General features: G+C 44.0%; 2 protein-coding genes across 2 annotated transcripts; both read left to right on the top strand.

The window, feature by feature from the left end:
• The first annotated feature begins 586 nt into the window (after window positions 1-586).
• TMEM30A (transmembrane protein 30A) lies at window positions 587-33,389 on the top strand. The gene is made up of 7 exons (XM_040349969.1): window positions 587-969; window positions 9,989-10,099; window positions 13,074-13,181; window positions 18,981-19,068; window positions 21,723-21,866; window positions 24,437-24,643; window positions 29,048-33,389. Exons 1-7 carry the CDS (start codon window positions 736-738, stop codon window positions 29,239-29,241), a joined length of 1,086 nt encoding a protein of 361 aa, XP_040205903.1. The 5' UTR covers window positions 587-735; the 3' UTR covers window positions 29,242-33,389.
• A 12,935-nt stretch (window positions 33,390-46,324) lies between these two features.
• Window positions 46,325-54,188, top strand: LOC120937043 (cytochrome c oxidase subunit 7A2, mitochondrial). The gene is made up of 4 exons (XM_040349967.1): window positions 46,325-46,440; window positions 49,731-49,820; window positions 50,781-50,865; window positions 53,983-54,188. Exons 1-4 carry the CDS (start codon window positions 46,414-46,416, stop codon window positions 54,036-54,038), a joined length of 258 nt encoding a protein of 85 aa, XP_040205901.1. The 5' UTR covers window positions 46,325-46,413; the 3' UTR covers window positions 54,039-54,188.
• The last annotated feature ends 6,760 nt before the right edge of the window (window positions 54,189-60,948 follow it).

Here is a 60,948-nt window from a genome sequence, read left to right as displayed (position 1 = left end):
TTGTCCTTCAGACTCTCAGAGGGCCGGACTTTGGCCAGCGGGAGTGAATATTTTCCTGGCATCAGTGGGAGAAAACATCTGGTATTAGAGGGAGGAATAGTGCCCCATTAGTGGTGTTAGCGGGAGAAATGGTGCTCCATTGTCGGTGTCAGATGGCAGAATAGTGTCTCGTATCAGTGGGAGGGATAGTGCTCCAAGGGCTGGATAAAGGCAAGCAAAGGGCAGCATCCGGCCCTCGGGCCACAGTTTGGAGACCACTGTTATAGTGTATACTAAAAATAAATAAAAAAAATACAGTGCGCCACTAAAGTATTCGAGTTTGGCTTGAAGAAAAGGTGGCAACCCTAGTTGTCACCTAGTGCAGACATGGAGCTAACATGGACTTTAGCTTAGTGGCAAGAAAGCGTCCAGCTAACTCTTTTTATTCTGTTACAACACGTTTTATTTTGTCCATTTGGGGGAACTAAGCGTTAAAGCAGCTGAATGTTATTCTTGTTGGTCAGCTCAGTCTAGGTAAAAAAATAACAGGCCATCTAACGCCAAGCTGCGAGTGCGCCTGCCCGACTTTCTCCAATGACGGTCTAGGTGGGACGCCTGCGCACTAAGGCGCACTTCTTCCGCATTGGGGCTCTCCCGGTGGTGACGTAGAGGAGGTGGTGTCCGGGTAGGTTTGTTGTGTTTGTCGGCATTGAGCGGTCTCTCGGAGGAGCTTGTAGTATACATACACACACCTCCATGGCGATGAACTACAAGGAGGAGGACGGGAACCCTCACTCCGGTGTGGGCCCTGGACTGGCCGCTAAGAGTAAGAAGCCGGATAATACGGCCTTCAAACAGCAGCGCCTTCCGGCTTGGCAGCCTATCCTCACCGCTGGTACCGTCCTGCCGGCTTTCTTCGTCATCGGGATTATATTCATCCCCATCGGGATCGGGATCTTCGTCACCTCCAACAACATCCGGGAGTTCGAGGTGAGAGCATTGTGTGTGATGGCTGCTTTCTCCCTATAGGTCCCTTTTCCCTGGGGCTTGTCTTATGTAATAGGTCAGGTCTGAAGTCTGTTAGGTGGCTCCAGGAGAATATGGCCACCAGGGTGTCACTTCCTGGGTCACCGCCCTGTCCTTCTGATGGTGGCCATTTACATAGGTCTGATGGAACAATCCTCCTCAGGATATGACTGGACCTGTCATTAGAAGGACACACTCCTGGAATTCAGAAAGACTGGTGGATTATGTGAAAGTGTCGCTTGTGTTGTAAAAATTCATACACCTGTACTTGTATTGGGCTTGTGCTGCACCACTTTTGGAACGCATGCGAGACACTTTCACAAAACCTGTCTCTGTACGCCAAAAGAAAGTTGGTCTTAGACGCGGTACTCCACCCAAAAGGGGTAAGCTCCGCTTTCTTCCTTTGCCCCCCTCCCGACACATTTGGCACCCTTCAGGGGGGGGAGCAGATACCTGTCAAAACGAGAGGTACCCGCTCCCACTTCCAGGTAAGATTGCCACAACCATCGTGCGGCGATCTATGCAATTTCCTGTCCCCCAAGCCTGGGAGACACACAGGTGACAGAATGCAGCAGGACCATTCAGAAAGCGCAGCACGGGTCGCACATGCTCAGTAGGAAAGAGGCTGTGGAGTCACAAGGCTTCACTTCTTGTTGCTTCACTTCTTGTTTCCCTTAGTGAAGGTGTCACACCAGCACCCGGAGCCGATGGACGGATCAGCTAAGGGTGCCACCGTAGTGTGATCCATGGACTGCGTTCGGCAAACTTAATTTGGGGGTATCATTAAAGCGGAGTTCCACCCAAAAGTGAAACTTCCGCTTAATCCATTTGGCATGTAATTTTTTGGGGGGGGGAGTGGGGGGCTTCAGGAGGAGTGGGACTTCCTGTCCCACGTCCTCCTTCCGCCGAGGGGCTGCTAAGGCGAATAGTCTAAACGCCTTTTGGCAGCCTCTCCCTGTAGGCGTTTGCCTGAGACACGTGACAGGTCCCAGGCGATCGCCTGTCCAATCAGATGGCACAGCGCCGCTTGCGTTTGCGCAGTGGGTGCCCGGTCGTGAAGCCGAAAGCTGTCACGGCCGGGTGCCCACACTTAGAATGAAGATGCCGGCTGGAGAGGGGGGGGGGAGAGAGGAGCGGAGCCCCGGCCGGTGCGTCGCTGGAACGTGGAGCAGGTGAGTGCATGTTTATTAAAAGCCAGCACCTACACTTTTTGTAGCTGCTGACTTTTAATAAACATTACAAATTAGTGGAACACCCCTTAAACTTTACATTGACACCCGCAGCTGTTCGCAGAGAGCAACCTGAACTGCCTGCGAGTCAGATGCGATGGGAGGAACCTGCACAGGAATCGCTGTGGTTCCTGCATCGCATTAGTGTGAACCCAGCCTCGAAGGAGTTTGTTTATTGTGTGGCCAGCTGTATTTATCAGATTGCTATTCACCCTGATAAGCTTTGGCAGAAGTTGCTGCAAGTGTCTCTTACGCATTCGATCAGTGTTTCCCAACTGGGTGTGAAAATTCCTCAGGGGTGCCATGGCAAAAGGACGTAAAACGGTCCTGACCGCGGTATGTTTGGATAAGAGTGATCTTGTGGTAACTCCTGTATACAGCTCAACTCGTACCTCTTCCAGGTTCACTCCTGCTGCTATCTGTACTAAAGTCGGCAACCCAGAAAGCTATGTGGGCTGCCCGACATGTCCTTGGCAACCAATGGTAGGACATGGCAGGCTTAACGTGTTTTTGTTACCCCCCCCCCAAAAAAATAAATGTCATTTGGCCCCCAGTATCACTTAAAATACCTGACTGATCCTGCCTGGCTATGCCCTCACCCCTGTTAACGGACAATGGTTTATCATGGCTGCTGAGCCCTGACACCTTGGTCAGTTTACATGCCTCGGTTAGCTGCAGCTCTCCTCCGCACCTGTGTCAGCGCCCCCCCCCCCCTACTGAAATTACTTTTATTGTCTTATATATTCCAGTTTTTTTCATAATGCTATGTGCTCCTGTCTCTGTGTTTTAAAAATACCTTATTTCCGAGTGCCGCTCACGTGACCGGCCGAATCTCTCTGCCTTTCCTTCTCTCCTCCTCACGTCTCGACTGATGTCAGCTGGGGAATCTCGGCCTCGCCTGCCGCAGCTGTCAGACAGGGAGAGGAGAGAGTCGGCCGGCGGTCACGTTGATCGCTGAGGGTCACTCAGAAATTAGGTACAGCTGGCATTTTTTTTTTTTTTTTAATAAAACACACACACAGGAGCACCTAACATTAGAAAACAAACAGGATTATATAAAGTTATGACATCGGGTTAACTACCACTTTAATGTGTACTGTCTTGGTATGAGAAAAATCAGATACGAAGGACTGCGCATGATCAGAAACAATAAACAAAAAAAGCATTTTCATACAATTAGTACCATCCTCTTTTTCGACCTGCAGAAAAATGTAGGAAAACCGTTCGCCTGATTTTCTTAGTGTGTACTGCGCTTAATTGTTAATGCCACCCCAATTGCAATTAGAACTCATCATGGTGGCACAAGCCCGATTCACGTTTGCAGTACGTTCCTGAAACATGCTGAAAAACACGCATTTATGTGCAGGAACATTTCTGCGTGGTCAGAAATGCATAGATGTGATGAATGTAGCCTAATTGTTAAGGACATCCCAATACCGGTTAGTAGATACCTATTTTTTTTTTGTGTGTCAAAACATGCTACAAACGTGCCAAAATGCACAGTGGAAAAACACATGACATTCCACGCTTGGGAGGAGAGTGTTTATGATGACCGGTGAGGTGAGGTATTAAAAAAAAAAAAACACTGGTTTTAAGTCTCTCAGGAATGCTTCTTATCTAATGTTAATGTGATTTCTTTGAATAAAGTATCACTGAAGTTGTATTAAAGTGGCAAGCAAGTCACACTATATAGTCACTGGAAATCGCATAAAAATCATATTTCATAAGTAATATGGGGGAAAACGCTTAAAAACGTGTTAAATTTACTGCACCACAGCAAAAACATGTATGGGTTTTTGATGCATTTTTTTTTTTTTTTTAACGGAGCAGTGTGATCCATCCCCTTTTTTTCTGATTATCCTATAGTTCCATTATAGAATATTTTCAGAGTATGCTATGATACAGCACTATAGTAATTACAGTCTATGCAGCTATAATAAGGATTGGGTGGATGATTTTGCAATCTAATGTATGGCAAAAGAAAGTTCAGCCTTTAAAGAGTCATAATTAGTCTGCTGTGACACAGCACAATATGATTTGTTCAGTACTACCTTAATTATAGTCTATGCAGCTATTGTAATGATTGTGTGGAAATTAGGAATCTGATATGTGCTAAGAGTATACAGCTTCAAAAAATCCTTTTTATTATTCCAAGGTGAAATCGTGTATGTATTGGGAATATGAAAAAAGGTTCTCACGCAATGATTTTGACAAATTAGGGTGGTAACAATTTAACCACTCGTGTTACTGAACAATTTTTATAAAATTTAATGTGCACTTGGGTAGCTGCTGCCTTAATACACATATGGAAAAGGGGCTGCGCTCACCGTACAAAATCTAATGTGATACAGCTGAACATACAATTACATTTTATATACTAATAAATCAGTATTATTTACAGTCCAAATTAAAGTGTTGCAGTGCCAAATAAAAGAGCAAAAATATGTGCAATCTTCTTAAAAGAAAGTGCTCCACTTCGTGTCTACCCGTATCCCCTATAACATGGGGTTTCAAACTACGGCCCTCCAGTTGTTCAGGAACTACAATTCCCATCATGCCTAGTCATGTCTGTGAATATCAGTTTTACAATGCCTCATGAGATGTGTAGTTCCGCAACAGCTGGAGGGCTGTAGTTTGAGGATCCCTGCCCTATAAGGTCCAAACTCACCAGATGTTTTTGACACCCTGAGCTTATACTGAGTACTGAGAGAGGTCAATGAAAGCTTTAGACACAGGTCAACTGTGTGTTATACCATTATCCACGCTGTACAGTATATAATGCCATCATGGTTGCTCTTAATTCCACATCATGAAGTAGAGGAAGCCAAGAAAAAGAAATCATGGGGTATTATCGTTTATTAAAACCAGCTATAAAATGTTACACTCACAATATTTGGTGCCCCTCTTGGAACCCAGAATGATCTGCCAACACTGTATAGGGACGCGTGCGTTCCATGAAGGCAGAAGTGACTTACCCTTTTCCACACGTATATGTATTGGAATTGAGGCAGATATGCTTTTTTGGCCCTACTTCTCCTATGGATCACAAGAAAGCCATTTGCTCTGCGCTCCTGTGACGTCACTCAGTCGGTCCAAGCGCTGGATCAATGCTGACTTTCCAGCCTGGACTGGTAGCTGACTCAGCCTCTCAACAATCTGATGAGAGCCTGAGCCAGCCCCTCTGCTCCCTTCACAGCCCAGCGCACCAGTGGGCACTGGAGGAGCAGAGAGCCACGGACTGACAGTCACAGCTCTCTGCTCAGTGAATATTGAGAACTGAGCAATCAGCAGTTTGTAATCACTCAGTTCTCGGTGTAGAGGCAGTGGTAGCCAGATGCAGCATCGGTTCAATGCTGCACCCACCTAGGTGAAACCCAAACTTAAAGCGGTGGTTCACCCTAAAAACGACATTTTTCTATTCCACTGCCCCCCCACATTACAATTCGATTAAGGCTCTTATTATTTTTTCCATGCTGTACATACCTTAGTACAGCATATTCACCCGTGCATCCGGGTTGCGAGTCCCGCGGGAGTGGGCGTTCCTCACATGTGTTTGACATTTTGCCCAAAAACGAGCTCCCCCTTGTCGCGTAAGCCGCGTCACGATTGGCGAAAGGAGCCGAACGGCGATGCGCAGTATAGCGCCGACTCGCCGTTCGGCTCCTTTCGCCAACCGTGACGCGGCTTACGCGACGGGGGGGAGCTCGTTTTTGGGCAAAATGTCAATCAAACACATGTGAGGAACGCCCACTCCCGCGGGACTCGCAACCCGGATGCACGGGTGAATATGCTGTACTAAGGTATGTACAGCATGGAAAAAATAATAAAAACCTTAATCGAATTGTAATGTGGGGGGGCAGTGGAATAAGAAAATGTCGTTTTTTAGGGTGAACCACCGCTTTAATGATTTTCAACAATATTTTTACATTATTATTAATAATCTATAAAAATCCCTCTTTAATACAAGCTATGCAATAAACTTTGTTACCTGGAATTCACCTCTTAACCACTTCCTGCCCAAGGTGGGTCATACGACGTCCTGGACTTTGAATGATGCTTGCAGCTACAGGAATCATCCAAATGTCATCTTTTTCGCCTGGCGATTCCCTGCACCGCAAGAACAATGATAAGCGGTGGGAGGAGACATGTCCGTTCCCCCGCCCTCCATTGCTTCTCCCAGCTCGCCCGTGTGATTGGTGAGTAGGAGAAGGAATCCATGGGCGCTGGAAGTTGAGATGGTCCCCGGCAATCTCTATGACCTTTGGAAGCCAGGGCACGATGTTATGACATCACGTCCAACCCAGCGGAAGTAAACATAGCTGGGGACTGGATGGAAAGACAGATTGTTTTTTTTTTTTTTTTTCTTTTTATCTTAATCTTTCCTGCCTGGGGGAGAAATGTGGGGTATTTTGACGTTTAATACTGTTATGTCAGCAGTTGGCTAAAAAAAACTAAACGTAAACCCTGCTGCTTGCCCACAGCAGGGCTAAATGTGTAAAATAAACAACCACCTACCCGGCGCCAGGAACCACATGTCCTGGAGGTCAGGCGATGTGATTTGCGTATCTCTGTTGTAAATATTGCTGTTTATTACTATATTTACAATATTGTGTCTATTTTCAGTCTAGTATTTGTGTAGTCAAGAATTTCCATAACTGCTTATTTTTATCACATCAAAAACGTGCGTCAGGAAATCTTTGGCTAAACATTATTTTTATTTAGTTTTTTAATCAGAATAATTACACTGTAAGTGATGACAAAATCTGAAAGTGATATAGTTGGCTAGTCCCTTTTTTTTTTTTTTCCTTTTAGTTTTCCCGCTGACTTTGCCTATATAGATTGACTGATGTGGTTACTTGCTACCACAGGGTAAAAAAAAACAATATACAGAAGCAGCATAAAGGTGTCCATGTATTTGTGCCTTTAGCTATGCTAGATATAGGCAAAACACTTCTTTGACTTCTTCTTTTTTTAAGTTTCTGAAATATTGATTGGGCCATTCAGCCGCTGTTCAAGTTGCTAGATCAGTGATGATTACCTCCCATAAGGGACATCACCAGAGGGCTGCATAATATTCAGTAAATGTAATGCTGCAAAAAAGCTGTCAGACTGCAGACACTCAGCGGGAAATGGTGAAGATGCTGTAAGAGCCGGTTCACACACAGGCGGCACGACTTTGGGGGCGACTTGGCAAGGCGATCTCAAGGCGACTTGAGAGGCAACTTGCAAAATTACTTCTGTATTGACGTCAATGCAAGTCACCCAGAGTCGTCCCCAAAGTCGTACAGGAACCTTTTTCTAAGTCGGAGCGACTTGCGTCACTCATATTAGAATGGTTCCATTGACTACTCCGGACCGCGACTTGTCAGGCAGCTGAGTCGCCTGACAGGTCGCTCCTGTGTGAACCGGGTCTAAGAGTTGTTGGAGACTGGGGAGGTGCTTCAGGGACAGTCTTAGACTTGAAGACACTTTGCATGAGACTGCTATAGATCACTGCTATTAACTCCTTTACAAATCAATGCTTCCATATTTACAGTGCACCCGCAAAGTATTCACAGCGCTTCAGTTTTGTCTTATTCCACAATGGATTAAATTCATTATTTTTCTCAAAATTCTTCAAACAATACTCCATAATGACAACGTGGAAGAAGTTGGTTTGAAATTTTTACAAATTTTATTAAAAATGAAAAAAATCCAATGTGCATAAATATTCTCAGCCTTTGCCACGACACTCAATATTGAGCTCAGGTGCATCCGTTTCCACTGATTATCCTTTAGGCTGGGTTCACACTACTACACTACTTTCATCCTACTTTGCTCTGTGTTCAATGTTTCCCTATGAGAGCGTCTTGTAGCGTCCTACACAAGTCGGTCCGACTTTGAAAATGCTCCCTGTACTACTTTTGGTCCTACATTGATCCTACTTCAGGCCCATTGAATATCATTGAAGTCGGACCAAAGTAGTATCCTGTTCATGAAAGTAGGATGGATGTAGGATGGATGTAGGATAAATGTAGCAGAGCAAAGTAGGATGAAAGTAGTGTAGTAGTGTGAACCCAGCCTGAGATGTTTCTACAACTTGATTGGAGTCCACCTGTGGTAAATTCAGTTGATTGGATGCAGGGTGGATTTGATTTAAATCACTAGTAAAAAGGATTTATTTAAATCATAATTTTTAAAGAGCAACTGTCATCTGTCCCCCAGCGGTTCTTTCTCTGACCTGCTATTCACTCACCGACAGTCCCATTCACTTTTTAATGGGACGGCTGTGACACAACAAGGTGAGGGACGTTGTGGCAGCAGGTGAGTGGATGCCCGCTAACAGGCACTGCCAGCTGCTTTTAAAAAGTAAGGACTCATTCTTGCTGGTAGTTAGAATCTTTAATATTTGCAAACAAAATTTAGGTTTCCTATTGAGAATAATAAGCTGTCATAGATTTGCAAAACAATGGGATAAAGGAATATTCCTGAACTTAATGTATCTGAAATAGAAAACAATTGTTAGATGGATAAAAATCTGATTTATTTGTATTCTTTAAATCGTTGATTTATATCCACCCTGGTATGGTGCTATGGTGTGAATAGTCAATTGTGTGTTTTGGCAATGTGAGAATGCTTCCCTGTCTGTCCAATATTATCAGCATAACTTTGAACTGTTGACTTTACTTCCACCAGCAGTCATGATTGTTTAGAAATGGGCAGGTGTGAGAAGATATTTACATAAGTATGCTAAAAACATTTAGTGAGATAGTGGTATTCTGTAATTGGCTGGTGGTTAAAAACGATCAAATGTTGCATCACATGCTGTTTATCTGATATTAATTTTTGTTATTCTGCAAAAAAAAAAAAAAGTTGATCTTGCTGTTCTCTATCCCTCCCCTTGTCCGTGTCCCCCACTGCAGTTGGGAATTTTGCAGAGAAATGTTGGCAGCTAGTACACAAACTCAGTTTTCAGAGCATTTTCTCCCTATGCGTTCTGAGCATCCCATGTGACTAAAGAGTCGCACGTGGGCGTATACTCAGTGGTAAATAACGCTTCCCTCCCTCCTCCTCTATGCCCACTAAGCAGCTAAACACAATGGGGTGTGATATTACATCTTGATTGATGGAGGCTTCACCTCCCTGTTATTTTAAGACACAGCCTGGAGAAATCTAAATACAATACTTTTAAAAGAATGTGATTATTTGCATACCAATAATTGCTCATTCAGTCTCAATTCACACTTGTGCAATTTGTCAGGCACCTTTGGACATCAGACGCAAGACAAATTATACCCAATTCTTTTCTATAGCAAACGTTCAATTTGGTGTGATTTTAAAGTCAGTGACTTTGAAAAGGTGCCTGCACTACTTTGGTGCGACTTTGATCCATAGACTGGTAAGTCGAATCGCTCCAGTGTGACACTGGAAATCCGTGTGCTTTTGGAGCTTTATACTATGCGGCTCATTTACTGAAGCAGTTGAGAATCTTGACTCTAAATGATGTGAATATTTACATGAAAAGCAAAACCCTGTTTATTTCTGCACGTGACTGGGTAGTCAAGGGGAACCCGGCTACAATTTTTGAGTAAAGATTTTCCACTCTTTTAGTAAATCCAACTTTGTGTCTCCTTTTTTTTTTTTCTCTCATATATCTTTAAATATTTTACATGTTGTTTTCTGTTGTAAGTTATATTATAAATCTGTGCAAGAGGTTGCATAAACTGTCAACTATTTTAAATTCTAATTATTATTATTATTATTTTTTTTAACAGATTGACTACACTGGGATAGATTCCAACAGTGATTGCCACAGATGTGTTAATGTTTCATGGAACAAGTCATGTAATTGTACTATGAATTTTACTCTGGAAACGGCATTCGAGGTAACTGCATTATTGTTTCTTATGTTAAATATTATATTGGTTTTAATATTTCTAATGTTAGGCCTCATGCACACTGGATGTTTGACGATTTTACAGCAGCTGTTTTGGGCTTTTTTTTCTACAGTCATTAAACTCTCCATGTTATCCTATGTACACATAGGCTGTTATCAGCAGTTTTTGAGCAGTAAAAAAAACCCAAAACTAGTGGGTTCTGAGAGACGTTTTTCAGCTGTAAAAATGCTTAAACCCTGATAAATGCTGATAAACAGCGGCTCACCAGCAATTTTGGAAGTTTTTGATCCACGCGATCGGTCTCAGGAGCTGAAGAACGGGGAGAGGTGTGTGTAAACACAGCTTCCCCGTTCTTCACTGTGGCGCTGTCATTGATCGTCTTTTCCCTAAAATAGGAAAAGGCCATCAATGATGTCGCACGTCCAGCCCCGCCCCCCTATAGTTAGAAACACATATGAGGTCACACTTAACCCCTTCAGCACCCCCTAGTGGTTAACTCCCAAACTGCAATTGTCATTTTTACAGTAAACAATGCATTTTTTAAGGATTTTTTTGCTGTGAAAATGATAATGGTCCCAAAAATGTGTCAAAATTGTCCGATGTGTCCGCCATAATGTCGCAGGCACGAAAAAAATCGCTGATCGCCGCCATTGGTAGTAAAAATTTTTTTTATAAAAATGCAATAAAACTATCCCCTATTTTGTAAACGCTATAAATTTTGCGCAAACCAATCGATAAACGCTTATTGCGATATTTTTTTTTTTTTTACCAAAAATATGTAGAAGAATACGTATCGGCCTAAACTGAGGGGGAAAATAAACGTTTTTTTATTTATATTTTTGGGGGATATTTATTATAGCAAAAAGTTAAAAATATTGAATTTTTTTCAAAATTGTCGCTCTATTCTTTATAGCGCAAAAAATAAAAACCGCAGAGGTGATCAAATGCCACCAAAAGAAAGCTCTATTTGTGGGGAAAAAAGGACGCCAATTTTGTTTGGGAGCCACGACCGCGCAATTTGTCAGTTAAAACGACGCAGTTGCGAATCGCAAAAAAGAGGCCTGGTCCTTTACCTGCATTTTGGTCTGGGTCTTAAGTGGTTAAACGCTATTCTAAAAACCGTTGAAAAACTCACTGCAAAGCTAGGCCTAAAAGTTCTAATTTTAGCTGATGCCTAAAAGTTCTAATTTGACCCCCTGGTCTGCAACCCCCACAATTCAGGCTTATTCTACCCTCCGTCAAATGCTGAGAATGTAGGCCTGTTCAGAAAAGCAGTTGTTTCGCAAGTAATCTGGTTTTAATTTTACTGAGAAGCTAAGTTCTCTTTAGTAATAGCCGTTGCCTTCAGACTAAAACAAAAAAGCTTAAAGGAAATACATAGGCCACCTTGCTGAACCTTCCTCTGAAAATACTAGTTTCCTGGCTTTTTCTAACTTCAATACATTGAGTCACTGACCTGTAAAAAGTATGTAGTAATTCAGAAAGTTTTGAAGCCAGTGGGTCAAACAGCCCTTTTGAGAAAAAGTCATCAATTGCTGCCTGTGTGTGTGTGTATATGTTATATATAATTTTAGTACAGGTTTCCTTTAATTTGTCTAATTACTGAGGATTTTTAAAATGCTCTACCTATTATAAATGGTTATTCCTAAAGCAAACCCGTGCTGTGAGAACTACAGAGGCTGCAATTGCTGACTTTTGTTGACCATGTTAGTAAATGTCTGGCTTCTTCGAAACATTGACCTAAAACAAGTATATTAACCAGGAAGTTTAGAAGTTCAATGCTTGATCTGTGTACTTGTTGAGTCTTTTGACTTGACAAAATACTGAACTCTTTGGTTCAGCATGTTAACCAGGCAAACTGGAAGCCTCTGTACATCACTACAGTTATTGTGCATGATCTGTAAGACTGGTAATGCCTTAAGAGAAGTATGGGATTCATAAAATATATAATATATATATATATATATATATATATATATATATATATATATATATATATATATATATATATATATATATATATATATATATAAAATATATTATATATGCACTCAGCTCGGTGGATGCAGCATCTCCGCCTTCTCTGAGATCAAGAACTGGGAAATCAAATGCTGCTGATGGTTTAGCCCTCAGTCTCCAGCCTGCACAGAATGGGGGACTGTCTGTCACCCGCTCTCTGCTTCTCCAGCGCTCACTGGAGTGTTAGGCTGTGGAAGGGATAGGAGGGGCTCACTCTGGCTCTTTTTGTCCTTTTGTGTCTATTAAATCAAGGTAGACAATATGTGCATATGGCTGCATTAACTTGAACCTTGATGTGAGATGCTTGGTTTAAAGCTCTGCCAAGTGTCTTCTAACTGCCAGTATGGAAAGATTTCTGCTTTCATCGGGAAAAGCTTTGCTATGCTGCGTATTTTGAAGCTGCCAGCAACAAAGCTGCTCACCTCAACAAGCTGTCTCTGCTGGGTGAGCTTTTACAGCATGGGCAGACTACTACCGAAGTAATAATGTCTCTGGATGCTTTTGTGTATCCAGTAGAGATGTAAGCATAAGCTAACAGGCTACTAACTGTATCCAGTCTTATCTCTAAGTCATCAAAGCATATGGGGTGTCACTGGTCCTCATTTATGTGTTAAGAGTGATAGGAAAAAGGTTTTCTGTGCTAGTATGGTAGAGTGACTGTTTAATGCAACTTTTAAACCTGCAGGAACCATATATTTGACTGCATTCTCAGTAATATCTAGCTGTTAGCCACATTTGACTCTAATTTTCATGTTTTTTCTAACAAAGTAAAAAATTGGGGTTCCTGAGTGCTTCATCAAAAATGAAGTGTTTCAACTAGGTGAGAAATACCAGTGAGCATAAGACACATTTTCCCTGTTGCACTCAATCTGATCCTTGGACAATCTTTTATATATCTTATACAAGTTTTTTAGCCTCACTATTTGCAACGTTGTTTTTTCAGAGCAATGTGTTCATGTATTATGGACTGTCTAACTTCTACCAGAACCACCGCCGATATGTTAAGTCAAGGGATGACAGTCAGTTGAATGGAGACAAAAACTCCCTGACGGTAAGTTGTACCTATTTGTAAGTTAAAACATATCTAAAACAAAAATGTAATATACTACAGCTTTTTTTATTTGTAGATCCAGTGTGGTTCCTCTATCTGTGGAGGAGCAACAGAGACACCCTTGGACAACAGCGCTGTCTAGAAAGAGTTATGGTTGATGGAATAGTAGCTTTAGATGAACTTTGCGTAGTGGATGTAAACCCCATTCATGAAATTTGAGCTGGGCACATCTATCTGTAGTCTTATCTTGTATCTCTTCAAAGCCCTAAGTCCCCTGGCTTTCTCCTGCTTCATTCTTCTACCAGCATGATAACTTTTGACAAGTTCTCTGTCAACTGAGATAAAACCAGGCTGAATTTTGTGTCGGGGTGGGTGCTATGAATTTAGCAGAGAGCTGGTCTATTCACAGCACAGCTCTGCGGAGAGGGGGTGTGTGCGCCTTTCCACCAATCGGCTGTCTCACAGTGTATGGCAAGACTCCACACCCACAGGTGAATTAGGAAGAGAAAATTCTAACGGGACGTGCACTTTCTAAACGGTATATAATGCTGAAGACAGCAGATATACATGTAAAACTTAATTAGGGAGATTTGATTCATCTCTGTGTATTATCTTCACTCGGTATATGTAAGGGTTTACATCCACTTTACATTTTATTCACTTAAAGGGGTTTTAAAGGTTCCCCCTTTGTTATTTAAAAAAGAAAAAAAAACATATCATACTTGCCTCCACTGTGCAGCTCGTTTTGCACAGAGTGGCCCCGATCCTCGTCTTCTGGGGTGCCTCGGCGGCTGTCTCGGCTCTTCCCCACAAGAGCTAACCCCCTAATAGGAAGCGCTCTCCCAAGGGGGTTAGCTTGCGGGCGCGCTCCCGTGATAGTCAGCGGCCATAGCCACCGAATGTATCGCTCGGCCCTACCCCTGGCGCGCCATGTCATTGGTTTGATTGACAGCAATGGGAGCCAATGGCTACGCTGCTATCAATCATCTAATAAATGAGACGAGAAGTCAGTGCGTTCACAACGCAGGATTTTAGAGGGCTCAGGTAAGTAAACGGGGGCTGGGGGCGCTAATCGTCAGATGTTTTTTCATTTAGTGCATAGAATGCATTAAGGTGAAAAAACATGTACCTTTACAACCCCTTTAAAGGCATTCAGGTATTCAAAGGTATTCATAGATCCTGGGTACTAGGTCGTACATTCAGGTAATTGGGCACTTGCAAACTCTTGAGGAGACACCTCCTGGGTTCTCTGCCCTATTTCTCTCCATGGGCCCTCCGTTATTTGCAGGTGTTATAGGGTGACAGACCTAGTCTCCTTACAGGGAGATCACTTTTAGCTTAGCTAGTTTATTTTGTCTTCAGATTCTTTAATCAACCTCTTTAACTAGCTCAATACAGCAATGCGTACATATACGCCCTGGTATTCAGGTGGTTTTACTGGGATTATTGTTAAGGGTACAACCATGATCCGGCTATCCTTTTTTACTGCTGGCGATTTTGCATATTGTAAAAGTAATCAAGCGACTATACAGCAGCTGAATTACTTTTACAGGCAGCGAAAGGCCCCCTCCCCCTATTTGAAGATGTTGTGTGGATGCCCTAGAACAAGTACTGAAACTAATCTAAATTCCATAATGGCTCTCATCTCTATTCAATATGCCGAATGCCTTGAACCATCTCTCTTGTCCCAGGGAGTAGTTGTGCCAGTACTGCTACAAGACGGGTTAATTGGGTACAAAGCCCACAGCAGTATTTGTCTTATTGTGGACCTAAAATTCCTTCAAAAAATGCCTTCAAATTCCAAAAATGAGTATGAAATCCACAAGGTTGTTTTAATTCCTCTCTGACGAGGGGAACCTGGCATTCATTGACATCCAAGATGGCTGCCTGCATATTTCCATTTATCCACCCCATCTGAGTTTTTTGTGCTTTGCTGTGGCAGACAGTCGTTTCCAGTTTGTCACACTGCCTTTTGGTCTGTCCACTGCTCTGAGTATTTACAAAGGTCCTAACACCTTTTCTTGCCCTTTTGATGACTGGGGACATCCAAGAAACCGGTCATCTGGTTGACCTTTTCCTGAAGAACTAATCTCCATTCCAGCTCTCTGCAAACTCCACTGGACAGTTAAGATACGCCAGGCTTTTGGTTGGGTGATCAATTTCCAAAAACTGTTCTGCCTTCTCTTCACCTGGAATACTTGGGTCTGGTTTTGATCCTTTCCCAAGCAATGGTTTCCCTTCTAGAGATGAAAATTCTTTCTCCAAGCTCATGCCTAAACAGGATCTCTCTGGCTGTATAGTAGAACTACCTGATCTGCTGGCTTTTTGGTTAATTGTCTAGATGCAGGAGGCTACTTTAAAGTGGATGTCCACCCTTAAAAAAAAAAAAAAAAGTAAAGATTTTTTTTTTTTTATTATACTTACCAGAAATGGGTGTTGCTAGGCAGATCTGCCACTTCCTAGTCCGCGGTGATCTTCTCCTCGCGTTGCCTCCTGGGAAATGGGGCACGCTGTCTTCTGAGAACTGTGTGTCTCCCAGAGGACAGCTGCCCATTCACAAAGCGCCGCGCGACTCACGCATGCGCAGTAGGAAACAGGCAGTGAAGCCGCAAAGCTTCCCTGCCTGTTTCCCTTAGTGAGGATGGCGGCGCCGACACATTATCCAGAGGATGGATCGGCCTCGGGCGGCCGACATCACGGGCATGCTGGACAGGTAAGTGTGCTTGTTAAAGCGGTTGTATAGTTTTTTTTGTACTTTTACCTACAGGTAAGCCTTATTATAGGCTTACCTGTAGGTAAAACAAAATATCTCCTAAACCTTTATGGTTTAGGAGATATTCCCCTTGAGCCGCTGACTGCAGTGGCACATGAGCACAGGGGATTCTCGGCTGAAGGCCCGGCAGATGCCGGACCTTGCCGGAAAGAAGTCTCCCGCGCGTCGCTTTAAAAGTCAGCAGCTACAGTATTTGTAGCTGCTGACTTTTAATTTGATTTTTTTCCAGCTAGACCTCCGCTTTAATACCCAACCTGTCAATACGGTAGATAATGTGACGGATGCCTATAAGCTGCTCTACAGCTCAGCTCAGATAATTGTATCATTTGTTCTATCTGTAGTACCTGCTTAGTATCCAATCTACAGCTCTGCTCCAGCCAATCTATCTATATCGGAAGTACTACAATTGCTACTTTGTTGTAGATAATATGCCCTCTCTAATGAACCACCATTCATCTCTCCTCAAACCGAGGTGCTATACCTTCACTGAAGCCATGTATACCCACAACCAAAAAACTCCCCAAATGAACTGAAAGCCCAAAAAACCTACATGTTTTGCTTTAAAGAAAGCTTTGTTAGGATTAAAGTGCAAGAGATAAAGGCAAAGGAGTGCATAGTGCTCAAACACAGTGTGGTAGGTGAAAAATGATTAAGTCATAAAATGGAACGGTGCTAAAGAATGTTTTACATGCAAGTTTTTTTGGGCTTTCAGTTCATTTGGGGAGTTTTTTGTTTGGGTATACATGGCTTTAGTGGGGGTATAGCACCTCGGTTTGATTAGATGAATGGTGGTCATTAGAGATTGCATATTATCTACAACAAGGTAGCATTTGTAGTACTACTGATATAGATTGACTGGAGCAGAGCTGTAAATTGGATACTAAGCAGATACTACAGATGGAAGTAATGATACAATTAGCTGAGCTGTAGAACTGTTAAAAGAGATTTTATTTTTAACAGCTTGTAGGCATCTGTCATCTATCATATTGACCGGTAGGGTGTTAAAGTAGCCTCCTACAGCTAGACAGTTAACCGCAAAGCCAGCAGATCAGGCAGTTCTATACAGAAGAGAGAAATTAACTAATTAATTTAAACCGCGCTTGTTTCTAAGTGAAACTAATTCAAGTGTAACCAATCACACATAATAATTTGTTGGCAAAACAAAAACATGTGTATAACATATATAAAGTCCACTAATTGTGACAAAAAGAATAAAAATAAAATAAGAATCAAAAAAAGTTGTGAATATTATCTGAAAATCAAGCAATAAAATGTGTATGGGAAATCAAGCAATAAAATGTGTATGAAAAATCAAGCAATAAAATGTGTATGGGAAATCAAGCAATAAAATGTATGGGTCTTCCAATTCCTGAAGAGCACGAATGGAGTGACTAGATCTTCCACCTTCCAAACATCCTACTCGCTATTTTACTGCAATTTTAAATTCGCAGCAGTGTGAACCTAGCCTTGCATGTTTTAAATCGTTGTTTTTAGAATACATTTTTTATATACGTCACCATGGAAGCCCTTTTTTCTGCCTTTTTTTCTCTGACCACTGGATATTCGATCAGAACTTTATTGCGGTGGTGCAAGATCCACTTGAGTTTGCAATCTTCTAGAACTGGGTGCCCTGGAAAATCAATTGGATGGTCGGATCGGTATTGAGGCTGCAGGAATCCTTATTGGCAATTTCCATAGAGCGCTTGGGACCTGTAATGGGGGGTCATACAACTCTGGTCGGATGCTTGGAAGGTGATGGTGGAAGATCTACAGTCGCTCCATTCGTGCTCTCCAGGAATTGGAAGACCCATACATTTTATTGCTTGATTTTCAGAAAATATTCACAACTTTTATTGGACATTTTTTGATTCTTATTTTATTTTTATTTTTGTCACAATTATTGAATGTTATACACATGTTTTTGTTTTGCTAACAAATTATTACGTGTGGTTACACTTGAATTTGTTTCACTTAGAAACAAGCGTGGTTTAAATCAATTAACGGTAATTATTAGTTGATTTCTCGCTTCATTTTTTTTCCTCACTTACAACCAGCAGCTTTTAAAAAAATGTATCACTAGTTTTGTCTTTTTTGCGCAGGTTTGATTGTTCCTTTATACAATTTTTCACTAGTTCTTCTATGCAGCCTGAGAGATCCTGTTTAGATTAGAAGCAAGGAAGATATTTGCAGTATTAAAGACCCATGGTTAGATGGTGATCAATGTGGTAATTTTTCATCTTTAATTTTTTGAGGTGCCCCCTTTAAGTAAAAACATTATACATTCTTTCACACACTTTTTTTTTTTTTTTCTCAATATTATATTTGTGAATTAATAAAAGTTGGGTTTTAAGACTAGTTTGCTTAGGAGCGGTGGGGTACTCGCCCTTGTGTTGTAGCTAAAAAATGACTTCTGTGCTTGCCAACAAGGCCACCAAGTGCTAGGTCATGTTTTGCTTGGGGATCAAATACGTATTTTACTCACTGAACTGCAACTCCATTCATAACATTTATATCCTTTGTTTTGTCTGGATTTTTGGTTGATATTCTGTCTCTATCATTTAAAATACACCTATGATAAAAAATTAAAGACCCTTCATTTCTTTGTAAGTGGGCAAACTTAAACAATCTGCAGGGGATCAAATAATTTTCCCCACTGTACACGAAAATTGTATACTATATTGCCAGCGTAAGATGGCAGCTTCCTTGGCTGTAAAGAATAGGAGGGTTTAGTTCTTTATGACTGGGCATTGTAATTAGTAAATCAAAATGTCAGAGCCTGTGTTTTTTTTTTTTTTTTTTTTTTCAGGGGAAATTAAGAATTTTGCTGTTGAGGAAAGCAAACATTTTGCTTTTCATGTGTCTTCTTCTTCTTTTTTTTTTTTTTTTTTTTTCAGGGGAAATTAAGAATTTTGCTGTTGAGGAAAGCAAACATTTTGCTTTTCATGTGTCTTCTTCTTCTTTTTTTTTTTTTTTTTTTTTTTAATCCTGATAAATGTCTTTAACTACATGAATTTTAAACACTCTAGAATCCAAGCAAAGAATGTGATCCTTATCGTACCAATAACAACTTGCCTATTGCTCCTTGTGGTGCTATCGCTAACAGTATGTTCAATGGTAAGTCCTTTTTTTAGATCCACATTTCATAAAGAGAAGTAGCAGAACCAAAGAAACTTCTGAATGCTTCTTGTAATTTAATGAGTTGTAACAAGATAAAGCAAGGAGAGAGAGAGAGAGCAACATTTGTATGGCTCCCAGGCCCAAAAACACCAGCTAACATCATGGGAAGAATGTTGTTGTTCAGTTAAACTGGAAATACACTCTACCTTAAAGTATTGTGACGCCTGCCTTTACATGCACATAAACTTTAATGGCATCCCAGTCTTAGTCCGTAGGGTTCAATATTGTTTAGGAGTGTATCTATGGGAATGTTTGACCATTCTTCCACAAGCACATTTGTGAGGTCAGGCACTGATGTGGATGAGAAGGCCTGGCTCACAGCCTCTGCTCCAATTCATCCCAAAGGTGTTCTATTGGGTTGAGGTCAAGACTCTGTGGAGGCCAGTCAAGTTCCTCCACCCCAAACTCGCTCATCCATGTCTTTATGGACCTTGCTTTGTGCACTGGTGCACAGTCATGTTGGAACAGAAAGAGGCCATCCCCAAACTGTTCCCACAAAGTTGGGAGCATGAAATGATCCAAATATCTTTTGTATTCTGACATTTTATTTATTTTTCTAAATAGGTTCCTTTAAGCTAGTGCATTGTTGGTTCACTTATCTTTTCCTTCGATATCCCTTCTAAATGTTTTTTTCCTTTGTTTTCTTTGTCTGAATTTCTCACTTCCTGTTCCTCCTCAGTAAGCTGTTCTGGCTGACAAACCCCCATGGATGATGGGGGCAAGCTTACTGAGGAGGAACAGGAAGTGAAAAATTCGGACAAAGAAGAAAAACATTTAGAAGGGAAATCAAAGGAAAAGGTGAACCAGCAATGCACTAGCTTAAAGGAACCTATTTAGAAAATAAAAAGCAAATAAAATAAAAAGCAACAAGCAGAGGGCTGCAGTGCTTATGAAATCATTCAGACTATACATACATACTTTGGGCACAGTGCACTTTAAATATTTATCATAAAGTCCACATATACATAAGCATTTCATGAAAGTTCATAATTCATATGTATTGTATAATGAGTGACCAGTGGTCTTGATATCCACTCATGTGAGACCGTGCAGCCACATGTTCTCCCCCTCTGGATCCTCGCCCCCTGGATACTATTGCCCCAATGGGGACTATAAGCCTTCCAATAGGTACTGTGTAACCTCCTCAGTGTGAAGTATGTATCTTCTCTCCACAGCCACCACCAAGAATACACTTGTACAAGGGTTAGAAGGACATGGGCTAATCCAATAGTGTAAATCCGCATATAGAAAAGTTTGTTAAAATCCATTTGCTATGCACTTGCATTTTAAAAAAAACATAAGCCTTGGAAATCAATATGTCTGGCATAGTGTGCGTGTCCCAGGCTAATGCACACCGTCCCGGACATATTGATTTCAGGCTTTGTAGCGAGTGTGTTTGTGTTTCTTTTTTTTTTTTTTTTATGTAAGCGCATAGCAAATTGATTTTAATAATTTTCATATGCGGATTTGCCTATGTCCTGCCTCTTGCATAAGCGTATTCTTGGTGTGCGGCCGTGGAGAGAAGATGCATGCTTCATACTGAGGAGGTTACACAGTACCTGTTGGAAGGCTTATAGCCCCCCCGGTTGGGGCTATAGTATCTAGTGAGTGAGGACCCAGAGGGGGGGCACGTGCAGATATCAAGAGCACTGGTCACCCATTATAAAATGCATATGAATTATAAACGTTCATGAAATTCTTATGGACTTATGTATATGTGGACTTTTATGATGCATACTTTTTTGGCAAGGTGCACTTTAAATACCGTATGTATAGTTTCAATGATTTCATAAGCACTGCAGCACTTTGACACTTTATTCCTTGCACTTTTATGTACACTGTAGTATTGGTGAGGATTTCATCTGCACGTATAGCCTATACATTTTTAATATGAGCTTACTTGCACATTTAATCTATGAAATCATTTTTTTATGAATTGTGACATTTAAAGGCACAGGCATATTTTTGAAGCGTTTCATGTTTGAGGTGTGGAGTAATTTTTAGCATTTCCCCCAACACTTTGTAGTGCTATTTCCACCTATTTGACCATTTTATGCAGGAATGTGCTAGTATGCGCTAGGTACTAGCAAATTATGACAAAATTGCCTGTCATAGGAAGCCCTTCAGCACCGCGCTGGTAGTGCCAGAGCAGTTCCATCTTCATTCAGTCGTCATTACAAGTTTGCCCTGTTGAACCGCTTGAGTGGCCAGACCACAAGGGTGTCACTCCCACACATGCGCATGGTAGCCATGTCACCAAGGCACAGAGCAGGTGCCGTAATATACTTTGATGTGGCTCAGTGTATATTACTGCTGACGGGCAGAAGGAAGAATTTCTTGCCATAAAAACCCTGCCTGCCATCTCATCTTTGTGTATAGCTATAGATGTTAGTTTCCTACAGACATTTTATTATTGGGTCCATTTACTGAAAATTGGCAAAGATTATGGTTTTGGCAAAATGCTGCTTAGGCACTTGTTGCAGACCTCTTCCTTGGTCACTTACTACCCCTAAAAGGGTGATCTGTTTGGAGCTAATTTTGTGTTGCTGCTCTATCATCATTGATAGCTTGTGATAACTTTTTCTCTCTAGACAGTCTTCGCTTATATCGGATCACAGATGGAGTAGAGGAGCCTATTCAATTGACCAAGAAAGGGATTGCTTGGTGGACTGATAAAAATGTAAAATTCAAAAACCCAGCGGGAAATACAACAGATCTCGGTCCGATCTTTAAAGGTAATATCTACTTTTTTTTGCTTATTTTAACTGATACGGTCTCCACTGTCTACCATGCTCGACATCCCAAAAATGTTTTCAGCCTTACTTCTTTCAAGTCAAACTGTTGGCCTAACTGTAAATGTTTTATACATTAGGGCTTTTGTTCTAGATACCTCTGTTCAATCAAAAATGAATGTTTTAAGTGGTTGTAAACTCCAGTCATAGAATTTGAACAAAGCACATATATCTGTAGTCTTTACTTATCTCTCTCCAAAGCGCTAACTGTTTCTCTCTGGTGCTTCGTTGAATGAATGAAAACTTATATAGCGCAGCACATGCGAACTTAATCGCCTCTGGGCGCTTGTTGTTCCTGTCTCCTTTGGTATCAAGAGATGAGTCTTGATCTTTCTCCTGAACGTCAAGTGGTTCTCCTCCAACCGAATGCTGGTTGGTAAAGCGTTTCATAGTCTAGGCCCTTGGACCGCGAATCTCCTTTCTCCTTTGGACTTGTATCTGGCTTTGGGTATCGAGGAGATTTTGATTGGTGGATCGCAGAACGCGATTGGGATTATGAGCTTTTATTTTTTCTTTCCTCAGTTATCGGCACTTCTGAGAAGTTTTCCGACACATGAGATTTGTGTCGGGAGGGAGAGTTCAGAACACAGTTTTTCTGCTATATGTGGAGGGGGGTGCCTTTCCTCCAAACAGCTCTCGCACACTGTAACAGCAGTCTCTCTGGCCTCTCCTCTGTGCTGCTGACAGACTAAGAAAGATTTTTTTACATGATCTGCCCCTTTAAGGGGCTGTAGAGGGGAGAAGACAGCAGATATACAAGTAAAACCTATTAAGGAGGGTCTGTTTATTCTGTGTATCATCGAAGGCTGTTCACTTCACTGGGTTTACATCCACTTTTAAACATTTAAATAATAACATTGCTGTAAAAACACTAGACTTTAAAGTGTAACTTTACTTCGAAAATTAAGTCCTGCTAGATCACTTCAGGCTGGCCCCTTTTGCAGATATAGCTATATAAAACATTAAAGCGATAGTAAAGTCTTAATTCTAACTTGTACCTACAGGTAAGCCTTTAACCACTTCCCGCCCGACCTATAGCAGAATGACGGCCAGAACTGACAGTGGTTCAGTTATTTTTACTGGGCGTGATGTCCAGCAGAATAACATGCCGTTTGCGGGGGCATGCAGCGTGGCGATCAGTGGGGCTGTGTGTTACTCTGACACACTGCATCTAGATACAGCTGTGACCAATCACAACGTGAACCAGGAAGTGCCAGTAAACGGCTTTCCTCGGTTCATGCTGGCAGGGAGAGCCGATCGGCGGTACTCCCTATCAGAGGGGGGTGGTTTGTGCTGATAAGCAGCACATTGATTATCGGCACATCCCCCATCAGGTGTGCCACCTACAGTGCCAATCGGCTGCCACATCAGAAACGCCTGTCAGTACCTCATCAGTGCTGCCCACCGCATGCCATCTATTGGTGTCCATCAGTGCTGCATATCAGTGGTTAACAATGCTACATATCAGTGCCCATCAATTCTCCATATCCATGCTGCCTCATCGGTGCCCGTCGGTGAAGGAGAAAACTAAATTTTCTAGTTTAGCACACAAAAAAAAACCCCCAATGGTGTAAATTTCTAAAAATTTAGTTTGGGTACAGTGTTGCATGACCGCTCAATTGTCATTCAAAGTGCTGAAAATTGTCCTGGGCAGGAGTGGGGAAGTGCCCTGTATTGAAGTGGGTAATGAGGCTTACCTGAATGGTTTAGGAGATATTCACACTACATTCAGCCGGCATACCCATACCATCCCTTCAGAGCTCAGTGCCACGGCTGCGACTCCTGCGTGCATGCACTCGAACCCGGAAGGAAGACCGGGCTATGATGGAAGCCCTGTCAGCGATGACAGTGCGCCGCTGGGGGGCCTTCGTTCTAAGTTAAGTATTTCATAATGTGCTAGTATGCAATGCACATTAAGCCATTGTCTTGCAGGGTTTATAAAAAAATAAAGTGCAGTTTACTATTGCTTAAATATACTAGAAGTGCCTATACTGTTTAAAATCCAATAATACACTGTCTCACCCTGCTCTGCACATGCTCAGTTTCTTTCTTTTCTTGGCACTGTGACAAATTTTGTAGAGGTCAATCTGCAGCTTAAAAATGTACTGCTGTTCAGGGGTTCTGGGCTTGAGCAAATTGGCGGCGTCCAGTAATAAGTAACGGGAACAATCACGGAGACAATTTACACCACACACTAATTTTGGTGGCATAATTATTAATGTATGTGTTCCTTGCTGAAGAACATTTATTTTTATCAAGCTTTTATGGGTAAATGTTCACTTTAATGCCATTTGCTTCTATAGCACCAGCTCCTTTGTCCTCCACTGGAAAGGAAGGCTTAAGATTAAACCTGCAATGTTTGTGAACTTGGTTTTATGTTCTTTAGTACATGTGATCTTGGAAATCTCATGGCTTATTCCTGTTACATGTAATTATTTGTATCTTGACATATTCTATCTTCGTTTGTTTACATGCATACTGTTGCTAATTGTTTTTTTTTTTCTTTTACCAAGATACAACTAAGCCAATTAATTGGCAGAAAGCAGTGTATGAATTAAGTTCTGATCTGGAAAACAATGGATTCGTCAATGAAGATTTTATTGTATGGATGCGTACTGCAGCATTACCAACATTCAGAAAGCTTTATGGTCTCATAGAAAAGACTGATTCTTCACAAGTAGCGTTGAAGCCTGGAAATTACTCTCTTTTTATTATTTATAGTATCCTTTTGAATATATGGCTGTCTTTTCATTTTTACAACTTCATTATTTACAGTACTTGCTAGAAAAATGAAAGAAGGAATTTGGCAACAAGTTCTAAAGTGGAATTTCAGGCTGCCCAAGTCCAGTCACATGACTTGTCAGCCAGTAGCTGCTGCTGGGGAGAGGAGAGAGCGACCCGACTCTGGCTGATACTGCTTGAGAGCGATGTCATTCATAGTCTCCTATGGCTCATCCCTTGTCAGTTTCCCTGCAGCAGCTGCTGGATGACATAGGGGAGCCAGGTCATGTGACCAGAGCAGCTTGAATATAGGTAAGTATTTACATCTTTCTTAAAGCGGAGTTCCACCCAAAAATGGAACTTCCGCTTTTCTGATTCCCCCCCCCCCCCTCTGGTGTCACATTTGGCAGCTTTCAGGCAGGAAGGGGGAGAGCAGATACCTGTGTAATCCAGGTATTTGCTTCCACTTATGGGTATAGATTGCCGCAGTATCAGTGGTAATCTACACCATGTCCGGCCCCTCCTCTGTCCCCCCGCTGTCTTCTGGGAGACAAATAGGTCCCAGAAGACAGCAGGGACCAGTGAGATCGCGCATGCGCAGTGGGGAACCAGGTAGTGAAGCCGTAAGGCTTCACTTCCTGATTCCCTTACTGAAGATGGCGGCGCCTCCACTCGAGAGCCGAGGGACAGATCGGCTTCGGGTGCTGACATCGCGAGCGCCCTGGATAGGTAAGTGTCCATATATTAAAAGTCAGCAGCTGCTGACTTTTAATTAAAAAAAAAAAAAATTCAGCGGAACTGAGAGTGGAGAAGGAGCATTTTTAAGATTAGTTAGGTATAGCCTTTAATGCCAATTTCAGTTTAAATCTGCTAAGTAGAGTCCTTTTCGAAACAAAGATGTGCAGTGTCGTGTAGATAATTTTCTTTAGAAATTAGCCACAGCCTCCGCAGAAAAGCATGTACCCTGCCAGTATGATGCAGAGAAGGACTCGCTCTCTGTGTGGAAGAAGTGGTCTTTTTGCAGTGATCCTAAAAAAAAAAACCCTTGCTAACCTGGAGGCAGCCTGAATTGAGTTGTGTTGCTAATTTGCTTAATGCATGCCTGACTTTTTGTTTTGGTAGACCGGAAATATATTTAGCTGATATAAGCTGGATTCTAATTCTTGGAAGTCTTTCCAGTAGTAGTCTGCGAGTGTTGTTTCACAAAACGAGCAGGGTTCAAGCTTCTGCGGTGTGCAGTACCGCATTTGGCTAGAGGTGCGGGGGCGCTGGTGACACTCGGAGCAGCTCGGATGTTCTCGGAAACACTCTGTGTCTCCAAGTATTTAAGTCTCTATGGTGTCCCCCCACCTCTGGTCACATGCTGTACTGCATAATGGAACAAATTATCTTAGTTTCTGTTGACTTCTATGGGGAAACTCGCTTTGATATGTGAGTGCTTTGGATTACAAGCATTCTCCTTGAACAGATTATGCTCGTAATCGAAGATTCCACTGTATATAATTGTACTAATATCCAATTTTTTCTTTTTAATATAATGGTCTGATGGACAGAGGTCACAGCAGCGTCATGCAAAAATAGCCGTGTTATTGAGGGCGGGCACTGAAGCAGAGTTATGGCCGCAGAGACAGAGCAGTGTCTGCGGAGGCTGTGAATTATGGCACTGGTCGTAATACGCGTGAGGACTATCCAGTCCTAGGCAGATCGCCCCTGTCATCCCCATCTCCCTGCCCCAACTTCCTGTGCACACACAGTATGGAGTACGAGGGGCGGGCATGGGGTCAGGGGGATGTCAGCAAGGCTTTGTGGGTTCATGCCACCTCTGGCAGGGTGTAGAAGGTCAGTAAGCAGTGAGCCAATGGGGGGAAACTGGCCAGGAGTTGCGTGTGTGGCGAAGTGGGACGCCAGCTAGCATTCGGGCTGGGACACGACTGTCTGCTGTCTCAAAGCATGCCGTATTGGCCCTTTTTTGGGTTTCTATTGGCAAAACGCAGATAACCCTATTTTTTGGCTGATCTCTCAGCGCATCCCTACTTTCCAGTCAACCGCAAAGCACATATTTCCACAATTATATAATCCGTAACGTTGTTGCCATGTTCCTTTTTTAGCGGCATACCTGGATGTGTCTCATTAACAGCACAGGGCTCTGCATCAAGTGTTATTTCAACTTGGTGCGAGGAATCGCTCTAGTTCGTTTTCTAAGTCCTCAAGTGTGTCAGATGCTTAGCTTGACTCTCTGAAGCCTTAATTTTTAAAAGAGCGGGCTGCCTGCAGCAGGGATTTATCAGGATTCCCCACAGGTTATTCTCCTGGGACCCCATTTGTGGTGCTTCTAGGACCTGTTCAACCCCTTGACTTGATCACCATTATCTCTGCAGGTTCTTCCACTAGTCCTTGGTTGGTAACCCCTGCAGGAATGGACATGGAGATTCCCACACTCTCCACTCTTTTTCTTTCCGATGCGGACTCTAAAGCCTAGTACACACTGGCCAAATGTCGGCCGGTTCAATAGAAACTGGCTGACATTCGCCCCGTGTGTATGGCAGCCAGACTGAGAGCGCTGATTAGAGTGTTCTGGTGGGGTAGCCCCCCCTGTCAGAACACAATAGAACATCAGGGGTGATTGCTGTACTAACATCGGATTGTTAGTACATCAGCTCCAACCTAAGCTGTCAGGTTTTTTTTTTTATTCCACCCGCTGGGTTGAAGGAAAAAAATGTGATGTGTACTAGGCTTTAGCAGAATCTTTCTCTGTGGGCTTTGCAGGTGCCAGATGAGATCAGGTATTGCACTGTGTCTGCCAGAAATCTGGAGGCCTGAGCAGCAGTTACAATTGTATGTGGCATGACTGCCCTACCATCCTTTCTGGCTGTGGGTTTAGTTCAAAACCTGCTCCTGGTTTCATCTGTACTCCCTATTGGATTTGGATGTTGGCACATGGCCGACTCTTGTGGGCATCCTGATTTTCCTCTCCTGATAAATACCCATACTATCTTGATATTCATAGCAATGTGTCCCAAAATGAAAGACCTGCAGGTCGGCAAAGAATGGCCTTTCTTTGCAGAGCACTTAGACTCTGATTGAGAGAGCTTTCTTTGTATCTGCTGGATCTTGTATTCTGTTACCGAACCAAGCTGACTGCCTCTGCACCCCTTTCTGAAACTTTGCAAAGCACACCAACACCACTGACAAAACGTTAATAAGAGGGAGGAGATGATGGACAGCCGCACTCCAATAAAGTGTAAAAAATGGTGCCTTTTATTCCAGTAAAACGAAAACTACAACAGTAAAAAAAAAAACGCAAGCAGTGGGGTAACAGAACTGACGCGTTTCACATCAATAACCGATGCTCACTCATAGCTATCGATGTGAAACACGTCAGCGGTTACCCCACTGCTTGCGTTTTTTTTTTTTTTTTGCTGTTGTAGTTTTCGTTTTACTGGAATAAAAGGCACCATTTTTTACACTTTATTGGAGTGCGGCTGTCCATCTCCTCCCTCTTATTTATGCTTTGTGCATTGCCTGCACCCATCGGGTTTTGAACCATACTCACCGCTGAAGTGCATTTGTCTGGAGCGGCGGTTTTCTTTCTCTACTGACAAAACGTTCTCGGCAGTATGTGGCGCCTCATATATGCACATCTCCCTTTTTGTGTTTTAAGCAGGATGCACAGTGCGCTCCCAGCACAGAGACCATGCTCTTACCAAGAACCTTGAGTCTAATAAAAAAAAAATCAAGGTTTGACAGGGTTAGTGTCAAAGTTGGGTCAGAGGTCACAGTCAACATTTGTGGGTAGTATAAAAAAAAAAGTACCAGTAATTCGTATTAATGTCAGTGAGTTTTAGGCGGGAAATACAAAATGCGCACTATTGTTTCTGGGTTGTACCATGGATTCAAACAACTTGTCAGAAGCAGGAGAATTTTATTTTTTCAGTTTGATAAATTATGATCGCTAGAAATATACAGCTAAATAAAAAAGATTTTTCGGTTTTGATAATAAAAGAATCGGGAGATATCTGTTACCATTTACCACGAAAAGAAAGGCCAATTGTGTCCTAAAAAAAATAAAATAAGTAATTCTAATCCACCTGGATACACAAAGTAGTTGTGACGATAAGGAACCGTTTTACTAACACATGTGAAAGTTGCAAAATTGTACTTGGGCATTTACATTTGTTTTATCCTTCGGCGTGAAGGGGTTAAGGTAAGTTCAAAAATACCTCTTCTTCTTTTCTTTTTTTGTAACCAATAACATCATGCCTAACTTTCCAGCTTGGCTTCTGGTTGGTCGATATGGGGAAGGCCTTTTAAAGAAGTTAATACATCTAATGAAATCCAGGAGACATTGCTTGAGTTTTCTTCATTATTTTTTATGTGAAGTCATTTTCCTATACCATTCTCAGATTATCCTGTTCTCAGCTTTGATGGAAGAAAGAGAATGATTCTAAGCACAATTTCTTGGATGGGAGGAAAGAACCCATTTTTAGGAATTGCATACATGACTGTGGGCTCAATCTGTTTTTTCTTAGGTGTTGTGCTTCTCATCATACACACCAAATATGGCAATCGTAATAACAGTGCCGATATTCCAAATTAATGGTTTGCATGTGCATCTAAGCTCTAAGTCTGCACTGCTTGTGTGCTAGCCTTCTGCTGTAGTATTTCTAATGCTATTTATTTTCTTATGTGGGCTCATTTTAAGGCCTTTTTATTTGTTGTACCCAGGAAAAAGTTGAAAAACCTATTTGTTGCCTCATCCATGTGCAAACTCTGTTTCCACTGAACTTCTTGCTGCTCATCACAGCTGCATAACATGGTTGCCAATGGGATTTCTGAGCTGATCCAGACTTCATACATGTATGGCACTCAGTGGTGTCTGCTGAGAGGCAACGTGATGCTGCCTTAGTCCATTGCACTGATATGTGTTAGTCCATTTTCTAATGGGCTCTCCATCTAAATGCAGAGTTCAGATTGCAATTTACATGCTGAGCGAGTAAGCAAGGCATAACTTTAAAGGTCACTCTGTTTTTGAAATAAAATACTTTATACCTACTGTCCATTGCCCTTTCATAGATTTATTACTCCATTGCAAAACTTTTTTTTTTGTCAGACGCATCCATCACTTGTGTTTTGTGGTCCCTCCTGCTTGCCTCTACATCATTACCATATACAGTAGTGACACGGGGGCCAGTGGGAAGAACCACAGAGCATAGCAGGAAATGCAGCACACCCATGTGTCAGTTTTTTCATGTGATTTTTGTTGTGCAACAGAGTAAAGATTTTTTCAAATGGTAACTGGACAGGAAAGTGTTTTTTTTTTTTTTTTTTTTTAAAGGAGTTTTTGTTTTTTATTTCAGTGACAGTGGACACAGCAATTCCTTTCTGTGCAGATTGTGACCTCCAAGTTCATTGTAGTGCATTACAATCCAGCTTATTATATTATAGACCTAAAATGATGCTGATTGTTGTGTATGTGCCAACGAGTACTACTGCTGTGGACATTTAGTGGGCTCTGAACATGATTTAACAACTGAACCGGCTCAGATCCTATTTGTGCAGATCTTGGATTGCGCTGCATGGGAATTGTCTTAAAGCTGAATTTTAGGTTTTTCCTTTTTCAGAAGAGATGTAATGTAGGGTTGCTTTACTAAAACTGGAGAGTGCAATATCTGGTGCAGCTCTGCATAGAAACCAATCTGCTTCCAGATTTTTTGTCAACGCTTAATTGATCAAGCTCAAAGTGGTTGTAAAAGGTAAATGTTTTTTTTACCTTAATGCATTCTCTGCATTGAGGTAAAAAACCTTTTAGGTGCAGCTCCCCTTAATACTCACCTGATCTTGGTCCAGTGCTGTTCATGTCTGCAGAAGCTCCCTTTCCCTAGCTCTAATGGGCTTGGCTGAGAGAAGTGGGAGTCAAAACATTTGAGCGCGGGGGGAGGCTCCAACCTGGCTGTGGGCCTGCATAGACACAAACCGCTCAGCTAAGGAGCGAACTTGCCCGAATGGATGCCTATGGACCGAAGGGAGGAGCAAAGAGAGCCAAGCAGGGGACTTGAGGAGTATCTGGGCTGCTCTGTGTAAAACCATTACACAGAGCAGGCAAGTATGACATTTTTATTATTTTAACGGCAACAAAAACAGGAGGCTTTACAAGCACTTCAGGTTAGAAGCTGATTGGCTACCATGAACAGCTGCACCAAATTTTGCACTCCAGTTTTAGTATATAAACCCCAGGCTCTCTTCTTCATCAAAGGATTCATATCTTCCTCCTGGCAAACTGTTTACACTGCATATGGAACTGAGCTAGGCATACACAGCTCAGTGTACAATTCTAACTCGTTCCAGTGAGATGAGAGCGCATGGATGCATGAGATTTATGTCATCCTAGCCTGGTTATTCAAGATGGCCTAAGATCCAGAATTCGGAAGAAGCTGGTGAGAAGATGTTTGTACCGACAAGGGAGCTCACTGGAGAAGAGCGGAGTGTAGGTCCGCTTTAGAGCCTTTTCACACTGGGGTGCAGGCTGCGTTAGCGGTAAAGCGCCACTAGTTTTAGTAGCGCTGTGTGGGTGGGGTGCTTTTGACCCCAAAGAAGGGGTTAAAATGCACCGCTGCCGAAACGCTTTGCAGGTGCTTCGGCAGCTCTGCCCATTGATTTCAATGGCAGGGGCGGTTTAGGAGTGATGTATACACTGCCCCGCCTCCTAAGGCACTGCTTGCAGGGCTTTCGCACTGGGGAGGCTTGAGAGGCGCTTTACAGGTGCCATTTTAAGCGCTAAAAACTAGTTGACTTGCAACCTCCTCCAGAAAGTGTCATTGTTGCAATTTAGCATTCCTTTTTTTTTTTTTTCTGAAAACATGTAATGCAGAAAAAGTGCAGAGATCTAAAATAAGATTGAAGTAGAGCGAGCCAAGTTTAGCAAGTCTTTAATTTACAACATAGAAGAAAAGGCAGATGGTGAGTCTTGTACTTGTCTAATACACTGGATGGCATTGGTAAAATAAAGTGTGCTTGGTCCTATACTAGCTCTGTCGTCTTTTGTCCACTGATGTATTTGCAAAGCCTGTTACATAACACTTTTTTCACTGGAAAATGATAATCATTAACTAGTAATATGGTATGCATGTATTTGTTTCTGCTACTGCCTACTAATTGTTGCAGTGTGTATGGTCACAGTACTAGTGAACGTCATCAGCGCCTACTTGAGATTTGTAGCACAAAACCACTTTACTTCCCACCACCATCATCGTCTTCCTCCTTGTAACCTCTAAAACAATGTTCTGTATGTTGGCTTCAAAAGCTTATAGGGGACCATGGATTTCTGTAAATATTGATGTAATTTATATTGCAGCCCTTTGTAGAAAGTGTTTATTATTAGTTTTTTTTCCAATCCTGCATCCTCTGATGTCTCTTCCAGTTTCGTACTGTTAATTTGAACATGTATTTGCAGTTAGAGAGGCAAGGGAGATGCGTGGGAGGCACCAACAGTTTTCACATTCTCATTTTATGCTTGACCTGGCATGTCCTATCACAGCTCCTTTTGGCATCTTTTTGGTGCCGTGGACTATCATAGTTTGGAAGTGTAGTCTTATTCAGCTGAGGTAGGAAAAGGGATGAGTGGTCTAAAAGTAAATCAATAAAAGCTGCCTTTATGTGAGCTGGAATACTTGAGAAGTGGCAGGAAGGCTATATTAAGAATCTCCAAGACAACATGAAGTAAAGCCTTTTGGATACATGGAATGTTTTTTTTTTTTTGGTCATACTTTTTTAGTGACCACACAGGAAAGCTCGAACATCTTGCTGTGGGACATTGCTGCCATCTACTGGACAAAAGCCTCCTTGAAATCGGCAGTGATTACACACACATGCACATATATGTATAGTATGAAGAATAATTAGCTTGCTTGATTCTAGATGTGAAATGTTGCTGCCTTTTTAGCTGTATATTGTGTACGTGGTGAAGGTTCCAATATTTGCAGTCTTAGTTTTTTTTTAAGTATTTGATTTATGCCGTCTGTCACCCCCCCCCCCCCTTTTTTCTCTTCCATTTATTTCCCTAAAGTATTGCATCTAAATAAATTTTTCAATATTGATTTTACTTCAGAACAGGCTTAAACATATTATTCTCCCCCCTGTTCTGGTCTGAACATGACCCACAGAAAATAGTTTTCTGTGTCATTGCAGTTACCTGTGTTTATTCATGCAGAAACACAAGTAGTTGAACATAGTGTGAATGGGTCCTTGTGTGCGCATAATAATAGCAATATTGTTATTGCTCTACGCGGACCATGCTCTTGGCTTGTTACAATGTCACAAACAAGCAACCACTTTCAATAGTATCTCGTGCTGTATTTTAGAACTCGCTCCTTCAGCTGCTCATCAATGGTCATAGCAAAAATAACTTTAAACTGTCTAGCTTGACTTTCTTATTGCAAACGTGCTACATTGAAGAAAGTTCCAAAAAAAAAAGCAAAGAAACAGTATTATATCTCCCATAACGTTCTTTCAGGTATGGAATCCTAGGTGTATAGTAACTTGCTGTATGGCAAAAAATATTGTTTTTCAAATGTAGCGAAAAAAGCATTTGTTTAAATATTTTGTAAGCAAAGCCACTAGATTGTCTGCAGGTTTTCTATAACTGGTTGAACAATTGTGTGGTTGTATAGTTGCAGTTTAAGTGCTGTGATTGTTTCCCTGTTGTATCCAAGATTTTACTTTGATTTCAGTTAATAAATTCTCTTAAATTAAGTATTTTGTCCTGTCTATCTTTATAGAGAAATAAAAACGATGGTTTGTAAATTTCATCTCAGCAAGTGGAATTGGATTGCTGTTGTAATACATTTATAGTCAGAGGCTTCGAGTATGAACTGTGATCACCCTAACAACCAAGGCCTGAGGTGTGCCTTGGCCTAGCTGGTCGGTATGCCTGAGAAGAGGGCAAAAGACACATGTATAGGTGAAGAAGGGTAGAGAACAATCCGTTTAGTGGAGTAGCGTGCGCCTGGAAGGCAACCGTATAAGTATCCGCTATGACAGGAGAAACCCACCAACCCATGACTTGTGACAGAAGAAACCCCCTATAGAACCTTCGAAACCGCACAGAACTCAATGACCCATGAAAGATGGATCGCGCCTGATGCCCGAGACAACCCCGCCATGAGGAATGAACTGCTTGTGACAAGAGGATGCATAGGGGAAATGGAGCAAGGGCCAAGCGGATTGAAATCCTTCAACCGGGCACTACCCATGCCGATAAGGGGAAGTGAGAGGGTAAGTTGCAAAAAAAGGACAACAGGCAGGAGACTTAAGTGTCAGCTACCTGGAGAAGGCGGATAAGGCCAATACACTAGGCCATGGGTCTTCAAACTACGGCCCTCCAGTTCAGGAACTACAATTCCCATCATGCCTAGTCATGTCTGTGAATGTCAGAGTTTTACAATGCCTCATGGGATGTGTAGTTCCGCAACAGCTGGAGGGCCGTAGTTTGAGGATCCCTGCACTAGGCAATAGAATCATGGCACATGGGAACCAAGCCAGACTCAGACTTGGGAACATAAACTAGCAAACAAGACAACAGACCACCAGACATGCAACAACCACCAACCCCTCGGCACCTATCTAAGTACGAGAACATGAGCAGAAACGTCAAGACCGCTGCGCGTGAATGAACCTGAAGATAAACCCCCCCCCCCTTGTGTGATTGGTAAATGAGCCCGAGTAACCTGCAGCACAGGCAATTAACTTAACACTCAGGGCTAGTGTACCCACAGAGCGTGGTGGGTAGTCGTATAGGTGTAAGAATGAACGTGCATCGTATGGTATACGGTCGAGAAGATTGTGGTCAACAATCATTAAAAACGAAACCTCAGCCCGTATGGATCTGTATATGTGACAGATGCTGAGATGTGAGCACTAGCTAACCAACCCAGGTGCAACGTGGACAAGTACAATGAGACATGGAAACCACAAAGAAGACAACGCTATGATGGACAAACACTGACAGACATCGTGGGGCAGAAACGCTGTGCCAGAAATTGTGGGGCAGAAACGCTGCGCCAGAAATTGTGGGGCAGAAACGCTGCGCCAGAAATTGTGGGGCAGAAACGCTATGTCAGAAACCATGGGGCAGAACAATATGCCAGAAATCGTGGGCCGGAAATGGTATGAGAGAAATGCTGAGCCTGACACGTCGAGGCTGAAATGCCATGACAGGAAACCTGGGGCAGAAAAGGTATGAGAGAAATTCTGAGGCGGAAATGCGATGACAGAATCCTGGGGCAGAACGCTGAGGCAGAAATGCAAAGACAGAATCCTGGGCAGACAGAAATGCTATGACGGAAACGCTGAGACTGAACGGCTGAGGCAGAAAATGTAATGACAGAAACGCTGAGACTGAAACGCAATGACAGAATCCTGGGGCAGTCAATGCTGAGACTGGACCATTGAGGCAGAAATGCACAGACAGAAAACCTGGGTCAGAAACGCTATGACAGAATGCTGAGACTGAAAATGCAATGACAGAAATCTGGGGCAGCAACGCTATGACAGAATGCTGTGATTGAAAACCGGACACCCCCCCTGCCAGACCCAGGGACTGAAACAACCCCCCCCCCCTCGCACCTACCAGGAGCTGTGACGGAAACCCCCTGGGGCAGAAACACTGTGACAGAAACCCCTGGGGCAGAACGCTATGACGGAAACCCCTGGGGCAGAATGCTGTGACAGAAACCCCTGGGGAAAACACGCTGTGACAGAAACCCCTGGGGAAAACACGCTGTGACAGAAACACCTGGGGTAGAAACGCTATGACAGAATGGGACAGAAGCGCTAACTGGATCCCTAGTGCTGACACATTTCATGTCTTGACAGTTTGGCACAAGCAACTGACACCCATCATTCCTGGAATGTCTTGACTGTGTCTTGTTTAGGGAACAGTTAAATCAATGGAATTGCTTCCACTTTAATTGGAGACGCCCCTCCCTAGCGGCACGAGAGACCTCACTTGGGGCCGTTACTCAGCCTTGTTTGCTTTCCTTTAGACCCCTTTCACACTGGGGCGTTTTTCAGGTGCTTTTGGGCTAAAAATAGCGCCTGAAAAACACCTCCCCTGCAGTCTGTGTGAGAGCCCGAGGGCCCCCACACTGAGGCGATGCGCTGGCAGGACGTTAAAAAAAAAAAGTCCTGCAAGCAGCATCTTTGGCGCGGTGAAGGAGTGGTGTATACAATCTATGTGCTGACATAAGTGCATTATATATATTCTGTATATACAGTGGAACCTCGGATTACGAGCAGAAAGTTCCAGGAGAATGCTCGTAATCCAAAGCACTCGCATATCAAAGCGAGTTTCCTCATTGAAGTCAATGGAAACGAAAATAATTTGTTCCGCATTGACTTCAATGGCAAGCAATATCACATGCGGCCACAGGGGGGGGGGGGCACCGGAGAGCCTCAGAAACAGCCGGAAAGGCCCGAGGACACCTCAGCTGACCTCGGAAAGACTCAGTTTCCGAGCCTTTCTGAGGTTTGCCGAAGTCAGCCGAGCTGTCCTTGGGCCTTTCCGTACATTTCTGATGGGCAACATTCGGCTCCGGCGCCCCCCCCCCCCCACCTCAGGCCAAACATGGTACTGCACACCGTTTTGGCCTGAATCCTGCTTGCCTTGTGAGACAACACTGGCAAACCAAGTTAGGATTTTTTAGAATACAGCGCTAGTATTGAGAAACACTCGTTAACCGAGGTTCCACTGTATACATATACACAGTGAGGGAAAAAGTATTTGACCCCCTGCTGATTTTTTGTACGTTTGCCCGCTGACAAAGAAATGATCAGTCTAAAATTTTAATGGTCGGTTTATTTTAACAGCGAGAGACAAAATAACTATAAACTGATTTGCATTTTAATGAGTGAAATAAGTGATACGTATTTCTGTCTCTCAGGTGTCTTCTATACAGGTAATGAGCTGAGATTAGGAGCACTCTCTTAAAGGGAGTCAGTGGCGGAATTATAGGGGTCGCTGAGATCGCCATGGCGACCGGGCCCCTTGCTGCAGGGGGCCCTTGAGGGCCCCCTGTACTCTTCGATAGAAGATGAGCTCCCCGATCGTCAGCCGAACTGTGCAGGGAAGGAGCTCGTCACATGAAAGTAGTGTGTGCTCTTTGTCTCCCCCTAGAGTGCAGCACCCGGGAGGAAGAGCCAAGGTAAATGTCTGCTGTTTTTTTATGACTATCTGTCTACTGTATGTGTGTTTATGTGTGTGTGTGTATGTATGTATGTAGGTACTGTACTGTATGGGTGTGTGTGCACGTATGTATGTATGCATGTGTGTGTGTGTATATGTATGTTTGCATATGTATGTGTGTGTGTGTGCATACAGGGGCGGACTGACCATTGAGTCACTCGGGCACTGCCCGAGGGCCCCATGCCACTGGGGGGCCCCATCAGGGTTGCCAGGCTCAGTAAAACCAGGGACAGTATGTAAAAATCTGTTTTTTTTTTTTTTTTTTAGATCTGTCCCTGATATGTCTGAAACTGACATGCTTTTAATGTGAATATCCCAAGATTTTAGCTGCCCTGCCTCTGCACTGCCTCCTGGCGTGGTGGCAATCTGTAAGCCAGAGGGGCCCCATAATCTTCTATTGCCCGGGGGCCCCATGAGTTGTCAGTCTGCCCCTGTGTTCATATGTATGTATGCGTGTGTCTGTGTTGCCAACCTGTACGTAAATTTACGGACAGCCCATAAATTTAACCCCTTTTCGGGCTGTCCGTTAAAGTCCGCTCTGGGCATCGGGTGCCCGTAAAAAAGATGGTCGCGACGAGCCGACCATACAACTGCGCATGCGCCGTCCCGAAGCCGGCCGGGCTCGGGAAAGCTTGTATGCGTTCGGGCGGCGCATGCGCAGTAACGTAATGGCACCGCTCTGCGCCATTTTTGAATAGATCGGGACTACTCGGCAGTCGGGACACTATGCGGGCAAATGACATCACCTTCGGGGGCTTACACCTGTTGGTCCACGTAGCAGTTCACCTAGCTGCTCATCTGCTCCTCTCCTTCCCACAGCTGCTCCACCGACCACCACCGGTGCTCCAGCCCAACAGTCTGCTCTATCCACCCGGTCGTGCATTTAACCTCTGCCTCAGTCCACCACCGCAGCACCACTTTATACAGCTGGCTTACATCTCACCGCTTGTTAAGGTACTGCCACAATGGTTTCCATGTTGGTCAAGAATTCCATCCATGTGAGGAGAGTTTTACTTGTTGTTCTTTACCATTCCACATCATAGTTTTAATAAACTTACTAATGTTTGTTACCACATTGGCATCAACAGGGATTGTTTTCAAGTGGCTAAGCGATTAATTGCTTTCCATCTATAGGAGTTTCCATTCAGCTCTTCCAGTTGTGGCTGGTTTTTCTGAGTGTTCCTAGGTTGCTTAGCCTATCAGTCTCTACCTATACGTAAACATCACTTCTGGATGGATAGGTTTTTAAATTAATAAGACAAATCCAGAGTTGCTGCTGGCGAACCTTATAAACCTAGAGAAATGTGGGGGTTGTAGCATAGAGACTGTTCCTCCAGGCCACCCCTTCGTTCTCATTTCTCCTTGATCTCTTCCCTCTCTTGCCTCTATTACCCCCTTTCTTGTGGCAGTCCTTAAGAACCGAGCCAATAGTTCTTTAGCTCATAATGGTCCTTGGCCAGAGAAGTAGAATACCTAAAGTGCTACAGGTAAACAGCTAAATACAAAGATAAAATACATATAAGGATGCTGTTTAATCTGCAAAGCATTTGTGTCTGCAGTCTCTGACCATCTCTTGTAGTATGGCTGCAGTCTCTGACCATTTCTTGTAGTATGTCTGCAGTCTCTGACCATCTCTTGTAGTATGGCTGCAGTCTCTGACCATCTCTTGTAGTATGGCTGCAGTCTCTGACCATTTCTTGTAGTATGTCTGCAGTCTCTGACCATCTCTTGTAGTATGGCTGCAGTCTCTGACCATTTCTTGTAGTATGTCTGCAGTCTCTGACCATCTCTTGTACCATGTCTGCAGGCTCTGACCATCTCTTGTATCATGTCTGCAGTCCCTGACCATCTCTTGTACCATGTCTGCAGTCTCTGACCATCTCTTGTACCATGTCTGCAGTCTCTGACCATCTCTTGTACCATGTCTGCAGTCTCTGACCATCTCTTGTACCATGTCTGCAGTCTCTGACCATCTCTTGTACCATGTCTGCAGTCTCTGACCAGCTTCTGTACCATGTCTGCAGTCTCTGACCATCTCTTGTACCACGTCTGCAGTCTCTGACCAGCTCCTGTACCATGTCTGCAGTCTCTGACCATCTCTTGTACCATGTCTGCAGTCTCTGAGGGGGAGCCAGTAGAGGAGTCAAGAGTGGGAGCACCGCCAGATTGGGGATCACGAGAGAAGTCAGATGTGTGTGGACTGTGTAGCGGAAACTATCGGATTAAACTATCAGATTGCCTGAGCCCTGCACGGTGCACCTGAGAGGAGGTCAGTCCGAGAAAGGGTTAATGATGAAAAGGGGGGGGGGGTGAACACAATAATGTAAGGGGGCACTGAAATAAAGGTTAACCCTTATATCAGTAACCCCCCTTACCTTAGTGTATTCACTCTGCGGAAGGTAATCTCTGGTCACCAGAGTAAAATTCCCCTTTAGAGTTCCCAATGTTCCCCTTTACATCAACATGCAGGATTTCCTCTTATAGTGCAAGGGAGAACTCTGCGGACCCTGATGTAAATTGGAGCGCAGAGCCTCTCCTTACATCAGAGTTCCCCCTTAGATCGTGATCTATGGCATCGTCCTTTACATCAAGGTCCGCAGAGTTCTCCCTGGCACTGTAATGGGGAACGCTGTGCTGGCTGTGTTATATTAACCTGACCTTCATGTAAATAGAGAAATTTGTTTTTTGACTTTTGCTTAAAGCAGTGATTCACCCTCAATAACAACATTCTAGCATTAAATTAAGCATAGTAGCGCGAGCTACAGTATGCCTTTATTTATTTATTTTGCCCCGTACTCACTGTTTAATCCTATAGTGAAGATTCAGACTCCCCGCGGGGAATGGGCGTTCCTATCCAGAGGGAAGATGATTGACGGCCGGCTATGGCACGTTGCGCTCCTCGAAGATAGCCGGAGTAGGTCTCGGCTCTTCACGGCGCTATACGGCGCCTGCGCACAGACGCCGTGAAGAGCCAAGTCCTATTTCGGCTATTTCCGGAGAAGCGGGACGCGCCATAGCCGGCCGTCAATCATCTTCCCTCTGGATAGGAACGCCCATTCCCCGCGGGAAGTCTGAATCTTCACTATAGGATTAAACAGTGAGTACGGGGCAAAAAATAAAAATAAAGGCATACTGTAGCTCGCGCTACTATGCTTAATTTAATGCTAGAAAAAAAAAAAATGTATAGGGTGAACCCCCTCTTTAACTTAAACACATTGGCCCAGGTTCAGGTAGATCCGTGCAATATTTGCGTGGGCAAAGGGCAACGATGTTTGCTCTGCGCCCACGCAAATATTTCGATTTGCCCGCGATTCACGGAGCAGTAGCTACGTAAATTGCGCGGGCGATATGCTAAATAGCCCGGCGTAAGGGCGCCTAATGTAAATGATCCCGCCGGGGGCGGGAATCATTTAAATTAGGCGCGCTCCCGCCCGAGCGAACAGCGCATGCTCCGTCGGGAAACTTTCACGACGTGCATTGCGGCAAATGACGTCGCAAGGACGTCATTTGCTTCTAAGTGAACGTGAATGGCGTCCAGCGCCATTCACGAATCACTTACGTAAACGACGTGAAATTTAAATTTCACGAGCGGGAAGGGCGGCTATACTTTAGCATTGGCTGTCCCTGCTACAGCAGGAGCAACCTTGCGCTAAAGTCGCCGTACGGAAACTCCGTACCTTGCGTGCGCAGGGCCCGCGCAACTTTTGTGAATCGGTGGTAGTATGCAATTTGCATACTATACGCCGATCACAATGGCCGCGCCCCCTAGCGGCCAACGCAAGAATGCAGCCTGAGATATGAAGGCATAAGGAGGCTTATGTCTGTCATATCCTAGGCTGCAGTCGGTGTAACGAGGTTCCTGAATCAGGAGCACTCGTTACACCGGAGCAAGTAAGCACTTGCGCCGCGCAACCTATGGTTGCACGGGCGCAAGTGCTTCTTGAATCTGGGCCATTGCTAATAGCACTAGCAACATGTTTATAGTTTAAATACTAAAAATTGCACAGTTTAGCACTGAAAACAGACATTTTAGGTACTTTTTTGAAGTGCCAGTAAAAAATTGGTGTTCGTAATTTTTAGGCATCTTGCCAGTAAATTTCACTTGAGGGGGTTGGCAACACTGGTGTGTGTATGCATGCATGCATGCATGCATGCATATGTGTGTGTGTGTGTGTGTGCGCGCGCGCAACGTACGTACGTATGTATGTATGTGTGTGTGCGCATATGTATGTATGTGTTTATCAGTGGCGGTGCGTCCATAAGGGTGCATGGGTGCCGCCCCCTCTATGACTAATGGATAGATTCATGCATAGCATGAATCTATCCATGGTCACCGCTGCCACCCCCATTTTTAGATTTCCGGACCCTTTTCAGGCGATGGGTGCCAGAATACAGGACAGGCAAAGCAAGCAACTGCTTGGGGCCCCGAGCTGGCCAGGGGCCCCCAGCAGCCGCTTGCTATAAGTGCTGCAGCCTGTAGCGTGGCCCGGGATTGTCCCGTAATTTTAATTTGTGTCCCTCGTCCTGGGAGCCTTCAATCCGGGACAATAGAGTATCCCGGAATCAAATATGGACTGCCTGCCGCTGTAATTAAAGAATTTTTAACTCACTGGTTGCTAGGGCTGCCCCGCTTGGCGCGTAGCAACCAGTGACCTCACATTTTGCCTGCACAGCACTTCGCTCTCTCTGAGACTCCAACTCCACCAACCAACCTTCTCCTCTAGCCGAGGCAGAAGAAGCAGCAGAGAGAGCAGTTCAGCAGCATCGTATTCAGACAGTGAGTCACTTACGGCAGCCCGAGCCCTCCGACCTCCTCCACCGCTCCAGCCCACTGGTCGGCAGCAGCCCAGTGACCTCGGCTCAGCTGGACCCGGTACGTCCTGACCTCCGAGTCCCGCTGCCTGCACTGCAGTGGACCTCCTCCAGGGCCCAGAGGTGCATTTGGGCACAGTGGCAGCATTTGATGGGAACAGTGGTGGCGTTTGATGGCAGAGTTTGATGGGCACAGTGGCGGCATTTGATGGGCACAGTGGCGGCATTTGATGGGCACAGTGGCGGCATTTGATGGGCACAGTGGCGGCATTTGATGGACACAGTGGCAGCATTTGATGGGCACAGTGGCAGCTTTTGATGGGCAGGGTGGCTGTAAATGAAGGGCACAGTGGCTGCAAATGATGTTTTTTTTAAGAATTTTTCAGTTTGCTTACGCCCCCCTAAAAATTTTGAGCACCAGCCGCCACTAGTTCATATGTGCATATATATATATGTGTGTGTGTGTGTGTGTGTGTGTGTGTTTTTATATGTGTTTGTGTTTACATGTATGTATGCACATTTTATGTATGCGCTTTTAATCCTGACCCCCTATATGTGTACAATCAGAACCTATTTGTTTATTTATTTTTTGATTGTTCATTGTACCAGCAAAAAAAGGCTGTTCCTCCAAAAAGCGATCCATGCTCAGATCGCTTTTCAGAGGCATTTGACAGCCAGTAAAGAGGCAATATCTTGCCTACTGACCCCTTAAATGCATGATCGCTATGCTGCAACTGCATGCAATGCACACAGTTGCAGGGGGGTTTGCAGCGTAGCCCCATTCACCTAGGGGTATACTTCAAGGGTGCCCTGACTGGAAAAAGATTGAGAAACACCGACATAGAGGAACCGATGCCTCCATTTTCCTCCTGCAGACGCTGAATACCTGCAGGAGGGAGAGGAGGAGAAGCAGGGGGAACTGGAGAAATTGGTTCCTTTATATGCAGCCATCCCCTTGCAACCGGGTCCTGTTCCGCCACCGGGCTCGGAGAAAAGAGCCCTGTCCGGGGGGCCCTTCATGGTTTCTTGCTTTGGGGCCCTGAAGGTTCTAGCTACGCCACTGAAGGGAGTGCTCCTAATCTCAGCTTGTTACCTGTCAAAGACACACAAATCCCTGTGCTGGCTCGCACATCCACACGCGTCGGGTCCCCCGGTGTGCAGCGGCTGGCGGCTCTTAAAGGGAACCTCGTACTTTTCTCACCAATGGGGCACAATTCCTTCCACTGACCCTATTGATGGTACACTATTCCTCCCAATGACAGAGCACTATTCCTGCCACTGACACCAACAATAGGGCAATATTCTGCTCAATGATGGGGCACAATTCCTTCCACTGACACCACTGAGGGGGCAATATTCTTCCACCAATACTGATAGGGCATTGTTCTTCCCTCTGACACCAATGATAGGGTTCCATTCATCCCACTGATACCAACAAGGGGGTACTATTCCTTCCAATGGCATCAACAATGGGGCACTAGTTCTCCCACTGATACCAACTATGGGACAATACTCTTGCTTGTGATACCTATGATGGGTAAGTGTTTCTTCCGCTGACACTAACAATGGAGCAATATTCCTTCCAGTGACATTAATGATGGAGCAATGTTCCCTCCACTGACACAACAGTGGGGCATATTCCTCCTCCCATTGGCCACAGACACTGTCATGTTTTACTCCCATTGACTACCAACCCTGGGGCATTTTTTATTCTGCCATGATCTGCTGAGCCAGAGAAATGATTTCATCCAATTGAACTTCTCTATTGGATATAAGGGGGTTATTTACTAAAGGCAAACCCACTTTGTACTGAAAGTGCACTTGGAAGTGCAGTCGCTGTAGATCTGAGGGGGACATGCAAGGAAAATAAAAAACAGAATTTTATCTTGCACATGATTGAATGAAAAAATCAGCAGAGCTTCCCCTCCTTTCACATCTACCCCTCAGATCTACAGCAACTGCACTTCCAAATGCACTTGTAGTGCAGAGTGGATTTGCCTTTAGTAAATCAATCAAAGTCTCATATGCAAGTACAGTGGAACCTTGGATTACGAGTATAATCCGTTCCAGGAGAATGCTCGTAATCCAGAGTACTCGCATATCAAAGCGAGTTTCCCCATTGAAGTCAATGGAAACGAAAATTATTTGATCCACATTGACTTCAATGGCATGCAATACAGCATGTGACCAGAGGTGGGGGGGGGGGTGCCGGGTGAGCCTCGGAAACGGCAGAAAAGGCCTGAGGACACCTCAGCAAACCTTGGAAAGACTTTGTTCCCGAGATTTGCCGAGGTCAGCCAACCTTTCCGTGCATCGGTGACGTTCGGCTCTGCTTGGCTCTGGCGCCCCCACCTCAGGCCATACGCGGTACTGCACACTGATTTGGCCTGAATCGTGCTCGTTTTGCGAGACAACACTCGCAAACAGAGTTATGATTTTTAAAAATACAGTGCTTGTATTGCGAAACGCTCGTTAACAGCATTACTCGCAATCCGAGGTTCCACTGTATAGAAAAGCCAAATGTGTGTACTTTTATGGAAAATAGGATCTATATAGGCTTAGCTAATTTGACTGCTTCAGCAACAGTACATTTATAGCAACATATTTATGTCACCAAATAGTCATTGGTGGTGAATCAATCACTGTTATTTAACCACTTGCCCACTGGAAAAATAGCACTGGCAGTGAAGGGGTTAACCTGTATGGGGCGCTGAAGGGGTTAAGTGTGACCCGGGGAGTGATTCTAACTGTTAGGGGGCGTGGCTTGCTGTGACACGTCACTGATCACTGTTCCTGAAGACAGGGAACAGATGATCGGTGACATGTAAGAAATAGAAGAAAGAGGTGGGGGTGTTGGCGCTGCCTAGCCCTGAAGAGTGTTCTTCAGGGCTAGGCAGCGCCAACACCCCCACCTATTTCTTCTATTACCATTGTACCCCCTTTGGGCATTCTATTAGAGGGGCAGCAGCCTATTCTATCTATCATCCTAAGCGCAGGATCATTTGTAATACTTTTGATTAGTGACATGTCACTAGGAAGAACGGGGAGATGTTGTGTTTACAATGACATCTCCCCGTTCTTCAGCTCTGTGACACGATCGCGGGACACCGGTGGACATCGAGTCCATTGGTCCCGCGGACTCGGTCATGGAGCGTGCGACCACACAGCAGCAAATTAAAGGGGACGTATATATACGCCCATTTGCGCAGCCATGCCATTCTGTCAACGTAAAAACTTAATAGTTACCAAGTGCAGAAGTTTTTTTACGCAATCGACAAGTCAGTGAGGCTCGGGATCGAGCACGCACAAGTGCCCCATAGCAGGCAAGGGGAGGAGCCAGGAGCGCCGACGGGGGACCTGAGAAGAGGAGGATCAGGGCTGCTTTGTGAAAACCATTACGCAGAGCAGATAAGTATAACATGTTTATTATTTTAATAAAAAAATTGTAAAGCTTTACAGTCACTTTAAGAAGCAATAGATTTTAAAATTGAGAATTTTACAATTATATTGGAGACTAGAGAAAGGCTTAAAACTAAAGTATAGAACATTTATTAAAAATGTATAAAAAATTCCCTGAGAACTTGATTTCTTTTCCTAGGGGAATGTTTCATTTCAGCATTTAATCGTATATATCCTGTCCTTGGGGTGAAGATCCCTGATGTCTCCATTGAGAGGACCTTGTTGTCACTACTGTCACCTAGGGGGCTTGTCAGTACATATAAGTACAAAGTTAAAGTTGTTCAGCGGGGGGGGTTCTCCTACCTGTGCAAATACCGCTCTGTCCCGACTCCCCGTCTGCTCCATCCGCCTGCTGCAGCCCGCTCCATGGTGTATGACTGCACTGTACGGTCGCACTGTGATTGGGCGTGTAGCGGTCATGTGCGGAGGTGGGACTTCTAGACGATCGCTGACAGGCCAGCCCTACATGACCACCATACGCCCAATCACAGGGCACCGGACTCAAACATGGCGGCGGGAAACCAAAACAAACATGGAGGCACGGAATGTCGCCCCACCAAATGTCGCGGGAGGATCCCGCGGAATCCGGGACGGTTGGGAGGTATGCAGAGACTGCACTTCCAAGTGCAAAGTGGATTTCCCTTTTGTAAATAACCCCCATTCTGTCTCCATCATTTAAAATACACCTATGATAAAAATGATAGATCCTTCATTTCTTTGTGGGCAAACTTACAAAATCTGCAGGGGATCAAATAATAATTTCCCCACTGTATGTGTGCATTACAAGCAACAAGAAAATGCTGAAGCACATTTATCAGTCAGCCTGCAAAAAACAAATTAGCCCTGTCTAAGAGTTCATATTAAAAACAGGGCTTTTGGTTGCACTCATTTGCAAATAGGTGTGAAAGCTGCAGTGATGATCTCATGAGATGTGAAAAACAGAATGTATGACCCTCTCAATACAGACCTGTACAGAATACAAAGCAATGTTAGGATGGAAGGAGAACACTACAAAACACGTATTATACATAAACCTCCTCATAGAACACCTGTAACGGAGTCAGTCACGTGCTCTGCTAGCAATATGCAGCTCTACAGGCGTCACCTAGATGAAAAGTACAAGAGAGGTCGCCCTGCCCTCAATAAACATGTCTCCTCCTCTAGGACGTGCACGTAGGCTACGTACGGTGGAGAGAGCTTATTTCCGCTTCCGGTTACAGAGTGTCCTTGTCCTTTAGCAGCGGCTAGTGAGAAGAGAGGATGGGTAGCATGTTCCGCAATGTCCTGGTAAGGGCGGCCTGGAGAGCCTCTGTGTTTGGGAACCATTATGGCTGTGTACGGGCGGTGCTGGGCTCATGGCGTGGAGACGACTGTATTCCTGTGCTCATTACTCACGAGTCTATGGCTTTTCTATGGACCGGTGACCTTGGTGCCCCGACTAACAGCTTCTACAGCAAGTCTCCTGTGTGTCACATTTCTAGGAAGGGAGGCTATTAGAGCGGATATGTGTGGACATCACAGGACCGCGGTTATAGGACTGTGTGTCACACTTTACTAAGATGGTCTCAGAGGATGCCTGCTAATATTTCATCGGGGATCAGTCAGTAGAATGCCCCTATTGCAGTGGGTTGGGTGCAACCCCGCCCCCTACTCTGGGGTTTGGTGGTTAAGAAGTTGTCCCCCCCCCCCCAACCCCCCCCTACAGCTTTGAATGGTTAAGATGTCACCCCCTTACAGTAGTAAATGGTTAAACTCCCCCCTTTACCGTGGTAATTGGTTATGTCACCCCCCTTACTGCATTGAATGGTTAAGATGTCACCCCCTTACAGTAGTAAATGGTTAAACTCCCCCCCTTTACAGTGGTAATTGGTGGTTATGTCACCCCCCTTACTGCATTGAATGGTTAAGATGTCACCCCATCCCTTACAGCATTACATGGTTAGGATGTCACCCCCCTTATGGTGGTGATTGGTGGTTAAGCTGTCACCCCCTCCCTTCAGCATTGCATAGTTAAGATGCCACCCCCCTTACAGCGGTGAATGTTTAAGATGTCATCTGTCTCCCTCCCTCACCCCCCCCCCTTACAGCTTTGATTGGTGGTTAAGATGTGCCCCCCCTTACAGCTGTGATTGGTGGTTAAGTTCCCCTCCTCCCCCTTACAACAGTGATTGGTTAAGCTGTCATCCCCTTGCAGTGGTGAATGTTAAGATGTCACCTGTCTCACTCCCTCCCCTTACAGCTGTGATTGGTAGTTATGAAGTCCCCCCCCCCCCCCTTACAGCGTTGATTAAGATGTCCCCCCAACCCCCTTACAGCATTGATTGGTGGTTAAAATGCTCTCCCCCTTACAGCAGTGATTAAAGCGGGAGTTCACCCATTTATTTATGTTTTTACCTTTTCCCCTTAGATTCCTGCTCGTTCGGTCTAGGGGAATCGGCTAGTTGTTTTAAAATATGATCCGTACTTACCCGTTTTCGAGATGCATCTTCTCCGTCGCTTCCGGGTATGGTCTTCGGGAGCGGGCGTTCCTTCTTGATTGACAGTCTTCCGAAAGGCTACCGACGGTCGCATCCATCGCGTCACTAGTAGCCGAAAGAAGCCGAACGTCGGTGCGGCTCTATACTGCGCCTGTGCACCGACGTTCGGCTTCTTTCAGAAAATCGTGACGCAATGGATGCGACCGTCGGAAGCCTCTAGGAAGACTGTCAATCAAGAAGGAACGCCCACTCCCGCAGCCCATACCCGGAAGCGACGGAGAGGATGCATCTCGTAAACCGTAAGTACTGCTCATATTTTAAAATAAATAGCCGATTCCCCTAGACAAAACGAGCAGGAATCTAAGGGGAAAAAGTATATTGTAGGGGTGAACCTCCGCTTTAAGATGGGGGGGGGCCCCCCCTTTTACAATGTTAATTGGCAGTTAAGATGTCTACCCTCTCCCCATTCCCCCCTTACAGTAGTGATTAGTGGTTAAGATGTCTACACCACCTACCCCTCCCTTATAATGGAATTGGTGGTTAAGATGTCTCCCCCCCCCCCCCCTCCCACAGCAGTGATTGGTGGCTAAGATACCCCCTTCCCCTCCACAGCAGTGATCAGTGGGTAGTATTCCCCCCCCCCCCTCCCTTTAGAGTGGTGATCAGTGGGTAGGATCCTGTGCAGGAACCCTGGTTGAGACGGCTGCGGTGGCTGATCCTCCTATTGAATATACACTCGTCAGGCTGGGTAGGAGTGTCTGTCCCTGCTTTGCCTTTCCAGCCTGTGCTCTCCCTGGTAATGTCACCGCATTGCTTTATAGACTCTACTTGTCTGTTTTTATGCAAAGAGGATCCCCCTTATTCCTTTTACATTTTTTTATTTTTGTTTCTGTACATCCCTATTCTGCTGATTCTATAAGGTAACAAATTAGAGTAGAATCCTGTCCAGTATTTTGGAGATGTGTTCTTCCAAGGTCATTCCATTGCAGAGGTATATTGCATATACTTTTAATAGACATTCTGTTAATGATTGTTATAGAGCTGGATTCAGTGATAGATAATGGAGCTGAACTCCAGACAAAGCAAAATACACAGTATTTCTGTATAGTTAGTTCAAAGAAGTTAAACTCACCAATAGACTAATCTCTCTGTCACTCTGCTCTCTCCTGGTGTTGGCATGCTCCTTGCAGTACAACATACCTGATTGGCTCCTTCTCTATTTGCCAGCCTGGGCTCTGCTTTACCCCAGCTGTCTTGCAGGACTAAAAGCTGAGCTTTAAAGTGACACATCTATCTTCTCCCAAAATAATCCATGCTTCTTTCTGGTCCTGTTATGTATATTACATAAAATCATTTCTTACTGTTTTTCTGCCCACTTGTAGAATACTCTGAGCTCCCAAACCTCTCCTTTTCCACTTCACTACCCTTTGGAATGAGCAGTAGTCATGTACAGTGCTCTATGCACACTACAAATCCTATATACTATCTGAGGGAGCAACAGAGGGTGGCTACATTCCTACATACAGTGGGACCACCGAGAACAAATGTAGTCACCCTCTTAATAGTCAGCTCACAGCAGCAAAAAAGCGAAGGATTTGGAGGCAGCTGAGAAGAGGAAGTTCTGCTTGTTTACATTCTCTGCTCTCTCCTTATTGCCACATTTGGCACTGTTTGTGGTGGGGGGAGCAGGTACCTGCTTTTGACAGGTACCCGTTCCCGCTTTCGGTCAGATGCGATGATCTGAGGGTTCGGCCCCTCCTCCTTCCCTGTAGCATTCTGAGACACATCACAGGTCCCAGAAGACTACAGGACCATTCACAAGGTGCATGTGCAACTGACAGTTTCCCTTGCTTGAGATGCTGGTGCCTGCCCCTGAAACCGATTGAAGAATCTGATTGGGTGAAGATATCGTTTATCTCTGGACAGGTAAGTGTTCTCATTAAAAGTCAGGTAGGGATGACATAAGAAAATTAGGGCTGCCTGTCTTTGGGGAGCAGTAGTGATTGGAGAATGGTGACCATGTCAGACAACTTTCTGATGTTTCTGCTAGAAGTTGAGGTGTAATTGGTGCTTTATACATGTATTTATGTTTTGTTTCAGGCCCTCCGTCAGATCTCCCAGAGATCCCTAACTACTTCTACTCGGAAGTCGGTGCAAAACCGGGTTGCAGAAAAGCAGAAGCTCTTTCAGGTATATACTTTTTTTTTTTTTTTTACATGCCTTTTCACAATATTACCCTCTTACCAAGTGAGAGGGGATAGTGGGTACAACTTGAAATTATGCATCAATGTTTATCTTTAAAGCTCAACTGAGCCTTCTCTTTTTACTGTAATTCGGTCATACTCTTGTTTGCAGCACCTGGGAGAGTTTGCCACTCGCACACAAAGCAGCAGCTGTGGTTGTGATTGGTCCAATATGCCCTACTACACACTCCTCCAATTAATAGTGCTGCTCTTGGAGCTTGGGTTATGTAATGATTTTTGTGAGAGTAGCTGTCTGATTCGAGTGCTGCAGTCTTGGGTATATCAACCCTTACTGCAGCACAAAGTATGTGCAATAAGTCCAAGACCACAAACCTGTGTATTGCTGTATCACAGTAATGTAGACCATCCAATTGGACTTTTACTGTGTTTAAAAGCTGATCTTTTAGTGAAGTTTAAAGGCTAAGTTCACCTTTTGGAACATGTTACATGTTCCCTATGTATTTAGCGTGGAACCCATAATATGTCTAGCTCCTGCCCTGATCCCTATCATCCCCCCGTGACAGCAGGCAGGGCATCTTCTCCCCATATCCACAATTTATTTATATATATATATATAATATACTGCTCCCATGCGGCCATGGCAGTTTCCTGTGAATGAAATAAGGCATCGACCACCACAGCCGACGGCTTGTAGTTTTGCACGTACTGTAGGTGCTGATGAGCGTGCTTGTAATCCTTTCAGCTTTCAATCAGACAACCCTTATGAAGGTATACCTGAAAGCTGCAGGGCTTGTCAATAGAATGTACGATTTTATTTATACTGGACCTAACTATCCATTTGGGCACAGAGTGAACTTTTGTGACTTTCCTTTATCAAATATCTAATAAATGAGCCAAAGTGAACTTGTCTTTTTATATGTAATTATTTAATGTTCTCTTTTTACAGGAAGATAATGGTGTTCCGGTCCATCTAAAAGCAGGCCTTAGTGATGCGTTATTGTACAGATTGACCATGCTGCTCACGGTTGTTGGTAAGCTGTTTTAATATAAAGTTTAGATGCATGTATAATTTACTTGCTTCACCTCTGAGACCTAGACCTGTACATTTAAACCAGAGGACAAAAAATTACCTGCAGTATCCCCTGTTAATGATTAAAGAGAAAACAAATTCCCTTGAGCCTAGGTTTACATTGATGCGATTTGACATGTCAAATCGGCTGCTATTGCACCGTCCGAATTGGTGCGATACCCCATTTGCGACGCCACACCACCAATTCCCAAAAGTAGTTTCTGTACTACTTTTGGCAACTTTGAAGTGTGATTCTTGTGTAGACATCTGAGGAACCTGCACAGATATCTCTGAAATCACCCCCGAAGTTGGACTGAAATGGGGGGGGGGGGGGGGGGAATGAAATCGAGCTTCAATCCCGCTGTCCGTGTGAACCTGCACTCAAATTTTGTATGGGAACGAATATGCAAGAGGTCACATCACCTGGCTTCCTATTGCAGTATGGGAGGAGGGATCAATTCAGGGGTCTCAAACTGGCGCCCCTTCAGCTGTTGCGAAAACTACAAGTCCAATGATGCATTGCAGGGCTGACTGTTACAAGCATGACTCCCACAGACAGAGGCATGATGGGACCTGTAGTTTCAAAACTGGAGGGCCACCAGATTGAGATCCCTACTTTAGAGGCTCAAGTTAGTAATGTGACATAGATGAGAAGTTCTCTACAAAACCCTCAATGGTTGTAACACAAAATTGCCATGTTGTCATTGGCCTCTGGGTGGAGAGGAGACTCTATAGCCCTGAGTAAATCGGGACTAGGATTTGGTGCTTGATATATCAATGATGCTAGCTGCAGAGTGATCCTGTAAAAGATGAAACGCATAGACTTGGTGTGAGGATTGAAACAAATTGAAATGGATTTTCATCAATTGCTAAGCTGGGGAAATTAACCCATAGGCTGAGAAAATGAATAACCTGGGGGAAAAGGGAACACTGCCCTTTTTGTGAGGATTATACCCTTCTGAGTGCTAGTTTTTGCAGTGCTGGAGGGAAGTGGCCAAATCTTGGGCACATATTGGCATTTAGGCAGGATGGGGAGAGCTGCTAGAACTAGGCACTTTGAAAGACTTGGGGGGGCTGCACACAGAATTGTTGCCCCACCAGAAGAAAAATATTTTCTGTTCATGCTGAGACCCCTTTCACACTGAGGTGCCTGTAAAGAGCCTCTCCTGTCACTCCAGTGTGAGAGCCTGAGGGTTTTCACACTATAGCGGTGCGCTGGCAGGAAGCCAAGTCCTGCAAGTAGTATCTTTAAACGCTTTAAAGCGCCCCTGCCCATTGAAATCAATGGGCAGTGGAGCTTTCTGGGCGCTTTTAATCCCCGCTAGCGGGGATTAAAAGGGCTCCAACTGTAATGTGTCCCCAGGCATTAGTCTACTTTGTGGGCGCTCCTATTCTGGAAGTTGCAGCTAGCACTGAAGGCACCCCCCCCCCTCTGTTTCTTATTTAAAGTATTGTGCCTCTGATCAAGTAATTGTGTTGCACAGCTGCTAGGCAATATACGAACATGCACCAAATCGCATGTATGAAAATCACATTCAAGTGCTTTCTGCATGCAAATTTCTTTAAAGACCTCTATTTAAATTTTGGTTGATTTCTATTGAATTGGACTAAATTCCTTCTGTGGGTGGTGGCAGGTGAACAATTTTGGCTGAACCTGAATAGATGCAGTCACTGGCCAATTATTCTGAAAGCCACAATTGCCAGCTGTCAGAACAAAATAGCTGACAGGGGAAGATTTGTCCATCAATGCTGTTTTGTTTAGAGAGGGGGCTTTGACTGATTTTTCTTGTTCGTTCCATTGGGCTGTACAAGCGAAATCTGTGTATATGGCCAGCATTGGATGATTTACCACAACCTACTACTGCAGTGGTCCTTGGGCAGCAAACGTTCGGGCCGGGTTCACGTATGTACTACTGCAGTTCCCAGCATGGGGGTCCAGTGCGTTCCTGTTCAACGGTTCAGGTGCGAATCTGGTCCGAATTTTTTGCTTGAATTTGCACCTCAACCGGACCCAAACAAGCACAGACCCTTTTGGAATGAGAGCTGCCGCTGCCACGGATATGTGTGAACTGGCTCCGCTGAGAGTCCATCACGCTCGCATGTCATGTGAATTGGATGTGGGGTTCTCTGCATCCAATTCATCCAATTCAATTGGATGCAGAGAACCCCACATCCAATTCACACATGTGTAAACCCAGCCTTGGGCGAAAACTCTCAGCAGTTTCTATGTAGTCTCAAGGAGCTACTCTCCTCCCTCCTGTGCAACTGATAGCAGGTCAGGGCTCTCCTATGTACCTCGGAGACATGGCAATAAACCAGGCTTACTGTTTGATTGCAGCTCTGTAATATCCTACATGCTTCACCACTTGTCAACGCCCACGGAATTTCTAGCAATTCAAGATCACACAAGATGTATGCTGACCAACGTCCCTCACTGTGATGTGGCGAATGACCATGCTGGTCTCGAGTGCCCCTGCTGCCAGAGATGAGTTATGTCCCTCACATCTAGCTACATATTTGACCCCCTTGTTGGTACCATGGTCAGAAAACTATGGGGGGTGGGAAAGCTGTCTGTCAATGGTGCTCAGCAGTCATAACGCAGATCAGAGTGGGGTGAAGTGTTGTGTTCACTTTTATACCACGAGGGGTTAAAATTAAGCTGCAGCCGTTTTTATTCTAATGCAATTGCTTGAATGCATGGGAGCTGTTATTGGAAAGGTGAACTTGGCCTTTGAAATCAAACAATCTTGGTTTATTTGGACACTGTAATAAAACCAAGTTGAATACTGCCCCCTAGTGATTGTTATACAATTACAGCATGTATTGTAACTGCAATGTCTAACTGCCTGCCAGGACGTTTTGAAATTTTAAGCAACAAAATGGAGTTCACCAAAAAGTGGGTAGGACTAAATTAGGACCTGTGGAAAAAGGTGCAGGTGTTGGAAGTACCACTTGGTCTCTGTACTTTATTTGTGGTTTGCTCATACACTTTGGTGGATTTGATAAAAGCTAATCTGTTGTACCTTTTTACAATTAAATTAATGTTTAGCTTTACTTTTATCCCCTTTTTGTTTTTCAGGAGCTGGTTATAGTATATATGAAATCGGCAAAGCTTCACTCCCCCGGAAGAAATGATTCCATGTTAAATTTGAATTCCGTTGGCTTCAATGTGATGCATCAGGGATTGTTCTTTCCTTGTCATAAAGATTTGTCAAAACTGTGGGAACAATATTTATTAAAATGTACTGTATAAACTGCTAGAAATAAAGCAGTTTTGCATTACTATTGGTGTTGCTTTTGTTTTCAGTAATGTGTATAGTAAGTAGTAGAGGTGCACCGAACGAACATTTTGGTACTGAAAATGCAGGATGCACTTGGCCGAAAAGGACAGTTTATATCATGAATTTTTTTAATGCATTTTATCACAAGAAAATGCATCCCTTTAAATTCTATGTATTTCTTCACACTGGTCCATTGTGCTTCCCTTGTGGTGGTAAATCTTACTTGCTCCTTTTTTTTTTTTTTTTTATTTTTTTTCAGTCGGTTGGCCTGGGTTCACACTGCTGATGTGCGAGACACCACATGTAATTGGCACAGGAATCGCAGCAAATGCCTGTGCTAATTACATGCAGTGTCTTGGGTGCATTTTGAGCCATGGATTTGTATGGCTGAAATCGCACCGCATTTGCACCAAACTGGTGCAGGACCCTTATTTTGTCTACACCAGAATCAGTCTGCGCTGCATTTTGCAAACCGATTGCAGAGTGTCATTAACTTACACTCCACAATCGGTTTGCATGGATGGATTGAGATTTAGATGCAGTGCTGAATTTGCTCTGCATCTGGTGTGAACCCTGGTTTAAACCTACAGGTAAGCCTAGATTAAGGCTTGCCTGTAGGTGCAAGAAATGTCTCCTTTCCGCTTCTGAATGGGACCGTGCCATCCATGACAGCTCCCACATGCGTGGGAGTGACGCAATCGCGGCTCCAGCCAGTCACAGCGCCGGAGCCATGATACAAGGAAGTGAGATGGAGGAGAGGAATGAGGGCTGCTGGGGGGGGGGGGGGGGGGGGGGTTATATCTCAAGTAAGTAATTCATAATAAGCTAGTATGCCATGCATACTAACTCATTATGTCGTTTTTTCTTGCAGGGTGTGTTTTTGTTTTGGTGTGTTTACTTTAAGTTTTTGATGTGTTTTTTTTTGAGTCAGATGACCTATAAAAAAGCACAGTAATAATCTACTTATTGTTATTGGCAAAACTGCAGAAATGTTGGTGCATTTCTAGTAAGTAGATTGTACACTTATTTTTAATTATTTTACAATGCGTGGCAAGGATGGGGTCATGTCCACTATACTCCTGCCAGAATAATGGAACTATTAATAAAATAAAGATAACTTTTAAACTTTTAAATATCATCATGTTGATTGCTAGTTATTGACATGTGTCTGCATTTAAAAGGAGTATGTCCATTAGTGCTGTCATAAAGCTTGGATCTTTCGGCAATTAAAATTACGATTTCAAGACTTGCTATGACTTTCAGAAAATACCTTGGAGTGTTTTCTAAAATGGGGTCATCTTGGTGGTGGTTCTACTGCCTTGGTCCTCGAGGGCCTCCAAAATGTGATGGTTAGTCAGGAAAATAGATGTGCAATTATTGACTGGTACACCTGAATGTGCTCTTTGGATTTTGGGCCCCATTATGCATCTAGGCTGTTAGTCTTGCATATGTGGTATCCCCATACTCTGGAGTAGCTGAATGTGTTTTGGAGTATAGTTGTAAGTATGCCTAATGTGGAAAAACCTCCTAAAATGACAACTTTTGTTAAAAAATATTTTTAATACAAAAGAATTAGAACTTCAATAAACTCACCATATATATTTAATATATAAAAGTCTATGGCTCTAAAATATTCTTATGAATGAAAGTAGAAAAATTCAGCCACTGTGCAGGAGTGTGTCCAGATCTATCATGCAAGTGGCCCAAACTGAGTACAACACTCATTGATATGACCTTTTATAACAGGAAGGTAAATCAGCGCTTTGTTTCAAATGAATCCTCCAGTCACTGGCAGGTAGCTGTCCCTCCATGCCAAGGTGAGTCCATTGTCATGTCAAATGCCACTAGGAATGACTGCTTTACGTCTAGGTGCAGCTCTTTACTCTTGTAGACCCAAGTAAACGTATGAAGAAGCTTTTAACAAAACATGGTCAGGTGGTATGGTCTCCTAAAGTTTGCTATGTAATGGCATAAGAGTTTCCTTCCCCAAGGAAGAGTTGGTCAGTGTTCTTCACTGTCTGTGTCCTGGGTTAAAGACTTTTATCCACCTCTCCCTATCCAACAATAAGTGGCTCGCCAGTGCAATGTCAGGCTCCTGTAGACAAGCCCTACAGCATGGGTACTGAACTAAAATTCACGGAGGTCTGGTCACTTTTTAGGGCCCAAACATCTCAGCCCTTATCGTACTATACAGGGTTCTACTGTGTGGGAACTTTTTTCCAACTTTATTGAAATGTCAAAATTACATTTCATTTTTATGCACCACAGCTCCGTTACGGTGCATAGAAACATACTATGCACAGAGCCTGCAGGTGAGCTCCAGTCTGTTGCAGAAAAATGCACACAGTATGCATGTTGCACTTCAGTGCACCTACCCAGAGAGACAAGCCCTTACATCAGTTTTCTCCTTTCACATCAGTCTCCCACTTTACATCCTTCCTAGACCACCCCTTTTACATCAGACTGCTCCAGCACAGACCCCCTTTACATCACAGCTGCCCATCCTTGCACCACAGTCCTTTACATGGTCCCCCCCTTCTTTAAATCGGTCATCCCTTCAAATTACAACGCCCCCCTCCCCCCCTTACATTATAGTCCTGTCTCCATCTTAGACTTCTTTCCCTTTCAACACATGGCAGCACATCCCCCCCCCCCCCCTCTCCCTTTACTGTCCTACTTTGCTCACACAAGGTGGGAGGCATGGCCGGTCTGGACAAAGTGCGGGGCTTTTCATGTTAAAGGCCAGTGGGTAAATGATTGCTTGGACAACTCCAGCCTAACAACCAATCGCCTGCTTCTCAATGTGAAAAGTCTTGTCCTCTATCCAGATCTGCCACGCCTCCCATCTTGTGTTTTTCTTTGAGCATGGTAGTGGCAGCTGTGGGCAGAGGAACTGGTGGCCAGGAGAAGATGCACAGGCATCAATTTTGCGAGAAGAAATACTCAAACCAGAGCGCTATATGACAATGACCACAAGATGGTACTGTAATGTTTCAATATAATTGTTCTATGTGGTAAAGTCCCACAAATTGATCATATGTGCAAATGATCCAAAAATCAAACATTTATAGCAGTTCAAAACACGGCATAATAAGCCTTGCAGGGTAAACAAATGTAAACGGTAAGCTTGCATAAGCCTGTATGGTGGGGGCAAAAAGATGTTGCATATCAGCACATGGTTGAGGAGAACGTCAGGGAGGACAGTTGATGTATGATCCAAAGGATGAGATGCCCAGGGGAGTGCCGGGGGGGGGGGGGGTTGTTAGATCTCGCCAATGTAAATTACGTCATGGCAGGTCGGAAGTGACCTAAAAGTAACTGCAGGAGGGTCGAGAGAAAGCCACAACCAGTAAATAAAAATGAGGTTTAGATAGCATGCTACCAGGTTACAATAGCAATGCATTTCATTGACCTGCCTCTTTATCACAACCATTAGACTTCCTCGCAGTTTCTTGAAAATGACAAGCTGTCTGCCACAGTGGAAGGTGGGACTTGTAGTCTATTCATTCACAGAACGCTGCAAATGAATTATGCTGCTATGCAGGCGGAGCCTCACACAGCCGAGCCATTTTTGCTTCAAAAGGTATACTAAGGCCCAGATTCTCATAGGGCTTACGACGGCGCAACGCCATGTACGCCGTCGTAAGTCCTAATCTGGGCCGTCGTATCTATGCGCCTGATTCTTAGAATCAGTTACGTATAGATATCCTTTAGATCCGACAGGCGTAAGGCTCTTACGCTGTCTGATCTTAAATGCAATTTTTTTTTTTGCCGCTAGGTGTCGCCTCCGTCGTTTTCCCCGTCGAGTATGCAAATTAGCCAGATACGCGAATTCCCAAACGTACGCGCGGTCGACGCAGTGAAGTTACGACGTTTACGTTTGGTATGCGCGGCGTAAAGTTGCCCCTGCTATATGAGGGGCAACCAATGTTAAGTATGGCCGTCGTTCCCACGTCGAAATTTAAAAATTTACGTTGTTTGCGTAAGTCATCCGTGAATGGGGCTGGACACCATTTACGTTCACGTCGATACCAATGACGTCCTTGCGACGTCAATCGGAGCAATGCACCATGGGATATTTTCCGGACGGCGCATGCGCAGTACGTTCGGCGTGGGAACGCGCTTAATTTAAATGCTCCACACACCCTACCCGGCTAATTTGAATTAGGCGGGCTTGAGCCCGGGTGATTTACGCTACGCTGCCGCAACTTTACAGGCAAGTGCTTTGTGAATAAAGCACTTGCCTGTAAAACTTGCGGCGGCGTAACGTAAATCAGATACGTTACGCCCGCGGAGTTTTACGCAATTATACGAAAATCTGGGCCTTAGCCTTTAACCGGTTCCCGACCAGCTCTTGCACATTTACTGCTCAAAACCCCATACAGGTACAGGGTTACCTTTTAAGAGCCGCCAGAGGGCGCGCACCCACTGCACAGCGGGTGACCCGCTGTGTGTGGCCGGCACCCGCGATTGCGTGCACAGGGATACAAATCCCTGTTCTGGCAGGGGAGAGGAGACATATCGTTTGTTCCTACTAAGTAGGAACAACATGTCTCCTCTAGTCGGTCCTATCCCCATACAGTTAGAACACACATGTAACCCCTTGATCGGCCCCTAGTGTTAACCCCTTCCCTGCCAGTGACATTTATACAGTATTCAGTTCAAATTTATAGCACTGATCGCTGCATAAATGTCAATGGTGTCAAAAGTGTCTGATCTGTCTGTCGCAGTACCGCTATAAATTGCAGATCCCCACCATTTACTAGTAAAAAAAAATGGCATAAATCTTTCCTATAGTTTGTAGACGCTATAACTTTTGCGCAAACCAATCAATATACGTGATTTTTTTTTCCCACCAAAAATATGTAGAAGAATACATATCGGCCTAAACTGCTAAGGAAATATTTTTTTTTTCAAAATTGGCGCTCTTTTTGTTTATAGCGTAAAAACTAAAAGCAGCAGAGGTAATCAAATACCACCAAAAGAAAGCTCTATTTGTGGGAAAAAAAGGATGTAAATTTTGTTGGGTACATCGTCGCACGACCGCACAATTGTGAGTTAAAGGGACGCAGTGCCAAATTGTAAAAAGTGCTCTGGTCAGGAAGGGGGTAAAAATCTTCTGAAGTGGTTAAACAACGAAAAAATGATATATTGCAGTTCACCAATACTTAGATGTAGGCTGCATTCATTTTCTATTTTAGGTGTTTTTCCCTTACTTTCACCTGGTAATCCTGCCTGTAAGTCTGTTATTTTTCAAACTCCTTTAACAGACCAAGCTGTTTAGCAAAAATGCCAATTGCAGGCACTGACAGGTGCTTACAATGATCAGTTTTTATTAATTTATGAAAAAAAGGAAAGAAACTGCTTCTGTAACTGCCTATAAAGTAGAGTTCAGCTTTAATTTGTTAGTCTATATCAGGACTGTCATTAGAGCAGTGGATGATGTCAGTAATGCAGAGGTTTGTGTCAGTATTTTTTATTTGTATTATATTTTATTATTTTTTACAATATTATTGAATTAAATTTTTACACATTTTTTAGGAGCCCTGTTGGGGCTTAACAGACCCCTGATGTTTCATGTATGAAACAGAGAAAAGGACTGAGAACAGATTCCCCACAGTGTCTATGCAGGAAGAGCCCCACACAGCCAAGCCATTTTTTGCTTCAAACATGCTTCAAAAGGTATACTTAGCCTTTAACCGGTTCCCAACCAGCTCATGCACATTTACTGCGCAAAACCCTGTACGGGTACAGGGTTACCTTTTAAGAGCCGCCAGAGGTGCTCTGTGCTGAGAAGTTTACTATGCTTCAGTTATTAATGCAGAAAGCAGCGACCAGTGCCAATCACTCACTGTGTTCATTCAGAAAAGAAGTGGTCGGTAAATGACTCCGTTTTCGGCCCCTTGCTCTCCATTGTTCGTGGAACCGATGGGCTGTTTTTTTCTCCCTGCAGCAGCTGAATGCCAGTGGGAGGGGGAGAAGGAGAAGCGGGCATACCTGGCATTCAGCTGCTGCAGGGAGGAAAAAACAGCCCATCGGTTCCAATAAGTGCTGCCCCTCCTCTCCCGGGGTCAGACTTGGCAAACAAGAGATGCGATCTACGTGTCGTCTACGGTCAACAGGTTGTCGGGCCTCAATCTAAATCTACTAGTCTAGCACTACCCTCTCTCTCACTACCCAGATTGGCAATGCTGCTGTGTAAAGGTGGCCTCGTATTTTCATACAGAGTGGAGACACCCTAAGGCAGGCCATACATTATACATTTTGTTTTGTTCAACCCACAATGAAACATTTGATGTGGATGAGGGAATCCTTCCCGCTGTGCTATTGTATTCTGCTGGCAGGGACCTTTATTTACCATCAGAACATAATGATCAATGTTGCCGGCTACAGCCGGTGGCACTGATCGTTTGGGAAAACCCAGACAGGGTGCTTGTACATAGATCAAAATTCAGCAGCTTCCTGATGACCTGGCTGAATTTCCATCCGTGTATGCCTGGCTTAAGACAGGAAGTGTGTTACTCGTTGGATCACCAGGTAAAAATTAAGAAAAACACAAAACGAAGGTAGCGACCGCATTTAGAAGACAATTACAGGTTTGCTGGCACTTAAAATCATTTTTTGGGGTCAGATTCATTAATTTCATTGGCATACCAGAACAGACTGGCTGAAGCATAGGCTGGAATAATATGCTGTAGCAGTTTATCCAACGTACAGTAAGCAGCACAGTCTTCTGGTAGTAGTACAATACACTTCCCCTCTAT

This window comes from Rana temporaria, chromosome 4 (genome assembly GCF_905171775.1).
Source record: "Rana temporaria chromosome 4, aRanTem1.1, whole genome shotgun sequence".
Lineage (NCBI taxonomy): Eukaryota > Metazoa > Chordata > Amphibia > Anura > Ranidae > Rana > Rana temporaria.
Note: the sequence above shows the minus strand (reverse complement) of the source record. Positions and strands in the feature narration are given on the sequence as shown.

What these genes read in the sequence shown, in the direction of transcription:
- TMEM30A (XM_040349969.1), top strand. Translation starts at nt 736, where the DNA reads ATGGCGATGAACTACAAGGAGGAGGACGGGAACCCTCACTCCGGTGTG. An exon ending in CGCTAACAGTATGTTCAATG is followed by an intron (nt 19,069 to 21,722) that starts GTAAGTCCTTTT and finishes TTTTCTCTCTAG; the next exon opens with ACAGTCTTCGCTTATATCGG. An exon ending in TCTCGGTCCGATCTTTAAAG is followed by an intron (nt 21,867 to 24,436) that starts GTAATATCTACT and finishes TCTTTTACCAAG; the next exon opens with ATACAACTAAGCCAATTAAT.
- LOC120937043 (XM_040349967.1), top strand. Translation starts at nt 46,414, where the DNA reads ATGGGTAGCATGTTCCGCAATGTCCTG. An exon ending in GCATGTTCCGCAATGTCCTG is followed by an intron (nt 46,441 to 49,730) that starts GTAAGGGCGGCC and finishes GTTTTGTTTCAG; the next exon opens with GCCCTCCGTCAGATCTCCCA. An exon ending in CATGCTGCTCACGGTTGTTG is followed by an intron (nt 50,866 to 53,982) that starts GTAAGCTGTTTT and finishes TTTGTTTTTCAG; the next exon opens with GAGCTGGTTATAGTATATAT.